General features: G+C 45.6%; 1 protein-coding gene across 1 annotated transcript; it reads left to right on the top strand.

Moving 5' to 3' along the window:
- The first annotated feature begins 34468 nt into the window (after nucleotides 1–34468).
- LOC138287599 (cyclin-dependent kinase inhibitor 1-like) lies at nucleotides 34469–46487 on the top strand. The gene is made up of 3 exons (XM_069228173.1): nucleotides 34469–34512; nucleotides 44459–44871; nucleotides 45669–46487. The coding sequence occupies exons 1-3, from the start codon at nucleotides 34484–34486 to the stop codon at nucleotides 45725–45727; spliced, it is 501 nt and encodes a 166-aa protein (XP_069084274.1). The 5' UTR covers nucleotides 34469–34483; the 3' UTR covers nucleotides 45728–46487.
- The last annotated feature ends 25602 nt before the right edge of the window (nucleotides 46488–72089 follow it).

Below are 72089 nucleotides of genomic sequence, written 5' to 3'. Positions count from 1 at the left end.
GCTGACTACCCCTCCTCTGGGATGTATGGGATGCTCCTCCTCAGGGCAATGTTGTGGAGCATGCAGCAGGCCACAATTATCTGACACACTTTCCCAGGTGAGTAGAGGAGGACTCCACCAGTCCGATCCAGACACCGAAATCTGGCTCCGCTACCCGCCTTGTTCTTACATGGGCCTCATTAAAGTGGACTTTCCCTGACGTAGTTGGATTCCTCAGCGGAGTCTACAACCAAGGACGGTTTGGATATGCTGAGTTTCCTGTTAAGGAATGGGACATATGTGCAAAAATGAGTCCCTCTCATCAGTACATCCTCACCAGACATTGCACACACACAAACAGGACAGATGTGACTTACCAACCAGCCTGGTCCTCTCTGGGTACAGTTGTGACATCAGCTGTTGGATTGTGCCGTTTTGCATAATGAAGGCATCATGGACTGATTCCTGGAAACAGGCACAGACATGTGAAATGTAGAGGTCCGCCAAACATACAACTTGGACGTTGATGGAATGGAAGTTTTTTCAGGTTGCGGTATACTTGCTCATTGGCATGAGGTGTGACCAAGCCAATATGTGTGCCATCAATAGCCCCCACCACATGTGGGTTGCATGCTAAACCATAAAAGTCAGCCTTGACATGGGCAAAATTTCCACATCGAGGAAACTGGGTGTAGTTGTCCAGGTGTTTCAACATTGCTGAGAGGACATCCTTCAACTACAGACTGAACATAGGTTGGGATATACCACCATTTGGGGCACCTGTGTGTTGGAAGGACCCTGTGGCTAGGAAGTGCAATGCTGACATGATTTCTACAGTGGGTGGTATGCTGTTTGGATGACTAATAGCTGGCATCAGACCTGGCTCCAACTGACAACATAGATCCACTATTGTTTGCAGATGCAGATGATAAAGGAATATAATATGTCTTTCTTCCATGGCCTGAAGGTCTGGCAGTGGACAGTAGACTGGTGGTTGTCACATCCTCCCTCTCCTTTGGTACCTAAATATGACAGTAAATGAGTTCTGGCATTAATTATTGTGTCCACAGCAACATACATGATGAGCAATTTATAAGGGTTGGACATGCAAACAGTACACTTCACAGCTGTTAATGACACAAGGCCCATGTATTACCCCCTTGGTTTGCCACACATGTGTACACAACATGTATCTGGACCTAATTTCAAAATGTGCATCACAAATGTCCCTTGGAATGTGACTGGATGTCCTGAGCACAAAAGCACCCTTTAACGGGGGTAGACTGTGCCCCACTGTCAATTGGCATATGTGCCCTGCAACATAGAACAATGGTGTTTGACTAGTAGGACCTACATGACAAGACAATATGAACATGTCTTTGTGCAAAAAACAACATTATCTGATGTGTGACGAAATGTTAATACCCCAATCCTGCATTTCATGCCACCAAAATGGCACCTGCCTGACCTACTCCACTGGACATTTGTAACAGCCTCGACTACCTGCAGAAGTCGTCATTGTGATGGGTGGTTGCAACTGCGGCAGACACAGCCATAGGTTAACGTTGTTGCCAGTGGCGGTCATGGGCCAATGGCTGTGTCCGCCAGCAGTGACGAACGTGGCAGACGTTACTGCCATGTTCTGCAAAATTTCTCACTTGACTCATGACACTGCTGCCAGCAAGATCTCCACTAATGAGCTGGGCCCCTGCCTTCTCACCAGAGGAGTTGAAGAGTCTGGTGACTGACGTCCCACCCCTGTATGAACAGCTCCATGATGCACCAGAGGAGCAGGTAAGTATCTCATGGGTAGAGTTTTCAATGTACATCATCATCCTCACAGGCTAGAATGTGCCCTTGTGTGGCAGATCGAATACTCATGTGCCTGTAGGTGCAGTCTGTGTGGCATCAATGGAAGAGTCAATGTGCATGTATTGGTGGCCAGTGCCACATGTTGAGTTCATTCACATAGTGGTGTGTGTTCATTGTGTTCCCCGATCCACCTTGTGTTAGATTCACATAACTAGGTGAGGTGACATTACAGCCAATCCACTGACATCACTTTCCTCATGAATGTTGCAAATGTGAGGCTACAAGTATGTGCCTGACAGCATGAGCTGAGTATGCATTTTGTATGTGTCAGTTGTGAATAATGTGAGCTATGTGTATGTTGCCACAGATATTTCTTTGCACATCTGCCCTTGCTAGACTGTTGTTTGTAAGGCTTGTCATGACTCTGCCCCTCCAGGTTGCCACACATACCACATGCCAAGTTGCTTGTGGCTACATGATGTACTGTTATGCATGGAGGTGATGGTAATGGGGTATCACATAGGTTCTGTCTGCTTAGCCTGCAGAGACCAGGGCCTGTCACATGTATCTCTCAGTATGGGTCATAGTCTAGGCGGGGAGTCTCTGTGGCAATGCAACTGTGGCACTGTGCCCACTCTCTATACACCAGCAGATCCTGTCACATGGCAAATATGAGTCTCTGTTGTAAAATGCTGCCCAGAATGCCTCATCGGTGTAATCAGATTGGGAATGGGTACAGGGGTGGGTTACTGATCTGTGACAGATGTGCACTGTCATCATTGTCAATCAGCGTCTCTGACTCCTGACAGGCCCCTTATTCCCAAAGCCCTGTTGTCACCTTCATACAGGTCATATTTGTCCTGTGCAGGCTTATTGCATAAATGACACTCCCACTGTGCTTACAGTGTGTTGAGTCCTGGGACACCATGATATGTGACTCAGTGGCTTGGTCACATAGCAGAAACTGATCACTGCATGCCTTTGTTTTTTGGATGCAATCTCTGTAAGATGGACACAAATGCCCAAATGTGTGTTCTGTGGTACAGGTAGATACCACAGAACCCCAACCCATGAAGTAGCCTGAGTCTGCATTGGTTATTGCAAATGTCCACACATGGACAGGGTAGACACTTTCTGTGCCCACCATGCCAGTCCTTTCATTGTTACCCATGGTGTGATGTTGGAGTTTATACTCTGGAAGTAGCCTGTAGTGACTGTATGCAGAGAGTCATCATCACAGAGTATCAATGTGTTGGTCCATTCGTGCCTAAGGAGTCTACTTTGCAGAAGCCACAGAGGTGTGATGTGGCTCATAGTGGCACACATCTCAGTCAGATTGCTAGGGCACATCCCACAAAATGTCAGGAAGCCTGCCTCATCATTGTAGGGCCTGAGCATGGTGGTGGGTTAGTCTGCAGATTGGGAAATGTATGTCTTGAGTCATGTCATGTCCATGTACTTATTGGCTTGTATGTGTCACACTTAGGGAGTATTGACAAATAGGAAAGTTCTAGCTTGATGTTACTGACATGATGTGACTCAGCCATTTATGATGAGACTGAACATGATCTCTTGATTTGTCTTTTGTATCCATACAGGTCAACACCCATCAAAAGAAAGGGATGTGGAGAGCCATCTCCAAGAAGGTGCAGACCCTTGGGGTCCACAGCCGGTGGAGTACCCACTGCACCAACAGGTGGGAGGACCTGAGACGCTGGGCCCGGAAGATCGCGGAGTCCCAGCTGGGGCAGTCCTCCCAACATGGGTGGGGTCCCAGTCGGAACATGACCCCCCTAATGGCCCGCATTCTGGTGGTGACCTATGTGGAGGTTGAGGGGCATTTGAGGGTAGCACCTCCGCCACAATGGGGTGAGTACAGGGCATATTCCTGCCTGTCACATTGCCAAGTGATTGGGTGAGGTTCTGACTGCTCCCCCTGACTAATAGGGATGAGCCATGTGTCACACAGTGGAGGAGAAATTCTTTGTGTTGATATGTCATGTGTTTTGTACTGATGAGCCTTGCCTATTGGATCAGGAACCTAGGAAACAAAATGGGTGAAATCCTCACACCACTTGCTCTGAAAAGACCACATATGGCTGTGTACAGTAATCAATCATATACTGTTTGCGGTTTTAGTGTGCGTAATTTCTATGCAACAGACTAATACTCCTCAGTGTTCCAGGCCACAGGTAATGGATCCCTGTCATCAGCCATGTGTCTATGTAAATGTATATGTTGGCATCTGTCACCCAGAAGCTTGTTTTCTCAGTGTATGATGGTTGCTGGTGCTTCACTGCAGTCTGTAATGTGAAGGTGTCCAACATACATGTGACAGGACGTACATTGTTTGTTGTGTGCAGCTATAGATCATTACTTTCCCTTATGTGCCATCACTGATGCCAACATTCCTGGTACCTACATGTCAGCATGTGTCCCTTTCTCTTCAGGAAAAACATTTGTAAGCTGCAGCTTCATGCATGCTCTACCTATGTTGATGGAATGATGTCTGTATTCCCTCACCTATCTGTGGATGGCAAACTGTGGAATAGTACATTTACAATGGGGGTACATTTCATGTTGTGCCACATACAAGAGTGTGCACCATTGTTTAATGGCTAACACATTCACTCATGCGTTATAGCATGTTATTTGGCATGTACTACTGCAGTAGCAATCATGGACATGACAGGTAGCCCTGAGTTAAGAGCAACAATGTGAATATCTTTGATCTTGATGTGGCATCATGTGGAAAAATGCAATGCACGTGTGTAAAGTTTAAGGTATGTGCCCTGACTGTTGACGTGCATCATGGAGTGACTTTCAGTTATGTTTTAGACACACATGTTTGGATACAGGCATACATCGAGAGACAGACATCTGGGTTTGCATGACCATGATGGGGATGGGGATGTAACTTCCCACTGGAGAACATGTTGTGGGCCTCCTCAAGGCCTTGCTACTTCTGTGTCTCTCCAACATGTACAGGACTGATGGCTTCTGGTGATGCACTGAGAGTATGTCATTGTAAAGGGTGCAAGACATTAGTGGTGATTACCCTGTGGCTTGCTGATTCATTGTGTTGTGTTTTTGGGGACATCTCTCCCTGACATATTGGACATGATGTCTACAGCGTTCATTTCTATACCACACGTGTGGCCTATCTGTTCAACATTGATAGTACCTCCTTGGCTCTATTGGGACAAAAATCAATTGGTGAAGTGTAAATTGTTGATATTTTCCCAGTGTGACATGGGTATTTCTATGTCGCCTTCTCCAGGATATTGTGCTTTTGCCATCAACATGACTGAATTTTGATGCATCATTTCTTATTGTAGGGTCATGAAGTATGTGATAAATGGATGTGTGCATGGCCTTGTATGGGATCAGTGGGAATGGACCTTGCATTGGCCTACATTTGTATACCAATAAATAAATAAATGAGGTCTGCTCCATGGGGCAACGCTTTGTGGGTGATGGTGTCTCCAAATGGTTGTCTGGTTATTGTGATTGCACAACTTCAGCCATGAAATTGTAGTATTGTGAGATCCTGATTTTCCTGTGGGTATTTTTTTGACAGTTTAGACGGCATGCATGCATATGGTATGCCCATGTATAGGCCACTTAGGTGGAGTTTGTTGCTGGGACCTACTTGACATCAAGATCACGTATGCTAATCAGAGCTGTTGTTCTTGTGTGTTTATGGACGTGATAACCCTGTTCCTCTCTGTCTTTGCAGCATCAGCACAGGCAAGTGGAGGAGACGGGGCAGAGCCAAGTGGGGAAGCATCTGGCCACAGGACTTCAGGTCAAGACACAACTGACACAAAGGGTCCCAGTGGCCCAGAAGGTGAGGAGAGTGCTACTGGGGAGACTGGAACATCTTCATCATCAGATTGCTTCTCCAGTGGCCACTCCCTAGCGGGGGCAGACCCATCGGGAAATTCCCCAGTATCATCCTTGTCCACCACCCCCTGTTCTATCATGGCCCTCTCTGTTGCTCCGCACCCAGTTAACCTGCCTGCTCACCTGTCTCCATTGCCGCAGGCACCTCGGCCCTAGCCCCTGTGAGCCCTGCTGGCCTGAGTGAGGAGGCTATTGACTTCCTGAGAAGTATCTCTGTGGGTCAGATGGCCATTGTGAATGCCATCCAGGGATTGGCGACCCAACTACAGCAAACCAACGCAATTCTGGAAGGCATTCATGGTGCAATGTCTGGCCTACAGAAATCTTTTGAGGCTCTGGCCTCCTGAATGTCAGTAACCCCCCTCACAACTTCTGTCCCCCTCTACCTCCCTCTTCCCACTTCAAATCCACCCTTCCCTTACCTACCCAAAGCACACATACCAATCAGCAGACATCCATCTCAACAGCCAAGAGGAGCGCACGCAAACACAAGCAGCACAAAACACACCAGCACACTCACAAACAACATCCACTCACAGACACAGCAACAATCACAACTTTCCTTGACACCCCCACCACCCTAGCATCACACACGCCACTTCCAGCATACCCACAGGCACCACACCAACAGTCAGTGACACACCCACCACACCCATCAAACATGCAGACAACACCCCAGCAGAACTGCAGACATCCACCACAAGCACCATACCCACAGACACAACAACTACAGACACACAGACATCCACCATACCTGCAGTCACCACCCCAACAGCCACACACCCACCCACCACTGCATCCTACAGCCTCTCCACCTCCCAGCCCCACAAGACACTCACCAAACACAAGCAGACCTCCTATAAGCACTCACCCACAACATCCACATCTACACAGCATACAACTACTCCTTTAACCTTCAGATCCTGACCCCTTCTGACGACCATACCTGTGTCTATAAAAAACATTTTTGTTAAACCTTGACCTTTGCCCTGTTCCCTCCACCCCCAAACCAGACCCAAGAGCCCCCCATCCACCTCCCAGGCTGTCCCTTCCACCTCCAAGTCCTCCCCTGCCCTCCAGCAAGCACCAATAGCTCTCCCCACCAAGAAGAAGCCCACCTTCCCAAGAAGAAGACAACCCCGCCCAAGCCCATGAAATGGTGGTGTCATTGTATTGTGTGGTTTTTGTTTTGGTGACTATTTATTCTTTTGTTGTCCAATGTGAGCATGTATGGCATTAGACCTGTCCGCTGATATAGCTTATGTATCAATCTGATGTGTGTCAGCTTGAGTTTTGTTAGTGCAGACATGGAGTGTATTCAGTTGTGCTAGCTTTGTTTGCAATTAACTGTGCCTGGGTCCATTTAGGTGTGTGTCCCTTGTAGCTAGTTCCTGTTGAGGTATGTCCCATGCAGTTGGAGGTGTATGTGCTTGTTAATTTGCACTTCCACATTGTGCAGATGGGCATGAGATTTGTGTCTAGTACTGTTTGCCCTGAGACACATGTAGAACCATGTCCTGTGCAAGTGTTGTTTTATGGGCAGCTGCAAGGTGATATGTGTCCTATGCAGCCTCCTTTGCTGAGTGTTCCTGGTGCCCCCACCCCAATATTTCAAGTAGTGTATGCATAGTACTCTTTGTCTATCTGTGTATTGTGCATGCCATTGTACTTCCATTGTGCTGTGCTGTGTGTGTCCATTGCAGGGCTGTTTAATGGTGGTGTTATCTGTGTTCTATGACACATTGATACATTTGTGTGTTGTATGTGATGACAGTGAAGTGTGTGGAATGTGTGTGAGTTATTTTTGTATATGTGATATTTGTGTGTTGTTGGTGATGTGTGGGCGAATACTGTATACCCTTTACTGTCCCTGTGGCAGAGAATGTGTGGCAGTCTGTTTTTGTGTAGTTTTGCAGTGCAGTGTGAGTGGGCTGCCCAAAGGGGATGTATTGTGACTGTGAATGTGTCCGTCTTGATGAATGTTTCGGATGGTGTATGGGATGTGAAGTGTACTTGCTGTCCATGGCGTGCCCCCTGTGATGTGGACCATGGCGCTACGATCTGTTTTTAAGTGTTCTGATACAGGTAGGTGTTTGCGGCGTTGATTTCTTGCACCTTCGAGGATCATCAGAAGTGGCAGGACATGTGCGATGGGATCCATGGTGGCATTGGACGAGTGAGGCTGTCTGTAGGTGAGTGTCTCCCTTTATACTGTCCGTTTCCGGGTGGATTGGCCCGCCATGTTCACATTGGTGGTGTGCAACCTCATAATTAGTCTGACTGAAACATTTTCTCTGCCGGCCTGTTTGTACAGCCTCGTGACCGTGGGGGTCTGTGCTGCCTGGTGGTGGTGGTGGTGGTGGCGGTGGCGGCGGAACCACAGCAGTTTTGGCTCCTTAGGTCCACTTGACTAGTAATAAGGCGGTCCAACTGCCCACCTGACGGCGGTCCGACCGCAGCCATTTCGGTTGAGGAACTGCCAAACTCGTAATGAGGCCCTAAGTCAGAAGGTAAAAACTGGCTAGAGCAACCTACCTTTTGTATCTTACTCCATTTCATCATGGTTGGCTGGAAATCACACCTAGGTCCCGATCACCTCCCCCAGAGGGTTAAAACACACCATTTTATTGAACACAAAAACTGGAACTCTCCTGCAGATCTGGAATGTTAGGAATTACACCAACACATTTCCTTAAAACACCTCATTTAAAACAAAATTTACCCTCAAGCACAACTTCTCAGGAAAAGCATCCAGGATTACAGAATGACCAACGACCCCCATAAGACTTACCATATTGCTACATATCTTCACGTTTAAAATAACAGCTCAGCTACTGAGAAAAAAATAATTGTTTCTCACTGTGTCCTAACATGATCTTATCCTTCTGAGGTCTTCCTCCCCACTGTCACTACTTGTCAATGGTATTTAAATATAGTCTAAGGTAATTGTATGTGTGCGTGATATATTTACACACACACATATATATACATATATATATATATATATGCATTAATACTGTGAAAGGATGGTTGAGTGATGTTGTCAGCTAACGCTTCATAGAGGTAGTAGAGAGGTGAGCAGTTAGTGTGCATAATATAGTAAAGTATATTTTCTACGATCACTACAAAGCCCAGACTCACAGCTTCACTCCACTGTCCTCCCACTGTTAACTATATATGAAAGTTATTTATTGTTGCATATTGCTTTCTACAAACCTACCCAGTGCTGTTTGCTGACTTCAATGTATTAATCCCCCTGCCTTTCCAATGTGTTCCATATGTTCTATGTTAATGTAAACTTGTTGTAAAGTGCTTTCCCATGTGTATACGACTAGCTGCGCTATATCAAAAACGAAGTACATAAATTGACAGAAGACACAACCAGGTGCCTCCTTCATTGTTGCTGCAGTTAGATCTTTGCTTAGACCAAGACTACTGTGGCAGGTTGATTTTAATGTAACTGAAGAGAGGAAGGAATTTCATGAATTCGGAAGCTGAAATCATTGTTTAGAAAAATAAAAAACTTATGACACCCAAACCATGGACGTTCTTGCTTTTTACTGCCCCTCACTGCCAGAATTATCCTAGCTGTGATGGACAGTGAACAAAGCCATCCAAACATTCACTTTAAATAGGGTGGACAGTCAGATGAATTACTTCCCCTACTTCCTCTGGCCATCAGAGGAAGGTTTATGCTGATGGAGTAAATTTTACTCCCTTGGCGTAAACTGTGGTCTGCCCACCCCTAAATCAGGTGGATGGACCAAGAGTTTGGTGAGCAGGGCACTCCAACAAAGTACCCTGTCTGCCAGACTCTAAATGAGGGTCTTAGTTTCTGTTTTTGTTACTAGAAATTGCTAGAAATTACTAGAAATTGCAGTCAGAGCCACTACCTGCGTTGGAGAATCTTTGCAGATCCAGAGGACAGCAGATCTTAGCAGCCGGACGTCAGAGCCTTAGGTGCCTGTAGAAGCAGGAGAGTGACTCCTTCGCTCCAAAGGAGAGTCCTTCTTGCTTCTTTAGTGCAGCTGAAGTCTTGTCAACCACAGAGGATGCACAGCCATGGAAATGTTGTGAAGTGCTGACAGGAGCAGCGGAAACAGTGCTGCAAGGCGAGGTCGTCTCATGTTGCAGTCCTATTCGGCTCTGGTGGCCAGGAACCGAAGAGGTCAGTGCAGAGGAGCCCGGGCAGAGTCTTGCATGCCGAATCTGGGGACCCACCCGCAAGGGAGTCCCTAAATAGCCCAAAAAGGGGCTTGGTCACTTTGCAAGGTGACCACCTATCAGAGGGGGTCACTGACATCACCTGCCTAACCTGACCACTGAGATACTCCCAGGGGCCTCTGCCCATGTTGGCAGAATTAAGTGACTACCTGGAGGAGCTCTGGGCACCACCTCTGGGGTAGTGATGGACCGGGGAGTGGTCACTCCCCTTTCCTTTGTGTAATTTCGCACCAGAGCAGGGACATGGAGTCCCTGGATTGGTGCAAACTGGATTATGCAAGAAGGGCACCAAATGTGCCCTTCAAAGCAAGCTGGTGGCATGGAGAGGCTACCCCTCCCCAGCCTTGTAACACCTATTTCTAAGAGAGAGGAGGTTGCACCCCTCTCCCACAGGAAATCCTTTGTTCTGCTTTCCCCTGCTTGAGCTGGTCAAGCAGGAGGAAGGTAGAATCCTGTCTGAGGGGCAGCAGCTCTGTGGGCTGCATGCAGACCCTGGAAGACGGATAGGAGCAATACTGGGGGGTCCTATAAGGAGCCCCCAGACTGCATGGAATCATGCCACCAATACTGGCATCAGTACTGGGGTATGATTACAACATGTTTGATACCAAACATGCCTGGGGTCGGAGTTACCATTGTGTAGCTGGACCATAGATAGTGACCTATGGCCAGTATATAGCTAAAATGGCATCTCCTTACTTACAAATTCCAGGGAATTGGAACTGGAGTTTGTAGGAGCACCTCTGCTCTTGCAGGGGTGCCCCCCCCCCACACACACAGGGACCTGCACCCTGCCCTTAGGGCTGGAAGGGTCTACCATTGGGGTGATTTACAGTGACTAGCAGTGAAAGGGTACATGCATCTTTTCATGCAGGCTGCAAATGGCAGGCCTGCAGACACAGTTTCCATGGGTGGCATAATACATGCTGCAGCCCATGGGCGACCCTTGGTGTACCAATGCCCTGGGTACCTAAATACCATATACTTGGGACTTGCAGACATACACCAGTATGCCAATTGTGGGGTGTAAAGGCAACCAAATTTAAAGGAGAGAACACAATCACTGGGGTCCTGGTTAGCAGGAACCCAGTGAAAACAGGCCAAGCGCCCTGACAACAGACAAAAAGTGGGGCTAACCATGCCAAAAAGAGTGACTTTCCTATACCCCCCGCCAAACGAAGGACAATAAGACTAACCTTGCCCAGATGAGTCTTCATTTTCTAAGTGAAATATCTGGAGTGGCAATCTGCATTGGAGTGGTTACTCCTAGGTCTGTGTTCCACTGTATAGTCCATTCCCTGTAGGGAGATAGTCCACCTCAACAATTTGGGATTTTCACCTTTCATCTGCTAAAGCCAAAGGAGGGGCTTGTGGTCTGTTTGAACACAGAAGTGAGTGCCAAACAGGTATGGCCTCAGCTTCTTCCAGGCAAAGGCCTCCCTCTCAATGGTTGACCAATGCTTTTCTCTGGGGGGGGGTCAACCTTCTACTTATAAAAGCAACAGGTTGATCTTGGCCCTCTTCATCAAGTTAGGAAAGTACTGCCCCTACTCAGAAGCATCTGTCTGGACAATGAATTGTTTTGAATAGTCAGGGCATCTTAGAACGGGAGCAGAGCACATGGCCTATTTCAGGTCATCAAAAGATTTCTGGCAGCTAGCTGTCCATAAGACTTTCTTGGGCATCCTTTTGGATGTGATGTCATTTAAGGGGGCTACCCAGTCAGGCCTAAGAAGGCTCTGACTTGGGTTTGAGCGGTAGGGGCAACCCAATCTATGACTGTTTGGATTTTGCCCTGTAGTGGCTGAATTTGGTGGCACTTTTCTTCTTCCTGATCTTCAGCAGTGGCCATGAGTAAAGTCATGTCAGTCCTGTCTTAATAAGGCTTCAGGCGATTCACATGAAGCACCCTGTGGGGGCTTCTAGGAGTGCCCAGGTCAACCAAATAGGTGACCGCACCCTTATACTCCATAATAATGTGGGGACCACTCCACTCATCTTGGAGTGCCCTCGGAGCTACAGATTCCAGGACCCACACTTTCTGTCCTGACTGATAAACAGTCAGCACAGCCTTCTGGGCATGTCACTGCTTTTGCAGTTCTTGGCTGGCTTCAAGGTTTTTGATTGCCATCTTCATGTACTCTGCATTCTAGATCTTAGGCCTACTACATAATGCACTATGGGGGTTATTACAACTTTGGAGGAGGTGTTAATCCGTCCCAAACGTGACGGTAAAGTGACGGATATACCACCAGCCGTATTGCGAGTCCATTATATCCTACAGAACTCGTAATACAGCTGGTGGTATATCCGTCACTTTACCGTCACTTTTGGGACGGATTAACACCTCCTCCAAAGTTGTACTAACCCCCTATGTCTTGCTTGGGGGATTTGAGAGGTTGCTCCCAACCCTCTTTCACAAGAGGAAGTGGACCCCTAACTGAGTGTCCAAACAGAAGCTCAAATGGACTGTAACCCTCTCCCTTCTGTGGAACTTCCCTGTAGGCAAAGAGGAGGCAAGGCAATAGGACATCCCATCTCCTCCTGAATTTTTCAGAGAGTCCCATTATTATGCGTTGTAAGGTTGTGTTAATCCTTTAAACTAAACCATTTGTTTGTGGATGGTAAAGGGTGGTGAATTTGTATGTCACAACACAGTCCTTCCACATAGCTTTTAGGTATGCAGACATAAAGTGTGTACCTTCTGTCTGACACCACCTCCTTAGGAAAACCTGCCCTGGAGAAAATTCCCAGGAGGGCCTTGGCCACTGCAGGTGCTTAAGTGGTCCTAAGGGGAATTGTTTCTGGTACCTGGTGGCATGGTCCACGACCAGTATAAATCTGTTCCCAGATACAGCTGGAGGGTGTAAGGGGTCAACAATGTCTATCCTCACCCTCTCAAAGGGTACCCTAACCACTAGTAGTTGAATTAGGTGCCCTCTGGAGTGCCACCTGTCTTGCCACCGGCTTGACAGCTCACACACTAGCGACAACACTCCTTTGTGTCCTCAGACATATAAGGCCAGTGAAAGTGAGAGACAAGTCTATCCCAAGTCGTTCTTTGCTCCAAATGGCCTGCAAGGGAAATGTCATGTGCCAAGATCAATAAGAACTCCCTAAAATTTTGAATAATGACCAACCTCCTGGTTGTACCAGGTTTGGAGTCCCTTGCTTCAGAATAAAGGAGGCCATTGTCCCACTAGACAGGTATGCTGTCCCAGGCTAAGTTCTTCCCTGGTGGATCCTCCTGCACATTAGAGCTCAGCTGTATCAGCTTTCAGCACCTCTGGTGTAGGTTACACCTAGGGGGCAGATTCCTCCCCTGAGGAGTGGGATCCTCACCTGAAGCCTGGACATGGGGTAATTTCGTACCCTGCCTGCCTTTCCTTTTGGAAATCTCTTGGGCCATTTTTCCAAGCTCCGGGGCTCCTCGCTCTCCCTGTTTCTTGGCCTGTGCTCATGTTAGTGCAAACATGTGCCTAGGGAGGCCCAGCATTGCTGCATGGCCTTCCAACTCCATTTCAGCCCAGGCTGAAGTCTCCAAATCATTGTCCAGTAAACACTCTATAGGCAAGTCAGAGGCTATTACAACTTTCTTTGGGCCAGTATCCTCCCATCCCCCAGATAAGGTCAACAACAGCCATGGGGTGGCTACGAGTGTCGTTGTGAGCGTCGGAAACTTGGTAAGTGTGACAAAGTAGGTGATGTTCAGGGGACACCAGCTTTTCAGTCACCATTGTGACACTGGCACCTGTGTCCCTGAGGGCCTCTGCCTCAACACCATTGATAAGAGGATGCTGCCTGTACTTACCCATATTAAAGGGACAAGCAGCTAGGGTGGCAAGATCAATACCACCCTCAGAGACCAACACTGCCTCAGTGGTCTCCCTGACTACCCCAGATCCCACTGCAATTCACACGGTGAACCCAGCTACACCCTTGGACTGATTACTACTATCTGTGCTATTGCTAGGGGCACTTGGGCCAGAAGTGATAGTGGTATTAGCAGGTGTGGTGCTCTTTTTAGGACAGGCACTGTCACCTGCCCTATGACCTTTTTGTCTAGAGATGTAGCACCAAGGTTTCTTGTAGGATGAGCAAGAGGATTTAGACCCACCCACCCCCAGAAGAGTTTTGTGGGCCTGATGAAGACACTCCTTCTTATCTTTAGATTTGTCCCCACCTTTGTCCTGATTCTTGGAAGAATCTTTCTTCTTCTGGTCACTCCCAGTGTGGGTTTTTCTACCCACTCTTGTGCGAACCCATTTGTCTGCCATCTTACCCAATACTTGGGGAGCAGTCAGATCTGAGTCCACCAGATGTTGATGCAGTTTGTCAGATATGCAATTGTTAAGAATGTACTCTCTTATAAGAAGATTATACAAGACCTGATAGTAATGCACTTTACTGCCATGTAACCAGCCTTCCAAGGTCTTGACATAGCTGTCCACAACATCTACCTAATCTTGGGAGGACTCCTTCCTGGTTTCCCTGAAATGTATCCTGCATTCTTCTGTGAATAACCCAAAACCTTCAATGAGAACATCCTTAAATGCCTGATAATTGTCTGCATCTAACTCCCTGACAGTGAGGAGTTTGTCCCTACCCTTTTCAATAAAGGAAAGTTGCAAGATGGCTGCCCACTGTCTTTGATGGACCTTCTGTACTCAACAGACCCTCTGTAATCCCCTTGTGGATATAATCTCCAGCATTGTAAAGTGGAACTATTTTCTGAGATTCCTGGAGTCATAGGAGTCCTTCCTGACCCTGGTTTCCCTAAAGCTGTTGCTTCCACCATGGGGTATCAACCGCAAATTCTGTCTTTCTCTCTACATTGACAAGACCTCCCTATCTAGGGCTAACTGTTGCTGCTGCAGCCTCAGTCTGGCCTCTTCTAGCCTGTTTGCTGAATTCCCTATCGAGGGACTCCTCCACTGAGCTAGAGAGGTTAGTCTTATCAGATACTGTTGAGACATCGGTGTGGACAGATGAGGAGGATCTACTCCTCCCCTTTGCACCAACCCCCTCGAAGTAAAAGTGGACTGTTGGACTTTTGGCCATACGCATGGTCATCCCTAGTCTTTTTGCCTCCTTCCTCCTGGTTTTTCTGACCTCTCGCTATTGGCTCTAGGACTCTGAGCACTTTATCACTGCTGACCAGTGCTAAAGTGCAGGTGCTCTCCCATCTAAAGTGGGTATGATTGGCTTATACCTAATTGGCATATTTAATTTACCTATAAGTCCCTTGTACAGTGGTATCTCTATACCCAAGGCCTGTAAATTAAATACTACTAGTGGGCCTGCAGCGCTGCTTGCGCCACCCACTGAAGTAGACTTTCAAACCTGTCTCAGGCCTGCTAGCGCAGGGCCTGTGTGCGCAGTTTTCTGCCACAGGGACCTGGCATCTAAATTTACTTGCCAGGCCCAGAACTCCCCTTTTACTACATGTAAGTCACCCCTAAAGTACGCCCTAGCTAGCCCTATGGGTAGGGTGCCATGTATGTAGAAAGGCAGGACATGTGCCATATTGCATGGCCTGTCCTGGTAGTGACAAACAGCCTAACTTGGTGTCTCACTGCTGTGAGTGCTGCCTTCTCATAGGATTGCATTAGAAATGCCCTGCTTTATGTGTAAAGGGTATTGTCTGATTTATGAGGGGTAGCGTAGGCGTGTTTGGTATGGTTGTGATGGTGATAATAAATACTGCTTACTGGTGTGGGTGTATTTTTTATTACTATCACAGAAATGCCACTTCTAGAAAGTGCGCATTTATCTGTGCTTATGACTCTGGTGTTTTGCAGCTTGACTCCAATCCACGTCTGGGCAGAGTGACAGTTGGGGCTTTGTGTATACTTTTCAGACAGCCTGAACACAGGGAGGGTGGAGGTGTCACAGAGGTGCATCTGCATACTGAATAGTCTTCCTGGGCTGAGAGAAGGGAGAGGCGGGGCACACCTGCATTTGTAAAGACTGTGCCCTGGCCTCACACAATAGGGTCGTTAACCCCCCACTGATGTTTGGAGCCTGTGCTGAAAGGAGAGAGGGGGCACTCCCAGAACCAGTTGTAACTGGCTGGAACCTCCTCTCCCTACCATTGTAAAACACTGTAAAAACTGACTATAAGTACAGGGGAATTTTCCCCACAATTTGAACACTCTTGGAAATTGAACCTGGACACAAGACGCTGCTGAATGGACTCACCAGGAAATTGCCTTGGACTGCTGCTGCTGTGCTAACCTGTGACCTGCCTGGTCACTAGGAGGAACTGCCATCATCTGCACCCCTTGTGCTGGCCTGTAGCTGGACCCACCAGCCTTGTGCTCCTTCCTGCTTCATTGTTCCCAGGGGCAGGGTGCCGTGGCCCCTGACCCCTGTAACTTTTCCCTGCATGAGGAGTACTGCCTTGATATCCCCTTTGCGCTGAGCGAGCGCTCTTCTGTGCCCTCAGGCACTTCGAGGCACCTGTTTCATGCTGGAATCACTGCCGCAACCCGGGCTATAAGTATGGCCTTAGCGCTTTGAAAAGCGCTTCCTGGACGGCCCCCAGTAATCACAGTCCCCGGAGGGGCCCGTTAATGGTCTAGAGGAGGTGCGTGCTGCCCTCTTCTCCTCAAAAGATGTCAGAGGCCTCAATTTTGCGCATAGGAGCGCCGGGGGCCCCATTGTTCATCTTCTAGGCACTGGAGGTGCCTTCATCAAGCCAGGTACTGTTAAAGGAACAATATATAGAACATAAGTTCTTACTAGAGACTTCTCCTGATTTATATATTGCCTACCTGTTTTTGATGGTGTTACATATGTGTATGCAAATGTTCCTGTTATGGGCATGACTTGCTAATATGTTCCCTTAACTTGCCATAGATTTTCTAATGTTCCTACTCTGGGCGTTTTATGATATTCTTATGACAAGTGTTCTAATGTGATAACGTGTTTCCTGACTACTGCTTATGTTGCAGAATACTGAGTAACCTGTGTGTTATGTGTGACTACTGCTAGTTTGCAGAGTAACTAATGTGTAACGTTCTGACAACTGCTAAGGTAGTAGGATAGTACTGTTATGTGATGTTGGTCTAATAATTACGTTGTGTACAATACAGTATATTTTCATATAATCTGGTGTTGTGTTTCCTTTGTGGTGGGGATATTGCGTCACATGTGTGAGTGTGTTGTGCAAACGCTTTACACATTGCCTCCGGGTTAAGCCTGACTGCTCGTGCCAAGCTACCAAGGGGGTGAGCAGGGGTTATCTTGGACGTGTAACTCCCTTGCCCTGACTAGAGTGGGTAAGTTCTGCCTGGCTGAGGTGCATACCCTAGCCAACCAGAAACCCCATTTCTAACATGGACCTACTGCTGTGTGTCCCCTTTTTACTGCCATGAGTGCTTCCTACAGGAATGGTGTTTTCCCAGTCTCTTCCTGACCCTCTCCAGTGAGATCTAGGTCTACCCTATCTAATAGTGGAGGGTCAGTCTCTACCTCCTGCTCATCCTGACCTGCTGTGTTCTGGCTGTCAGCCTGGAGGAGCAATCCCAAGAGTAGAGGTTTGTTGGGATTTCTCCCTGTCTTCGGCTTCCAAGAAGCACACGTCTCCCTCAATTCCTGAAAGGTGTAGCCCTCATACTGTGATTACGAGATCTGAGCTGTGTGTCCTGCTGTAGTCATGTTACCTAGAGCAGTGTGGGTGCACATACCTACTCTAAAGTGTTGGACTTGATAAATGTTTAGAGAAAGGGATATGCTACACCCCCAACTTCCTGAACTAGAAGTCTAAAATCCTCACTACCAAGTGTAGTGTGTCCTAAAGACTAGTAATGACATTTCCTGTGGAAAGTCACTGATGACAAAGTGGCCAATTACAAGTGTCTTATCCCACCACTGCACCACCAATGTAGGATGCTGGCCTAGTGTGTGGTGGACACCTATGGTGTTGGCACCTTATATGAGGTCAAGGCAACCCTTATTAGTAAGTGTTACAGTGTCTAGGAAGCCAGGGCTCTCTAGTGGTAGCTGTGGTGAGCAGCCAAGACTTATCTAGGAGGAGTGTGAAGCACTTGCAATACCACAGTAGTCACCCAAAAACGTATCACACATGAAAGGAACCACACAGTGTTGCAAAAGTAAAGGTATTTTATTATGGTAACACAGACCTAGAATACTATAAGCAATCCCCCCTTTATGGAAGTAAGTACACACAAAATGTACACAGGTAAATACTACCAATTAGCAAAAAAACATTAGAAATAGTAAGGGCCCTATGGGGGGGGCAAATCATACACTAAAATAGTGGAATGCAAGAATGGGTCCCCCACCAGAAGATATGGAGTGGTTAGCCAAGGGCTGGGAGAGTGTGGAACCCCAAGAGGTGAGTATCTAGAAGACCCCCACCGATCAGGAGAGAAGAGGTCTCATAGTTGGAACATACTAACATGCTAGTGGACATGATCCGGTTCATACTTGAAAACAACGTGTTTGTTCACGAAGGTAAATTGTATAAGCAGGCACAAGGAGTGGCGATGGGCTCACGCTTTTCACCCTCATATGCAAATTTGTATATGGGACTTTTCGAAAAAACACATCTGTGGTTGAATGGTCCTTCGGAGTTGACGGAGCATATATTTTTTGGGGGAAGATATATTGATGATGTACTTATGATCTGGACTGGTGATGAACCACAGTTGATTGAATTCATTCATCATATTAACAACGATTTCAATATCAAAATGACATACGAATACAGCAAAGATCAGATTAATTTTCTAGATTTAGACATATTTGTAGAAAATAATTGCGTACATTCAAATCTACATCGTAAATCGACTGCGTGTAATGCATTGTTACATGCCAACAGTTCTCATCCATCCACACAGATCAATGCCATTCCTTTCGGGGAAATGGTTCGGGTGAAGAGAAATTGCAGCAATGATAAGTTATGTGAAATAGAACTGAACAAATTAGAGAACAGATTTACTCAAAGAGGTTATTCTAGACAAATTTTGAATAGTGCAAGACACAAACTCAATAAGCTGCCAAGATCATCACTCTTGATAAATAAGGGGAAAAAGAATTTTACACCAAAAAAATCGTTTTCTTTTTGCACTCCTTTTAGTCGAAATAGCCAGGACATCTACAGGATTCTGTTCAAACATTGGAATGTTCTACAGACTGACAACACCTTAAAACACATACTATCTACCAAGCCTCGTGTGATTCACAAAAAATGTACCACTATTAGGGATCTAATATGCAAGAGCTTTTTACCACCACTTAAGGAGAAACCACTAACTTGGTTACCTGAAAAACCTAGGGGTTTTTTCAATTGCAGCAGATGCAATATATGTTATTTGGCTCTACATAAGACCTTGACATTTAATTTCAATGGCAGTAAAACATATAAGATCCAAGATTTCATTAACTGCAATATGAGATATGTGGTTTATGTTCTGGTATGCGAATGTACAAAGATATATGTAGGGAGCACTATTCGACCCTTAAAGGAAAGGATCCAAGAACATGTACGTGCCTTGAAAAACAAAGATGCATTCTCTCCAATAGTACGCCATGTAATAAAGGAACACTCCACAGTGGAGATTCCTATATTTAAGTATATGGGTATCAGCCAGACACGAGCACACCCCAGAGGGGGGAATCGGTAGCTAGAACTCAGAAGAAATGAGTCAAGATGGATATCCAGGTTAAAGAGCATACATTCAGGCATGAACTTAGATCATGAAATGCATTATTTTCTATGATTGTATGTGATTCTACAAAAAAAGGGTGCCACCAAAGATTTTTTATGTTTCTGAACTAAGTGTAAAACAACTACTGTGTTAGCTGAATACAAACTGAGGGAAATAATCACATGTTAAAACACGGCCCACTAACATCCTGCATGTTACAGAGTTACATTTACTAATGAATACATCTTGGATATAACTCGTTCATGCACTAACAGTACTCTGGACCAAGTCTATTTTTCATTGAGGTAACTTTTTAAAGATGTACGCTAAGAAGTTTGGCAAATACAGTTCCAAAGGATTTAACCAAAAGGAACTGATATGAAGTGCACAGCGGGTCCCTTTAAAATGGCACCCGCAGTGATATACTAACTAGAGGCATCATCGGGGATGCGGACTTCATGATGCGATTTCGCGGGTTGGAAATTCAGGCAACTGACGATAATACCGATAGAGACACACAGATACAATTGGGCCGTTCGAGACTTGCAATCGGCATCTGCTTTCACCAGTCGTATCACTATATTAGTACTCTCGATGGGGGATTTCTGGAATTTAAAGATGGCGGCCTCTGTATAATTTCGGAGGTCTAACGTTTAGGAAGATCGAGGCAACATACATTTAACGATGAGTCCTACCTTTATTTTTATAAATTATAAAAAGACGACAGATGCTGGTAGACGGTTTTTCGTTGTTGACATTGAAGGACGCACTGTAGCTGCGGATTGTACGATGCTTTTTCGCTGGTAAGAATTGAAGGAATTGATGAATATATCGGGAGAGACACTTAGATATAATTGGGACGTTTGAGACTTATCTCTGGCTAATGTTTTTATTAGTCGTTGCACTATATCGACTTTTTCCATGGGGGACATTTGGAAATCAAAGAGGGTAGTATTGATATAACTTTGGCGGTCTAACGTCTCGGAATCTCCAAATAACATATATTTAATGATGAGTTCTACTTTGATTTTCACCAATTACAAAAATATGAAACTTGCAGTTAGTCGGGCTTCCGTTGTTGACATAGAAGGACGCTTTTGATGGGGAGGACGTGACTAACAAGGTAAAAGGTGGATACTTAGTAGTCTAAAGGGATGGGTCTCTGTTATTGAATTTTTGTCTATACAATATCAGACACATGTGGGAAAACTGGACCTTTTAGATAATTGTAATTATTGGAGGTCAGTTGCTCGTTGATTCACTTCACATAGTAATATATCAAAAATGCTATTAAATTTTCCCATCTTTTTAATGTGTTGTAGACCAAGTGGTATTTGGATCTTTGAACGACTTTTGGGAGGCATAGGGTGGTCTGGCCATTTCAACTTAATATGTCTCACTTGGAACGTTTACATTGGAGAAAAATAAGTACAGGTTGGTGGAACGTTTGGTTGGACTAACAAATTGACTTTTTGGGCAATTGCTTTGACCTGACATGGCATATTGATTATGCTACTTTACAGATATATAATGACCCTATATCCAATCGACTAACCTCAGCCTGAACAGCTTACATCGAATACAGGAAGATAAGGTACATCACTAAATAACACCTTCCCACTACCAAGATGTCAACTAAGATTGATCACACATGGTAATAGGGGTCACCTTTGGTCTCTGGCATCTTGGGGTTCTCTCATATTCGCTCTCCCTCTCTCTTTCTTAACCTATACTAACGTGCATGTACACAATCTGTGGACTATTTCTCTCTCTGGTCACCAAAAGTACGATATTATTTCGCTAGGATCAAAACAGTAGTGATACTACGGGTTAAGATATATTAGGCTGGTTTCTAATTATCTCTAGTTTATTCAGATTTTGTGGGATGACTGTGATGATTTGGTGTAGTGGTTTCTTTATTTGCACGTTTCGCAGTTTTCATAATTTGACACGATGGGGTGTTTTCTATCAAAGTAGATCTTACAATAGGTTTTTAAATCATGTTAAATAATAGTGTAAATATCAATGAGGATATAAGTTACAACCAAAGTTTTGTATGATTTATTTTATCAGCCTTGATAAAGTCCCTTATGGGACGAAACACGTGTCGGCTGAATCTGGTTCGAACTTTGCAAATTAATTTCTCACATCGGATGACAAGAATTCGTATTGCTTCAAGTCAACGAATTAGATATTGCATACGTGTTCTATGGATTAACTGGACCATAGCGCACTGTGTCTGAGTCTTTTGGAGAACATTTGTCTTTGTCTGGATTGGAGGATCTGTGTTAAATGTGTGGTATTCATGTTTGTAATGTGATATTGTTGTGGTATTTTATATTTTTTGTATTAAAACTGGGAATGTAATAACAGTCTTGTAACCACTACACACCATTGTTATTTTCTTTGACTATACTTTATTGATTTACCAAAACTGTTGAATCCATGGACAGAATTTACAATTTAAGTTAACTATTCTAAGTGTGCTCCGTTCATATTCTGGTTAGAGAAGAGGTAAGTTACCTGGTCGTCCGATAGGCTAACATGGGGACTTGGAATTGGGACAATGCAAGAACAGTACCAGACTGGTGGTACCCAATGGTGGATTCCGGATGAAGAGGACTGTTAGAGAAGGGGACAGAGTCCAGTCCATGCAGGAGTGTTTGATGGGGCAGGAGGCAATGCCACCCTTCCGTGGGTGAAGATCCAGGATGACGGTGATGGGTGAAGGCCTACTGCGGAGTCCAGGAACTGCAGAGGATTCCCTGAAGTCATCGAAGAGCTGTCCCTCGCCAGTCACCGGAATGCAGATGGCTCAGTGGTCAGGAGGACCACCAATAAGCAAATGCAAGTTGGAGCTGAAGAAGATTTGCAGGGCTGGAGAGGACCAGCAAGGCCCTGAGGACTCGACCCTGGGAGGGGAGTGCTGGCTGGCCCTAAAAACACAGAAGAGCCAGCAGAAGCAGTAGAAGCCCCCACGAGCAACCCACTGCCAGCAGGCACAGTAAGTCACAGTGAGGCCCAGGCAGCACACCTGAAGAGGAGTCCCTGTTGCTGGAGCAGCAGAGAGGAGACTGTCCTTGCAGAGGTAGAGTGCTGGGAGCCGGGGCTACTTGGAGCCTGAAAATCCCTCAGAGAAGGAGTCAACAAGCCTTGGTTGTTGCAACAATCACTGTGTACAGTGATTCCATCCTAGAGGAAGATGCAAAGGCTCACCATCTCCCAAGTTGGACAGAAGGCAAAAAAGACCCAGGGACCCCTCAGAACTACCACATGTGTTGGAGAATCTTCGCCGAGCCAGAGGACAGCCGGACGTCATCGTCTTAGGTGCCTGCAGATGCAGGGGAGTGACTCCTTAACCCCAAGGGATATTCCGTCTTGCTTCTTTGGTGCAACTGAAGTCTTCCCGACCCAAGAGGATGCACAGCCATGGAAATGTTGCAAAGTGTTGATAGGAGCCGGGGAAACAATGTTGCAAGGCGAGGTTGTCTTGGTGTTGCAGTCTTGTTTGGTTCCTGTGGAGTCCAGCAGTGAATCCAGGGGCCAGGAGCAGAAGAGGTTGTTGCAGAGGAGTCCTGGTGGAGTCTTGCAAACCAAATCTGGAGACCCACCTGCAAGGGAGTCCCTGAATAGCCCAAAAGAGGGGCTTGGTCACTTTGCAAGGTGACCCCCTATCAGAGGGGGTCAATGACGTCACCTGCCTCACATGACCACTGAGGTGCTCCCAGGGGTCTCTGCCCATCTTCGTTTCAAGATGGCAGAATCAAGTGGCCACATGGAGAAGCTCTGGGCACCACCCATGGAGTGGTGATGGACAGGGGAGTGGTCACTCCCCTTTCCTTTGTGTAGTTTTGCACCAGGTGTCCCTGGACTGGTGCAAACTGGATTATGCAAGGAGGGCACCAAATGTGCCCTTCAAAGCATGCTCGTGGGATGGGAAGGCTACTCCTTCCGAGCCTTGTAACTCCTGTTGCAACCCCTCTCCCACAGGAAACCCTTTGTTATGCCTTCGCCTGCTTGAGCTGGTCAAGCAGCAGGAAGGCAGAATCCTGAGTGGCTGCAGCAGTGTGGGCTGCTCAAAGACCCTGGAAGACGTAGGAGCAACACTGGGGGGGCTCCTATAAGGAGACCCCAGAGTGCATGGAATCATGCTACTAATACTGGCATCAGTATTGGGGCATGATTCTGACATGTTTGATACCAGACATGCCTAAGTTCAGAGTTACCATTAGGTACCTGGACCATAGGTAGTGACCTAGGACCAGAACATGGCTAAGAGTGACAGTGATGCACGTCTGGTGGGCGTGGTTAAACGCCCACAGATAGATTACATCACGTCAGAGCGCTGGCGCGCTTAATCTAAAAATGACTTTCAATAAATATTAAAAAGCAAGGGTCATGATTTTTTGCAAAGAAAGATGAGAAATTAGGGGAAAACAATAAAAAGAATTGTGATTTTTTTATGGCTTACCAGAAGGCTAGGGCAGATTATAAAGCACATGTTAACAGCTTTACATTGACAGATTCCACTCTGACCTATGCCCTAAAAAGGCTTTATATGACTGTGGAGGCCGAACAAATAATAATAAGGTGAACCCCAATATTTCAAAAAACCCAAGTTGTACCTTGGCAGCTAGGGGCCTTCACTCACATTGATCTAGCAGCTAAAGACACCACCCTCTTTCCTTAATCCATCCAATTAGGAGAGAGTATAAACAGATATGATTAATTAGTGACTGGGCCCATTCAGTGAATATGTTCTAGATCAATAATAGATTCAGAAGATTTATTACAGGAAATCTCTTTGGGCATTACAGAAATAATATTAAGAAATGTCATGAAGACTCAGTTACAGAAAATCCAACATCAGCATCAGAAATAATAATCCTAGTGATCAGTTATTCCCTAGGGTAAAGAGTTGTAAAAAGTACTGACAGCATTTTGTGTAAGAAAAAATCCCAATCAAATCAGAGTTTCAGGAGTAAAATGAGATGTCGGCCCCGATTCCTAAAGCCAGGGGATCTGTACACATTTTATGCATAAGCAATTAGTAAAACTGCAGATTCAGCATGACATGAGAGTAAACAATGTCACCAACATTAATTATTAGTACTAACCCATTTCTCAACATAAGATAAATAAATCTCTTCTCGCTCTCTTAGCAATGGCAGCCCGGAGATGAGGAAATACAATATGAAATATTTTCTAGAGAAACGTCTTTACAAAATAATGCTTTCTGCGGGTCCACATTGGAACTTCCAGCAGAAGTTTGCAAAAAGAGTGCTGCTGGCTAGTCTGACTTGTTGTGTGTCTGTAGAGTGCTGCTGGTTAGCCTGCCTTGTGTGTCTGTAGAGTGCTGCTGGCTGCTCTGGCCTGTTTGCAAGCAGAGTGCTGCTGGCTAGTCTGCCTTGCTGTGTGTCTACAGAATGCTGCTGGCTTTTCTGGCCTGTTTGCAAGCAGTGTGCTTCTGGCTAGTCTGCCGTGTTCTGTGTCGGTGTAGTGCTGCTGGCTAGTCTGCCTTGTTGTGTGCCTGTAGAGTGCTGCTGGTTAGCCTGCCTTGTGTGTCTGTAGAGTGCTGCTGGCTGCTCTGGCCTGTTTGCAAGCAGAGTGCTGCTGGCTAGTCTGCCTTGCTGTGTGTCTACAGAATGCTGCTGGCTTTTCTGGCCTGTTTGCAAGCAGTGTGCTTCTGGCTAGTCTGCCGTGTTCTGTGTTGGTGCAGTGCTGCTGGCTAGTCTGCCTTGATGTGTGTGTCCAGAATGCTGCTAGCTAGTCTCCCTTGTTTGTCTACTGAGTGCTGCTGGCTAGTCTGCCTTGTTCTGTGTCTGTAGAGTGCTGCTCGCTAGTCTGACGTGTTTGTCTACAGAGTGCTGCTGGCTAGTCTGCCTTGTTGTGTGCATGCAGAGTGCTGCTAGCTAGTCTGCCTTGTTGTGTGTATGCAGAGTGCTGCTGGCTAGTCTGCCTTGTTGTGTGTATGCAGAGTGCTGCTGGCTAGTCTGCCTTGTTGTGTGCCTGCAGAGTGCTGCTGGCTAGTCTGCCTTGTTGTGTGTATGCAGAGTGCTGCTAGCTAGTCTGCCTTGTTGTGTGTATGCAGAGTGCTGCTGGCTAGTCTGCCTTGTTGTGTGCCTGCAGAGTGCTGCTGGCTAGTCTGCCTTGTTGTGTGTATGCAGAGTGCTGCTAGCTAGTCTGCCTTGTTGTGTGTATGCAGAGTGCTGCTGGCTAGTCTGCCTTGTTGTGTGTGCAGAGTGCTGCTAGCTAGTCTGCCTTGTTTGTCTACAGAGTGCTGCTGGCTAGTCTGCCTTTGCGTGTGCCTGTAGAGTGCTGCTGGCTGTTTTGCTTTCTAAGTAGATGGAGTGTTGTTGGTTAAAGACCCAGGACATGCTACAAGCCTCCAGGATGGCACGGGGAATCTTGGCTGTGCTCTCAATGCAGCTATGACAGATTAAAAAAACAGGCAGCTGCTTCGACATAGGTCTTTGCCAGCTGTAAAGGTCTAGAATGCAAGAGTGGATTTGTCTAATGCCTACTCTGAAAACAAAAGTACCTGCCCTGAGGAGCTACACACAACACCCAGCAATACATTAATCAGGCCCTGGCCTGTCGTAATCTTACTCCACTTGGGAAGGAAGAGACAAACCAAGACAATTCACTACAGGCCACACAAATATTAGTCCCGCTCTACTCAAGAGGCAGCTAGACTAACCTAACATAAGTGGGTCAGGCCATGAGGTGTGCTTGTGATGGAACCCTGTAGCAGAGCTGGGGTAACATATCTACCCTCACTCTTAGTGCTCCATTAAAGTGAAGATAATGTAAACGATTTAACAACAATTGTGATCACTCGAGTGACGAACCTATGTATTAGACCTTCAGCATCAGTGGCTCTCCATGAAGGTTAAATCAAAGGTTCTCTTGTTAGTGAAGAATCATCAAAGGGGGTGCAAAGTGTACTGGGGGCCGAGTGATCCCCCACAAATATTGAATATATTCAATGCACTATAGAACTTAATTAAAACATGATAATCCATAAGGAGACAGAGTTAACTCAAAATTGTGCACTTTTTGGAATCGTAAAGTTATCTTCAATGTCTATTGATAAAAACACTAACCTCCTCCCTATCCCCGAAAACGGAAGACTTTTTTGAGCATCAGCAGCAAAGACATATTTTTGTTGGTTATATTCACCAACTGTCAGCCTGTAATGTTAAAAAATACTCTTGTTGATATAACTGTGTTAGCTCGACGTTCCGCTGGAAACCCCTCAGGCTTTCCAGGCAAAACAGCTAAACAGACCCCACCCTGTGGGATTAACTCTTCATCTTCCGCGGCCTTGGATACTGGAGTCAGGTCCACCAATCACAGACCGCGGATGCTCGTGGCATCCATCATGTCTTCTGCGATGTCACCAGTGAGTGCACGGGAAGGAGGCGAGCCACCTCACAGAACTGATGCTAACAACGGACTCCTTCTGTATAGCTCGATGTTTATGAAGGGCTTCTAAACACTGTAATATGAAGTCATACTATTATCAAGCCAAGCAGAGGTAGCTACGTGGATACCTTAACCCCGATAGCGTTTTTACCAGCTTCCCCGTCTTGGCGCTTAGAAAATACGATACCCAGCTGCAGTATTAACAGCAATAAGCGTCGGATGCAAACACTGCTGGTGTGGGTTTGTGAAAAAGCCATAACGGCTAAGTATTGTCTTCTTCAAGAAAAAAACACAAAAGCAAACAGACTTGTAAAAACTGAAACAGTCAAAGGAACGCCAACGGGCTTGTTTTCCGTTTCCGTGGTTACCGTGGCTGTGTGTGTATTGGTTGAACGCCGAGGAAGCTGCCAACTACCTTTCTGGGGCTGCACCGTGGGTGCAGCCCCGGTTTGGCTGGCTTGTCTGCCTCCAGTGCCACAAACCACGGGCACAACTCACACTTCCTTTTGATGCCATTTTGTCTCTTCTCTTAGAAAATAACACCCCCTTCCAACATCATCAGTCGGCACCTGCAGGGCTTGGGTGTACAGCAAGCAAATGTTTCCAAGGGTTGGACGATAAAACATCAGGGAGAAGCTTTTATTTTCACTTAAGAAAATCCCTAACGTGAAGCCAGAACTGTAAGAGCTGATGAAAATCATCCACTGGGCACATATTGCTAAATGTCAAGTTAATTATAGAAATTTCAAATTTTTATTGCATTTCCCTTTTTACCTGCCTACTCCATGGAATGCAGTTTCTCGCCCCTTTGTGGAACAAATGCCATGATAGCTTTTCTAAAAAGGCTACTCTCCCTATAGGCCTCTTCCAGATGAGGTTCTATGTTCTGTTTCCTGTCATTACAACTCATTGGTAAAACTTTCCCTGGCCTTTTATTAGCACTGCCATCACTTCTAAATCTTTTAGATTTTTTTGTTATTATTTGAGCACCAACACTCATTATTTTACATGTCCTGATGTTGAGGCTCAACTTATTTTCTCCAGAATTTATTTGCATTGCCTGGAGTCGTTTCCATAATGTATTACCTTGTAGCAGCACCCAGGGTGGAACCAACCACATAAAATATTATCACACGGGTAATGGCTGAATCTTTCAGTAGCCTGAAAATCATATTCTTGCATTGTTTGTATCAATGACAAAGCATTAAACTGCGTTAGAGACAGTGTGCTCCCGTTTTTCACCCCTGTTGGTGAGGACAGACTTAGAAAGGCCCTTCCTCAGGCCTACTCTTATTTGGATGGTGGGGGTAGACGGTACACTTTTCAAAGTTTCAAAGATATTCTGTCAATCTGTAGTCATGGGACACAGCTTTCCCCTACCACTGGCATCTCCAGGGGGCTGGGAGACATGGGGCCATTGTCCCAGCTCCATGATCTTGGGTTCCACCTCCACAGCTGCTGAATGCAGCCCCAGGCTGGGCAACAAAAACTGAAAACGCACCTTGTCCCACACATTAATATATACAAGTATATTTCACTGCAAAGCAGAGATTGAGGCTCTTACAAGAAGCCTACATGCTTGCTTAAAATGTTTAAATATGGCTTTTTATGTATGTGTTAATCTTGTTATAGGTTTGCACACACAATGCAGTTTTCCCTCTGAGAGTGTTGAGGTATTTGGCAAGGCAAAAAACAACAACAACAACAACAACAAGTGATGGACGGAATGCTGAACATTGTCAAACATTCACCCCCAGTACAGTGATCTGGGCCTAAATCCATTGTTTTTTTGCTGCCCATGCCATTCCAGTTTGGACCCAGCCATATGCAAATCAGTCTTGACCCTGTTCCCCATGGGAACAGTCCAGCCCGAACTGCTAGGCCAGGTCTTCCCTGGACTGGAAACAAGCATCCTGGGACCGGTTTCGGGGTTTCACCCCTCATCAGCCAGGCTAGCTTGAATCCACTGGCATGGGAAGCACGGGACCCATGTCTGGGCATACCCTTCCCACTTAGGGCGACAAAGCAAAAAACAACAAGTGATGGACGGAATGCTGAACATTGTCAAACATACACCCCCAGTACAGTGATCTGGGCCTAAATCCATCGTTTTTTTGCTGCCCATGCCATTCCAGTTTGGACCCAGCCATATGCAAATCAGACTTGACCCTGTTCCCCATGGGAACAGTCCAGCCCGAACTGCTAGGCCAGGTCTTCCCTGGACAGGAAACAAGCATCCTGGGACCGGTTTTGGGGTTTCACCCCTCATCAGTCAGGCTAGCTTGAATCCAGTGGCATGGGAAGCACGGGACCCACGTCTGGGCATACCCTTCCCACTTAGGGCGACATGGACGGAATGCTGAACATTGTCAAACATTCACCCCCAGTACAGTGATCTGGGCCTAAATCCATCGTTTTGCCACATGGGAAGCACGGGACCCAGGGCGACAAAGCAAAAAACAACAAGTGATGGACGGAATACTGAACATTGTCAAACATTCACCCCCAGTACAGTGATCTGGGCCTAAATCCATTGTTTTTTTGCTGCCCATGCCATTCCAGTTTGGACCCAGCCATATGCAAATCAGTCTTGACCCTGTTCTCCATGGGAACAGTCCAGCCCGAACTGCTAGGCCAGGTCTTCCCTGGACTGGAAACAAGCATTCTTGACCCTGTTCCCCATGGGAACAGTCCAGCCCGAACTGCTAGGCCAGGTCTTCCCTGGACTGGAAACAAGCATCCTGGGACCAGTTTCGGGGTTTCACCCCTCATCAGCCAGGCTAGCTTGAATCCAGTGGCATGGGAAGCACGGGACCCACGTCTGGGCATACCCTTCCCACTTAGGGCGACAAAGCAAAAAACAACAAGTGATGGACGGAATGCTGAACATTGTCAAACATTCACCCCCAGTACAGTGATCTGGGCCTAAATCCATCGTTTTTTTGCTGCCCATGCCATTCCAGTTTGGACCCAGCCATATGCAAATCAGTCTTGACCCTGTTCCCCATGGGAACAGTCCAGCCCGAACTGCTAGGCCAGGTCTTCCCTGGACTGGAAACAAGCATCCTGGGACCGGTTTCGGGGTTTCACCCCTCATCAGCCAGGCTAGCTTGAATCCAGTGGCATGGGAAGCACGGGACCCACGTCTGGGCATACCCTTCCCACTTAGGGCGACAAAGCAAGGGCATCTTCCTAACCTATTGAATGAGCGACTTACATTTGCTTCCCATATTTTGGTGGTGTATAAAAACTCTTGAAACAGCCCTTTTTGGCTAATGTTTCTTAATTCATGTTTGTATGAAAACAAGAGTGACCAATGCCATAATTATAGCTAGCTGAACAATGTAGTGGTCATCTCAGAATGGAATTTAAAATACACCATAGAGCTCACGCAATTCTAGTTATTTCACACAATTATATTTATTGCAGCATAAAAAGTAACGATTTAACTTTGAAGAGGGTTCTGATCAATTAGAACATAAAAAACGGTCCTTTGCTCTGTTCTTGAGTACTTATATAAATTACCAGAGGGCAAACATGTTTCTAAGCATTGTCCTGAAGATGGTTTCACACGTAAATTATAAAAGAGACCGAAATGTCTGCCTGTCCACTACTTTCTGCTTTGAAATCAGTTTCGTTTTTGTCAACACACGAATAATTTTGTTATCAACAGATTCGGGCCTGGTCGAACTATCTTCTTGCACGAGTGGACTAACAATACTTTTGGCCCTATCTATAGACTTGATGGGAGAGGTTTGGCCCATTGGTCTGTTGGATGCTGGCATTTGTCTCACCCCTCATGTTCTGTTTGTGCCGTTTGTTTGACCCTTTCACTAAAAATATGTTTGGTTTCCTTACATGCACTCCAGTGTCGCATTATATTATCACTCCAATGCTCAGAATTAAGATACAGCTCTATATATATATTGTTTATTAAATCTATATTTTAGGAGTTAGGGTTTGAATTATCTCCTTGTCAGACTTTTATTTGGTTTGTATGTGGATATTGGCAAGACGGGATATAACACGTTTATACAATTATATGATTATTACATTATGTTCTGTGCAACGCAGGGAATCTTAACTTTGACTTTGTAACTATGCGGTACTTGGGTTTTGGCATCCTCTCACTTTTTTCTTACATTCTCGTGCTCACTCAGTTTGCTTAGCAGTCTGCAAATCTCACATACTCATTTAAGTATTTAAGGGATGACATATGCCACGGTTCTAAGATTTGTGAACTGCAATTATGGAGATACGTTAATTGCCTCTAGGCATGCACTGGATTACTGGGATTTGTATCATGGGGAAAGGAAAAAAACGTGTATATTTGGGAACGCGGAAAATGCAGATGTTAGGACAAGAATATAGGAAGTTAAGCTGCATCGTCTAGGCGACGTTCTAGGAAGGAAAGAAAAGTCTGTAAAATCGATATTATTCGGAGAAAAACCTACTTGGCATAAAGCAAATTTGATGAACAAGCAGAGGGATTTACATAAATAGATTGTTTTGTATGGAAGGATAAAGAAGGAACAATAAATACGTAGCCAAACTTTCCTCGTTACGTTGCCCCTTTATGGAGACATATTGTCAAATGTCCATTCGATCAAGTTTGGGACGGACTGAAGAATGTCAGTTCTAGGTATATTTTAAGAATCCGACTGGAGACTTTCACCATTTGCCCCCTTGCTACGGCGCTGCGAAGGCGCCTGTGTGACGCTACATAACAGTTCGACGGCACAGAGGTGTGACAAAAATTCAGGTGTGTGGCGGTTTGCCTCGCCCCCGTGCCCCGCGGTGCGGTGCTTGCAGCGCGGCTGCTGGAAGGAGGCGAGGGAGGGGCACGGCTGGCACCGGGAGAGCTCCCCAGGGTGGGGGGCGCGGCCGCTCCACGGCCTCTGGCGGGGAAAAGAGCCGCGTTGGAGGCAAAAGGCAGCGGCACCTGCGAGCGGGAAGCGCGGATTCTGGGAGGGAGACGGGGCACGTGAGCGGGCCCCCAGCCGGAGGGAGCCCAGGGGAGCGCGCACAGCTCTCCAGAGGGGAGGCGCCCACAGCCGGGCCTTCAGGGAGCACAGACCCGCGGCGAGGGCCAAGAGGCGAGGGGGTCTGCCGGACCGAGACCCCAGCCTGACAGAACTGTAGCGCCTGGGGCGGGGCTCGGAGACTCCAGGCAGCGAGAAGGGAAGCCCGTCTGCGGTGCAGCGCCGAGGACTGCTGCAATGGGGCTGGAGGTGGAGAGTCCCAACGGAGGGGGCGCCGGCGGACACAAGAGCAGGGGATGCAGCCGCAGGTAGGGGGCTGTACTGGGGCGCGAGGTGTGGGGGAGCGTTCACGGTTCTAGTCGGGCTCTGGTACTGGAAAGCACTGAGGGGCATTGGTTACCGGGTGACTCCATGTCAGTAAGGACAGGGCTCCAGTCCAGGGCTTCCCTTTTTACAAAGCACTGATTGCAGGTAGTTTAGTCGAGCCGCTAAAAGGAAAATGGGACAGGACTTCAACTCCCAAAATGCATTAAGGTGATTGAGAAAAATCCTAGGAGCAGGGCACGGTGTCCTTAAGAGCACAGGCTGAGCTGGTAAGCTAAACGAAGGGGTCTGTGGTGGCATACGTGGGTGTGTTGGAACAGGTCCTTGAGCTCAAGGGGCGGTGGTGAAGTCAGGGGTCTGTGGTGGATGCATGAAATTCAGTGAGAAGGGCGTGCATTTTACACCCTGACGCTTGTTCTTGGGGCTATCGTGGGCTGAAGGGGTCTGATTGGATATGCACCCTGCACTCAGGCACTTAAGTGGGCTGAAGGGGTCTGTGATGGTATTCATGGCTGGAACATGCACTTAGCACATTGATCCTTCTATAGAGGGGGCAGTAATGGGCTGAGGGGTCTGTGCAGGGCCACGTGGGGCCTGAAGGGACATATACACGGGACTCTGGCACTTTTCCCGGGGACTGTGGTGGATGAAGCGGTCTGTGGTGGGATTAATTATATACAATGAGAGACGTATTCAACCTGACACTTGTACAGGGGGGGCTCTGGTTGACTGAAGGGGTCTGTGAAGGTATGCCACGGGGTGGGGATTAGGGCCAGGAGACATGAACATTGGACTGGGGCTGTGGTGGTTGTGCTAGGGCGCTGTGTTTGAATGAAGGGGTCTGCGATGGGTCACCTAGGGTACCACTATTTGTAGGACTCATCGGAGCCGTGAAAGGGGTGTGTGACTGTGTTATTCTCTGAGATCGGTGTGTGCTGTGTGTACTGGGACTGCAATAGCGCTGAGTATACCGGGGGCTGCGTACTGGCGACTGTGAGGGGTATGTCTGTACTGGGATCAGTTGTGTGTGCACTGGGACATGCGGCTGAGGTTTGTGGAGTATAGCTGACTGTGCATTTTGTGTGTCTGTTCTAGTAGGAGCCGTGATTAGGTGGGCGTGAATACTTCGTTTTGCACGCTCGTGTGAACTGAGGCTTGAAAGAGATGTGCATGTGGGTGTGTTGGAGTGTGTTATGTAACTGGGGTATTTCAGAGAACTGTGACCGCTGTACACATAATGGGGTAGGACAGTGAGGACGTCAACGTGGTTTGTGTGTGTGTTCCGAGGCCCACTTATATATGTGACCTGGTGTTGTGATTGATGTAGGAACATCAGATGATACTGTGCCCGGGACCTGGGGTATGTATAGGATTTGTGTGTATTGGGCTCTGTGTTGATTGATGTGCTCTGAGATATGCATAGGTAGATGTTGTTATTCTTAAAGCGAACCGGTTTAGAAGGAAAACCTAAACAAGGACCCGCTCAAGCGCCTCGGGGGTGTAGACCCAATTCTAAGCTCTACCAATTGAAACATATAAAGGTGGATCGGAGCTCCCAAAGTGTTCCATAGTCAACATAATGTTATTATTATATGTAGTCGAAATAACGTTTTTATTATTATATCAACTCATAAAAAACAGGGACGAGTTGAATTGTGAAACAAAAGCAACTCCCCAACTCGACGTGTTTATAACTGTGTCATCAGGGCATAGTACGTAGTAGAGATTTTTAGGTAATCACGACATGGTAAAATAATGAACCATTCACAAGTATCAAGGGTTGTAAAAAAAAAAAGAGACCAACAAAGTCGGGTAAAGCAAAGGGAAGACCGAAAAACAAATGGGGAAATAAGAGTAACATTGCAACAACAAATGGCATACGTGAATTAAAGAGAGAAGGGCGAGACACGTGCCAGGCTTTGAAACGGGGGAGCAAACCTAACCAATGGACCGAGGAGCGCTCAAGGGTCACACTCTGGCCTCTGAGAGTCTATCCATAGACAGGAAGATCTGCCCCTTAGAACAACCCAGCAAACTACTTCAGATGTGCAGAGAACTTTTTCTTTTGTTTCAGTATATTTTTTAGGGTGCATGCTTAGCCCTGCTGGCACTGGATAAGATTTCTGTAAGCAAGATCTACAAGAGTCTTCCATGGCCCGCGCCTTACTTCACCTGCGCAGGTACGGTTGGAATTCGGGCTTCCAGATCAGGTGGCAGTTGGTGCCGGCGCTTTTTTGAAGCTCTGTCATAAGCTGCTATAAATGGCTGCCTGGAGGCCGTTTTGTGGCATGAAATCAGTGAGTTAAAAACAAAGGGATCTTACTCCCTTTTTTTTGGTTGAATGTAAACAGCACCTGGGAGCTGACGATCTTGGGCAAGCAACCGCCCCCCCCATTCCCTGTTCAAATTAGGTGTGAAAAAATCCTTTCAACTGTACTCGTGTCACTCGGATCGCTCCCTCCTAGCTCAACGAAAGCATGCCTGGTCAGTAATTAAATCTTTTAAGCCCGGTATGCCTTCTAGCTATTTTTCCTGTTCTTATGGGTTTCGGTTGAAAAGGGCCTTTATGGCCGTAAGGATGGGCGATTGGGGTTTTCTGAAACACCGACCCCCATGGCAGTTATTCCCCGGGGAAGGTGTGTCGTGTAGAGGCAGGAACAACGCAGATGAAACTATTGATCATGAGGTCTGTCTGTGCCCAGCTTTACTAAAGGAGCGTAGATTTCTGCTTCGGAGCAAATGGAACGAACTGGGAATCCGCTCCTGTCGACAGGCTATCGTCTAGTCCATGGACCCAGCCAATGCAATATTGAATGTGTTACTGTCCAAATTTATTAAAAGTGCCCAATCTAAATTCAGTGGCACTGCGAGCAATGAATAAGCATAATTGGAATCTTTTCCCGCTCTTGCCCTACTGCCTGTAACTGGTGAGGTTGTGGAGTTTTAATGGTTCATGTTGGTATTTATTTTTACCATTTAATGTACTCTGCATTTTAGGGCCCGTGTCTTACGTATTTCGTTTTTTTTATGTACTACGTGGGGTTCTGGGCTTGGTGGCTTGTTTTGCTTTATTTTTATACTTCATTGTGGTTTTATGCTATTAGGCAGTAATGTCTCTCTTGTTTTATTTTTATACTTCATTGTGGTTTTATGCTATTAGGCAGTAATGTCTCTCTTTTTTTAATATGTCATGTGTGTTTAAATCATGGTGCGTTTTAGCATAATTTTACCCTTCGATTGTATTTGGACTTTTTGACTTTTTTTTTTTCTTTTTTCTTTCACTTGTATTGGATTTTATTATCTGTACAATAAATTATTCATTCAACCGATTGCTGTAGTACTTGTTAAGAAAAAGGTATTGGTGAGGTCCGCACAAGGTTACTTAGCAGTGATATGCTTTTGATATTGGTACATGGGAATGGTGGTACCAGTTGATCGGACATGGGTGGCTTGAGTATGGATCAACTGGATTAGCATTCATGAAAATACTACATCCGCCCCTTTCATTAGTAGATGACCTAGAATGTTGCAGTGATAAATTGCTACTGATCTGTGTTGTCCTCTAAGACAATCCCAAGCGAAGCCTCCAAACTGTAGGGAACAGAGAGAGCCAGTGAAAGAATCTGTTGCAGGGGTGGTGCCACCATGGCAAACTGTTAGTGCCGGAAGTTAACATTGATGTATGATGCCTTGAGATGTCGACATCCAAATAGACCATTAGTAGTGTTGGCATTGTAGAGTTGGCCATCGTCAGAGGCCTTTCCATGCAGAGGATCATGTGATGCCTTCATCTCTGCACCCATTAACCTAGTTCTTTCTTCACCTCTGCACCCATCAACATAGTTCTTTCCGTGCAAGGATCGTGCCATATGTCCAGGTCTTTACCTCTGTACCCATCTCCAGAGGCCTTTCCATGCAAAGGATTATGTCAGGCCTTTAGCTCTAAATTCATCATCAGATGATCTTCCAGGCAGAAAGTGATGATGCCACACTTTCAGACCTTCACCTTTGCACCCATCGTCGGATGATTTTTCAGGGGGAGGATGATGCCATGTGTTCAGGCATTCATCTCTGTACCCATCATCAGAGGCATTTTCAAGCAGAGGGGGATGAGATGTCTTGGGTGTAATGAGGACAGCAGAGATTTACGTGGACATGGTGGTTCCGTTTCTAAAACCTACGGCAACCCTTGCCAGGATTATAAGAATAAAACCTACAGTTTCTATCAATATGAGTGCTGTCTTTTTTGTGCCTTGACGTTTCCGTGTCATGGTAGGAGGCAGATGCAAATCTTGCCCATTGAGCCTTCGAATGGATATTTAGCTATGTGTTTTATAGTCTCACATAATCTGATTTGGCACAGCACCTAGATCTTTCATTTCCTACGGAGCGATCTGGCTAGAATCATAGTCCAAGCTCATATGCTTGTAAAGCAGACTTGCCTCATTTTGGTGATGATTGCCATTGGCCCATATTATTTTGGGTTGACTTGATCTGCCAGTGTGCCCCATCCATATGGCCGATGTTCTACATTTATCTAGAAAAAGTAGCTATAATGTCCTCGAAAACTGGAAGTGACATCAAATCCTCGCAAGTGTAGTTAGTCCATGCGGGCAGCACACTTGTGGTTCCGTATCTATGGATGCAAACAGAAGACTCGTTCTTGTAACCGGAAATGACTAAAGGCAATCTGTCAATAAAGTGCATTGTTGTTCAGTGAATCAAAGGTGCACTTGACACAGTCCTGCACTGAAGTGCAAGCACTTGGTCTCATGGTTACACAGGCATACCAAGCCTTACCAAGCCGTCTAGGTACGTACTGAGAAAAGGTACACAGTTAAGTTACACATCCCTGGTGAGAAAAGTACCCCTTACTGAGTCTCCCTGCATCCCTCTAGAAGAGACTTGTTCTTCGCCAGTAAAGTTATAACTGTCTTGCTTAATATTGCTAGTACAGCACTCTTAAAGGTCCAGAATTTCCTGTAATCAAATTCTGGCAGTGGCACTTCAAAGTTCTCCATCAAAAGCAAGTATTCAGCCTCCGAGAAAGCAGCAGATTGAAATGAACACATTATGATAATTTTTTTTAATGCTCTTTGATTCCGAGACATCTAAAGATAAAAATTGGCCAGCTTATTTGGCTGGGCATTGGATTTGTAATACCATTTCACCCCTAAATGAGGCTAGATACCCAATTGAATTTGGCAGCCCTTGCGTATTATGGATGTATAATAACCCATCTTTGGCTTCGGACCTTTAGACAAGCAGAATCATTTTAACAACACAAGTTGCACAGGGATTTAGAATTTTAGATTTTACACCATTTATATAGTTTTATTAATCTGTAGGGTGACAGCTACAAACAGAGGGTCACACTTTGAAGACATCCATATTTGTATATGATATACAGTCATGGCTGGATTAACCCAGGAGCAAAGTTAGCACGTGCTTAGCGCACCAAGGAAAGAGGGCACTGCAGAAACTTTCCATCACCGGATTTACCATGGACCATATGGTGCAAAACTGTAAATGGTGCATTTGAACCAGGTTCCACAAAAAGGGGCTCCCACAGTAAATGAAAAAATTACGTGTGTTTGTATATAAAAAAGCAGACAGTGCACAATCCGAGGGCGATGGGCTGAGGGGCCTCTGCAGCCCCAAGCACTTCCTTTCTGCCAGCCTTTTCATGCAGTTAAACCGCCATGAAAAGGTTGTTGGAAAGGGGACTCTTGATTAGTAATGTGGTGCTGAACTCAGTACCGCCGTGGCTGACCATGAGTCCAACCACTGTCAGCCCGTCGGGAACTATGTTTCTAGCAGGGATGGCAGTGCAACCACCAGGTTCGTAATGTGGCAGTTGGACCATCTGGAGTGCGGCTGTCCGACCGCCACCACAAGGCTGTTGGTCTCAAGATGGCCAGCCTTGTAATGAGGCCCTAAGTTTGGATAGCTGGTGCTTCAGACCTTTTGGGTTAGAGAGCGCAAGACAATATTGTCAGCATATGCCAAATGACTAATGCTGTAATTGTTAAGTTTTGGAGGCAAGTACCTTGGCAAGTCTGCGATATACAATGAAAACAATAAACGAGCTAAAATACAACCTTGCTTGAGGCAGTTTGAATTATACATTTTTGGGGACAAGATATTTGTTGAGGTTAATTTTGATTCTTACCCAGGTGTCCTTGTCTAACTCGATCAAAAAATGAAGCAGATGTAAATCTATACCTGATTTTAGCAATTTATTCCAGAGTCTTAAGTAGTTCATTTTATTAAAGGCAGAGCAACAATCGATAAAACAAGCATACAGAGGTGTTTTTTTTTTGCTCTTGCTTACTTTGCTAAAATGGTCAATGCTGTATTGTTGTCAAACAGCCTGATTGAAATCCTGTCTGGGTAAGTGGGATTAGATGAGTCACTTGCCCAGTCAGTTAGTAGGTTGAGTATTTGGGGAATCATTTCTTCTTAGCATTCGCTAGTAAACGATAATTTGGGGCGTCATACTTCTTTCCTTTTTTTAAAGATAGGGTGAATAATAGAGCTTTTCCAGGACTTGAGATGGAACCACCTGCAATCAAATGGCCGGGAAAATAATTTGATTAACATAGAGCTCCACGGGATGGGATCAGTTTTAATACATCTATCGGTAGTCCGTTCTGGCCCACGCTCTGGAATGTCGATCTTTTTATTAATTAAATAATTTATTTTATGGCAATTGTAAACGTGGTGCTTTCATAACGGAGACATGGTAGTGTAGTAGGACATGAGTACAATGTTCCGATATGGGAGGCCCAGATGTCATTGGAGATGAAATGATCATTCACTGGTTTAAATGGTCCGACACTTAATCCTGTCGGTGTCAAAAAAATCGTTTGGTATTTTTTGTTCTTATAGCAGTCACCAATTTTGTCCACGCATCTTCCTCTGGGTTTTTTTTTTTTTTTTTTTGTAGATTTCATTACTGACTTGGAAGACTTTATTGTGTTTTTAGTCTCCAACGCACAAGGTTTTTAAAAAACGGCCCTTAATTGTTTCAGATATTGCTTATGGAACTACTGCCGTTATTTTGTGGAAAAACAGTCTGTTTTGGCCTATCATAGGATATGGAGTCAGATGAAAGATACCTCAGCATGGAATTTAACAATGCGTCCCAGTCAAAAATCCAAATTATTAGGATGTTCGCCATTTGAAGAACAGAACGAACTACTCAGTACAAAATCTACTTAGAAAATAGCTCGGAATTACATTTCCATTTGTTGCTTTTTATAAAAGTAAGAGAGCTGCTATTAACATTCTACAGGGCATGATAAGGTGAGCGGTGCTTCATGAGCCAAAAAGGATAGAAAACTAGATGCAGCAAGGCAGTAGACGTCTACTGTAAGGCGGTGGGGGTGTCTGGGATGGATGTGTTCGTGCACCCCCATCCTGACTTGCTTGTAGCTGTGGCAGAGGAAATAACATGCAGTGCCTTGGCTTGTGGTGCACTTTTTCTGTGCCTATGGCAGATGCTACTACCATGGATTGTATGAGTCTGAAGACGAAAAATAACTCCAACACAAATCAATAATTTACGTCATGCACTTACTGTTGGCATACCATGATATCAAATTAATATTTGACACACTAAAAGCTCTGAAAAAAACCTTCCAAACTTTCTAAAATGGGCCATTTTGCAATTCTAACTTAATCCTTCTTTGATTTGTGGACAAGTCCTTGACGGTATGCTTGGCCAGTTCTTTTCATGTTGATAATATGTACATGCTGAGGTTTCTGTAGATATAACTTATGTTAACGTTGGAGTAACATTGATTTTCAAATTATGACTGATACTCCTGGCAGACCTATGTCGTGTCGTGGTGAGATCTGGCACAGTAACAAGGCCCTGTCATTACTCTCATTCTCACTCACTCTACAGGGTCCAGAAATCTTCTTGTCCCAAGTTAGGCAACCATAGAGAGTTCTGCTCTTTGGGAGGAGTCTGGGAGAGGGGCGTGTTTCATTTATTTACTGATTTTTATATAACGTGTACAAACCATGTGGGCTTATTGGAGCACTTTATAAGGAATACATTAGAATTACTAGACAACTGTTTCCTTTCCATATAATACAGATTAAAATAAAAAATAAATCTGCAACAAGGGGAAGTAAACCTTGACCAACAGAGAGGGGCAGGAGATGCAATGGGAAGATTGCGATGGATAACATGACGCACAGAGGAATGAGGTCTCACTCCAACGGATATGTGGCAGAGATAGTAAGTCTGTAAGGATGCCAAGGTGGGTGGGTTACATTTGGGCTCCTGACAAGGGAAGCTCCTAATCGAAAGCTGACTCAAGAAGCATTAATTGAAAACTACTTTAGTCCTGAGCGTGCAAGGTCTATGTCTAAGAATATTTTGGATTCCTTGACGGCTGAAGCCTGAGGATATATTTGGTAGTTAGTGAGAGGAATATTGCGTTGACACTGATGTGCCTTGTAGGAAAGGCCCCCAATTTTAAATTTGATTTTGGCCTTCAGGAGAAGCCTGTCTAGTTCCTGTAGAACTGGTGTGATGTACTTTCTTGTGACTTTAGTTTATTGAAATTCTGTTTGGGTCACCATTGCTGCATTGATGTGGGAGATATCTAGAGCATGAGCCTCCGAGTTCAAGTCAAATGTTGGTGAATGGTTGGAGTCATTCAGTCTTTGAGGTGTTGCACATTCAGGTTTGTTGTAGTTTATTGGTGTATGATGTAGATATTGTGTCTCTGTGGGCTGAGCATGAGAAAGGTGTCTGTTGTTCTGGCTTGTTTTCTCAGTAATTTATTGATAATGTTGGGTGGAAAACAATCTCTGGGTGTGGTAGACCTATTGATGAGTCACCGAGCCAGATACTCATCAATGGCCTAAAAAAAGTGACTGGCATCTCCTCTCCCCGCCTCCAGTCTAGTGGTATCATGACAGAACAGCTAATAGCTCAATTTAAAGCCAGTGTGAAATTGAGGGAAAGAGTACACTCAGTTGTGCACATTATAGGCTTAATCATCAGTGACACCCATACCACCTGGCTGCAGAGATTTATTGAAAAATGAGAGCTCAGCTACTAGGATGTTGGACACACAAAATACTACCACATACGGGTCTCTGGAGATCACAACTATTGTTCTGGGAACCCTCATCCACAGAAAAAACATTTATTCCTGCTCTTTTATTTATAGTATGTCCTAGCAATGTTGCTATGTGAATATACTTTTTTGCACATATAAAGGTATCTAGCTTGTTCTATCCAGAAACTGGAATTCTTCCAAATTTATGTTAGGACTAGAACTGAGGCAGCCAGCACTGCTGACGCAGATGTGCTGGACGGTCCTGGCTGGAAGACTTCAGATTGCCTCGGGAAGCTCACCCCGGAAGTCTGATCAAGAGAGAGACTGCTGTAGAAAGCTTACTGAGGGCTTGAAGGTGACATTTTGCAGCAGTAACACAAATGGGTTTGGCCTTAGCTTAAAGAGGTCCATAGGCTCACATTGAGCCCTAGGATAGCTCTAGTTTTGGATACCTTGGGGATCCCGCTGATCGGTACAAAAGAGGACAGTTGGCAGCTTTACCAGCTGGTAAACACATCCCTAACCAGACATTGTCAACAAAAGACAAAGACAGTCTAGTTTAGGCAAACGGCGTCCAAAAGCCCACATCTTGGTCATGGACCATCTAAGATTCATGCGGTGGAGAAATGGGGTTGTTGCATCTCTGGAGCTAGCCAGTTTGTGAATTGTAATTCTGGTATGTGTAAACCTCTGCCCTTACAATCATGCGCCAATCCGGAACAAACAGAGCACATGTTATACTTTACTGCCACACAGGCCTAGGCAGAAAGGCGTACAGAACTAGTTACACCAGAGGTTGTGGTGACTGGTGGAGCGTGTGCACGTTGATATGTTAATTGCACTTGTCAATGTACTAAAGGATGGAGCCACGGCAAGGTCCACCGCCTTTCATCTTTGGCAAGAGGTTGAAGCACTGTGGGCCAAGCTACAAAGACAAAAGGCGGAGAGGGTGAAGTGAGGAGATTAACAGCTTACTCGCAGGTAGGCCTCGCATCTCCGTAGTTTTCGCTACCTCTGCCCGGGGGGGACAAGCCTCTCGCTCCTTCAGCCGTGGTATGTGACCCACATTCCCACTGAACACTGCAGTGACCTCCCGACACGGGCACACGAGCCTCTCCCGCCTTTATCGAGCGCCCCTTTCACAAGCGTGCGCACTGACTCCGATACCGAGTCTGCTAGCACCTTGTGGTCCAATCAATCCATCGTTTTAATGTAGTGCCAATTCCCTTAATGTAGGGTGTCAGGGCGCTGAAAGTATATTGACCACGTGTTCACACGCAGCCGTCCGAACCTTTGTGCCTGATAGTGAGAAGCCACAATAAAGCGCAATACCTTGTATTTTAATAAAGTTTGCTTTATCTGAAGAACCCGGGTCTCGTGCCTCTGCCCCACTTGGCCCTCTGAGACTGAGTTACAACACTTGTCTGCTGGATGTGTGCGCCTGGGACTTTGGAACGCAGCCTTTGGCGCTATTGCTTGCTCGTCTGTGGACAGTCTCTTTTGGGCTCTTCTTTCTCTTTTCACAGTGCCTAATTTGTAAAATAATGAGTGCTGGTGCCCAAAGTGCTGCTCAGAAGCCCGCGCGGGCCGGATTAAATGTCAGCGTGCCGAATACCAGGGCCTTGTAGTCCTAAATCCACCTCAGGCAAATTCAAGGCCAGAAACATGAGGTCAGGTTCGCAACTGGAGGCCTGCAGTTCATGATTTGTAGCTTGGACCACTCTTAGCAGAGTTTTCTGATTACTCTTCTCATAATGCACAGGTTTAGAATTTCTCTTCAGAAATCCATGGGGTTGGCATTTATTTTTGATGTCCACTAGACTTTAACTATCCTTATGCGGGGTTTCAATGCTCTATACAATGCACAGTGATAGGATAGAAAACTTCAATTTTCCTTTCCATGGAAAATCTTCCTTAATATCCCACTCTCTATATACATTTTGGACTATTGCTGCACTTTTCCACACAGCTGCATCTCCTACACCTAGATCATGCAGGTAACATTTCGAAGTGCAAATTGACGTGGAAAAAGTATTCTAGACATTGTGGACACCAACATTATAGCAGTCTCTGTTCGTTGATTTGCAGTCTGTTCTTCGGGCATCTTCTCTGACACTTGAGGTTCACATTTGTTGTCACTGCTCCTTAGAAACACATTTATTTGGGGATTAAAAGCATAAATGTGACAACTTTCAAATCTTAAGCCTCCTAATTAGGAAAAGGGGTTTTAAGACCCTAAATCCATGTTTAATTTGTAACACAAAAAGTGAACAGGCTCAATATGTTTTTATGAGCCCGCTGTTGAATTCTGGGGTTGCAGAGGATACCTGGTTTTGATTTCCCACCTCATGACTTTGTCTTTGGCCTCCCTACACTTTCTGTCCCTTGCAGGTTCATGTTCATCCCTGCTTTTTCTCATGGTCTCTTATTCCTTGTATTTATCTTCTTCCTCTGTTTACTTTTTCTGCCTTTCTCTCTCTTGTGCTGGGTGTAAATCTGATTAAATAAGTCTCGGGTCCCAAAAAATAAGTGCCAAATGCTACCACTGGTACAAATTAACCACTGCCTAGAATCTATTTTATTGAGGAAAGTGCAAACGTTATGGATGGGATCCTTTAATTAATCTCATCCGCTGGTAGTTACGAAGACTATCCAAGCAGACTACCATCTGCTTTACTTAGAGATTCCTCACCTGCCTGTTCAGAGGGGTGATCCCACTGTGGGGGGGGGGGGGGCTCCATTCGTAGCAATGAAGTTTTTTTCAGCAGATGCCATGTTTAAAGGGTCCCAAAGCCAGTGTTTATTTTCTGTAACCAAAAAATAAATGGCCCACCTTTCAGGCTGTCTTCTCGCTGCACGTAGGAGCCAATGTACATTTTTCCTGCCTGTGTGTGCCACACGCCTCAGGAAAAATCAGTAATGATGAATGCAGAGCCTTTTAGTATGAGAGGCCCATGGGTTCTTCTGACTTATTTTTTCTGATGCTTCAGCCTTGCAAGTCCTTCCTGAGTCTGATAATCTATACTTGTCTCTTCGTCTTTAGAGAAACACTAAGGATCCATCAACAAGGCGAGCAGCTGAACACTTCTGTTAATCCTGAGGAGAACAGGATCCAGGCCTATCGGGTCCGAAGGAACTTGTTCGGTCCAGTGGATCATGATCTGTTGCAGCAGGACCTTCAGCAGTTCCTTCGGAATAGCATCGAGCTGGCTGGCAGGAAATGGAACTTTGATTTCGTAAGGGACACTCCATCGGTAGGCATGCTGGAATGGGAGGAGCTGGGTTACCACGAGGTGCCTGCATTCTATAGAAGCCAGATCCTAGATGGCGATGAGACTCTTCACTGTACAGTGGCAGAGCAGCGGCCATGCTGTGCTGGGACGGTGTTGAGGGAAAGAAATGGAGGTATAGATGAGGAGAAGCAAGAAGGCAAGAAGAGACAGAAGGAAATCAAAGGTAAAGGCTTCTGCTTTCCCTTTTCCAAAGATTTGGTAAATGAATGTATATTTTGCACAGCAATGTAGCAAATATTAAAAGGAAGTATGTTCTACAGTATTTTACAGTGATTGAGGATTTTAGGTGTGATGAAGAATCTATACCATTTTAAACACTTTATTTGCAGATGTTCATCATAAATAAAAAATGCTTTTTTATATTAGTTTGTCTTCAAAGGGACTCTTGACCTCATCCTTGTGTTGTTCTGTTGCTAATGCATCGTGATATAACCAGCAGTGAAGGCAGAATCACCGGGGGAAAAGCTCTTCGTGTCTATACATGCTCCTGCTTTCTTTAAACATTTTAAATCGGGAGTAGCTTGATTAAAGCAGTATATTGAATGTGTACTTCCCTGGGCCAGTCTAGATGACTCACACTGGAGACAACCGTACATATTTGCTGTTTTGTACGAGTTTCACATTTATGAATGAGTTAAGTAGGATCCCCGGAAACTGAAGTACAGCATGAAATGTGTTCAGCCCAGGCCTTGCTATCTCCAGCTTGCATTTCAACTAAGGTGTGAAACCTACCATGGGTCATGACATGGGGGGTAATGCTCCAAACCTGGATGATTAGATCTACAGACTCTTACCGAATTGGACAGGTCCACTACAAGCTGTAGCATGCTCGTCAAATAATTTTACACATCTTAAGAAACTGTTGTCTTTTTCTAAATACCAGCATCCGATTTGAGCTAGCAACCTTGAGGTAAAAGGTAACTGTCTTGTAACCCATCTGTACTTTCTTTGTTCTTGCAGAGTACTTCTCGGTGAAGAAACAAGTAATTTCCCGCAACCTATCTGCCACAAAGAGATAGGATTTTGGAAGGAGTCTACGATTCCAATGGCCTGCAGAGGCATCATGGACCATCAGGACTGCCATCAGTATCACTTTGTGTCAAGTGATTGGGCAAGGAGCCTCGACCAGAAATTGACTTGTGAGGAGCACAGAAATGTTTGCAGACAGTGTAATGGAGTATGCAGTCTACACTACACAATTTAACATCTTTTTCGCAGTTGTAGACTCCATTTTGCGACTGTAAAGTAAATTGTTTTGATATTGGGCCCTGTTGTGCAGACCTAAACGAAAGATATCTTTGACATTTCCTATTTACTTGTGTTAAGTGAGTTGTCACAGAAAGTGAAACAGTCTCTCTATTCTTTCATAATCGTCAATTCCCTGGAAATAGCTTTGCTAATATCCCCGTAAACTGCCCTGCCAGCTTGGCACAGCACTGCTCGAGAGGGAGGACAGCAAGGCTGCTGACAGGGCAAGGGTGGTGCACCCATTGGATCTTCCGGCCCCCTGAGGAGACTAGTGAGTGGCAGTCATGCTAGTTTCGTTGGTGATCTGAAGATCCCCAAACAAGATGTGGACTTTTATCTGCAACGTGTTTCGTTGTCATTGATTCATGGTCTTCCCTTGATGGAGGGGAATACAACGTTGTACATCAATTATGAATAGCCCACTTTAAGTAAGGCGCATAGGGTTTGGTTTTCTCATAAGTCATGATTGCACTTAAAAAAATCTTTAATGTTGTATCTCAATTATCATTAAAATGATTATGGCAAATGAAATTGGCCAAAATGGCTCCTTCGTCATGACATTCACTTGGTGTCGTCTTCTGCTTAGTTTCTTTTATTGGTGCAGCTATCGGGTTCACCTCGAAGTAAGCTGACAGACTGGAATTTCTATTTCCAGGTGCCTTCATTGTTTGTGGTCAGCTCTGCCTGCATGGCTCGATATAGGCAACGGGATAATATCGCTGTAGGTCGATCTAGAACATTTTTGCTCCTAAGCTTTGTGCCGTCCATGGGGTTAACCCACCCACTGGCAGTGCATAATGCCAGAGGACTGAGTTCAGCATAGTCCCATTGCCATTGATTTGCCCTTCACATTACACTTGAAGCAAGTGAATAAGTCGAGCCCTGAGGGACACTGCGGTACTACAAGGAAAGCCACAGGGTCTCAAGACCACAGGCTCCACAACAAGCCTGCAACTTTATCGTGTGTATTTCTTTTAACCTCCCCGAGACCGAAGGTTCAAAGTGTCACACGGAGGTCACAGGAGAATGCAGTGTTTGGGGGAGAGAAGGCCACTTGCTTTCTTTTCAAGATGCCTACGTGCTAAATACTTCCGAGTGCCTGGTGGAATGTGAATTCCACTCCCTGTGGTGTTAAGTGGCAATTGTAAGGAGTATGGGATAACTAATTATGCTTTTCTTGATGTGTCATTGTTCTCTTGTGTATCCTAAAGTGTATGTTTAGTGGGCCAGATTAACCAAAAAAGAGTGCAGCCATTCACACGTGTCCATGAATCATTCACACCTCTCCGTGAAATTACTTTTGGATTCATTCACAACATTTTTTTAAAGGAATGCTCCTGGAAAGCTGTGCCAGGAGCAGGTTTCTAGTCAAGAAGGCAAATCACTTTTTAGGTGTTAGTATTACTAACGCGGAATTGTACTTACAGTACAACTTTGCATTGGCAAATGCAAGTGCCCTTGTGCAACTGCACATGATATTTGTATTGTTTTCTATAAAGGGAGAAATCCCTGTGACAACCCCCTCACCAAGCCTGGAGGTGTTCGTTCATTTTCTCAATCTGGAAAACGGTTTACTCCAGACTGTCGAATGATTTTTAAGATAGACTAAAATCAGAAAGGAGTTTGTGAATGTCCGCAGATGTGTTTGTGAGTGTTCACAATCCCACTAGACTAGCACAAGCTTTGTGATGCTCCCTCCCCTGCTATATGGGGCCTTCATTTGTATATCTGTATTCAGTCGCGGTGTACAACTATGCCAGTGTAAATTAATCTAGACCTTCTATGCATCACATCTAGAAGGCATAAACTCCGACACAGCGAAAATACCTTTGTGAATCAGACCCCAGGTGTCTAAAATTGCCTCAATCATGTTTTGTGCATTACCTCCCGTCCCTCCTTCGCCTTCCTTATTGACCAATGAGGCCCCTTTGCATCACCTAGACCCCTCCCCTCTCTTTTAAAAGGTCCCCTGCCCCGTCCACTCCTGTTTTCTTTTGTCTAGTCACCGTTTAGACTTACCTTTCTCTCCTCCTTGGCATGGTTGAGGGGGGCGTTGTCTTTCTCCTCAGTGCTGGTCACGGTGCCTCTGGTGCTGATTTCCCTCGCTGGGCAACGGCGATCTGAGGTGTGCATGGCTGCCTCTGTTGTTGCCCGCAGCGTTGTCTGATGTGGTGGACCGGCTCTGCTGTGGCTGGGGCTGTGTTTCCGGGTCGAAGTATCACGGAGCAGGACGGGCGCCTGGCAGCATGATTTCTCCATTCCTGTTCGGTAAGGCGGGCATTTGGGCCCGAGTTTTATTTTTTTTAATGGTTTTGCCTGATTGGGGGGGGGCTATTACGGTTTCTTTTCTGATTGGTGGTCTGAGGCTGCGTTGTTTTAGCCCTTTTTAAGCTCAGAAAGGTGGAGTTGGGCATTTCTTATGTTCCATCATGTCGGGGCAGAAGGGTGCGCAACGAAGGAGGGTTATTTCTTCCTCTTCCTCTTCTGAGGAGGGGTGGTTCCCTGTGCCATTGCAGTCTTCTAGAGTGGTCAGGAGTGATGTGGCAGGTGCTGCTTCTCTTATGTCTCGAGAGGAGGTTCAAGATATGATTGAGGTGGCAGTTTCAAGAGCTCTCCAGGCTGGGGCTGTGCGGTCAAATCGTTCCTCTGCTGCTCCCACTTCCATGGAGGCTGCTGGCTCTTCTTCATCAGAGGAGGATGGTCCTTCTACCTCTTCTGGGGGAAAATATGTGTCTCGTGAAGAGATGTGTATCGTTCTAGCTCACATATCGAACAATCTGGGTTTTCTTGCTTTTCAGCCCGCAGGGGAGGATTCTACCTTATTTCCTAAATATGTAAGTCCTTCTCGGTTTGCTATGCCTTTCCAGGGGCTGGTAAAGGACATGGTTTTCCGGGAATGGAAGAAGGTTGACAAAGCCCAGGTTCCACTTTTTCTCCAGACGTTGTATTTGCTGGAAAGAGAGGATGCTCTGCCTCCTTCTGTGCATTTAGATTCCATGCTGGCCACTTTGATAGGTAAAACGGCTGCCAATCCTGAAGACTGTACTCTCTCTCATGCCACCGACCGGAAGGTGGACTCTGGTATGAAGACGGCTTTTTCTGCTGGAAATTTGACTCTTAGGGCTGGTATTTTCTCAGCTTATTCTGCGCAGTCCTTGGTTCAGGATTTTGACAAACTTGCTGTGGCTGTGCAGGAGGGGTCGGAATGTTCTGAATTACTGTCGGTTATGGAACAACAGGCCCGTTTATTGGCAGATATTTCTTCTGATATTATCCGCTCCTCGGCTATGGTTTCTGGGGCAGTGATTGGAGCCTGCAGGTCTCTTTGGTTGCAGCAATGGAAGGCTGATCCTGGGAGAAGGCGGCTCTCCTGAGACTTCCTTTTGAGGGTCAGGCTCTGTTTGGTGATCAGTTGCCTGCCATGATTTTTAAAGCCTTTAAGGACCGCATTCCAGGTCCTCGCCCAAGTTTGTTCCTCAGTCCTTTTCTTCCAGGAAGCGTAGGTTTCAGCCTAGGTTTTCTCCCAAGAGGTCAGTTCCCTCGGCGAAGGGTGGCCCCAAGAGGGGCTCCTGACAATCAAGGTTTTGGAGAGTGGCCAGTGGAAGGAAGACTGCAGCATTTTCTTTCCTAATGGAGAAAGGATGTCACCGATCAGTGGATCCTGGACATTGTAGAGAATGGATACTCCATAGAGTTCGATCTTGTTCCTCCAGACACTGGGGTTCGTCCGATTCCTTTGCCTGTGAAAGAAGGCAGACGAGGGGCTTTGGTGGAAAGAGTCCAAAATTTGCCGTTCGAAGGAGCCATTTGCAGGATGCCTGTGGAGGAATTGGGAAAGGGGGCTTATTCTGTTCTGTTCCTTGTTCTAAAACTGACTGGGGGTTTTCAATCTGTCTTGAATCTCAAATGGGTGAATTCTTGGATCAAGACTGTGCACTTCCGGATGTTGACCATTCAGGATATTCTTCCTCTGATTACTCCAGGGGATTTTTTTGGGGTCTCTGGATCTTCAGGATGCTTACCTCCACCTGCCTGTTGCAGTTTTCTCTCAAAGGTTTCTGCACTTTGCAATAGGCCCGGACCATTTTCAGTTCTGTTTTCTTCCCTTTGGCCTGAAGTCCGCTCCCAGGGTGTTCACAAAAGTGCTGGCTCCTCTCGTGGCCCTTCTGCATGCGGAAGGGGTGTTTGTGCATCCTTACCTGGACGATCTGTTGATCCAGGCTCTGGATGCCGATCTCATGAGGCTTCATGTGGAAAGGGTCTTTGGGGTCCGACAGGGTCAGTTTCTTAATCAATTTGGAGAAATCATATTTGGTGCCTTCCAGGACCTGGTGTTTATCAGGGCTTGATTTCTGACTCTGAGGGGGTTGGTGACTGTTTCAGAGAGGAGGTGGAAGGGTCTTCAGGATCAGAGGAACGCTGTGCTGTCTTAGGTGGCTCCCAGGGCGATTCAGTGGTTGCGGCTCCAGGGTCACTTGGCATCAGTGATATTCTTGGTTCCTAGGGCCAGGTTTCATCTTCTTTGTCTGCTCAATTGGTTGCTTTCCCAGTGGTCTTTGGATCGTTGCAATCTTCTGGCCCGCGTTACTGTGTCAGATTACATTCGCCGGGAGTTGGGTTGGGGTTGGTCCAAATTAGGGTTCTTTTGTCTCCTCCTGTGCCTGTGGTGCTGACGACCGATGACAGTCTCTCGGGGTGGGGGACATGGCTGGGGTCGGAGCAGGTTCAGGGGCTTTGGTCTCTGAGAGAATTGGAGAGGTCCTCGAATTGGAGGGAGTTGACTGCGGTCCAGCTAGCTCTGGTGCATTTTCAACTGATCTTGCGGGGAAGGCCATGTTAGTCCAGACTGACAACTTGATGGCCAAGTCTTATATCAACAGGAAGTGGGGGACCAGGTCCCGCTCACTGAATCAGGTTGCTCTGGCCATTTTTTTTAATGGGCTCAGCGTTCAGTTCTGTCTCTTCGGGCCACATACATTCAAGGGGCGGATAATGTTTCTGGCAGATCAATTGTGCAGGGTCATTCCTTCCTCCCGGGATTTCTCCCTTTGGGTTTCTCTGTTCCGTTGTCTGGTGGTCATGGTGGGGTTGTGGACTTGTTTGCATCCCTGGAAAATGTGAAGGTGGGGAATTTCTGCTCCCAGTTTCGGTGTGCTCAGGCATGGGCTCTAGATGGTCTGACTTGTCAATGGCCACTGGGTCTCCTTTTTGCGTTTTCCCCTTTTCAGTTGATCCGATCCCTTTTTGTCCAGATCCGACAGGTGCGGGCTCGGGTGATTTTGATCGCTTCCCGTTGGCCTCGTGCAAATTGGTTTCCTCTGCTTCAGCGGTTGGCCTCCGGGACGGAGTGGGTTCTTCCTCTCCATCCCTCTCCTCTGGTGTTTCCTTGTCTCTCCCGGGGATACTTACAGAGGCTGCACTTGATGGCTTGGAGGTTGAACTACGGGGTTTGACTGGACTTTGGGTTCCTGGTCCTTTGGCTGTGACTTTGCAGGCTGCTAGGCGTAAATCCACGTTACATTTCTATGGACGTCAGTGGAAGTTTTTTTCCTCGTGGTGTTTGCGGCAGCATATTAACCCTATGGTGGATTCTCTTTTTCTGATCATGCAGTTTTTGCAGGATGGGGCGCGTATGGGTCGCTAGCTACGTTGCGAATACAGTGGGCAGCAATTCAAGCTTTTCGTGGTCCTTGGCAAAATTTGGAGGATGAAGGTCATTTGATGCCCAAATTTTTTCAGGGTCTTGTGAATTTATTTCTGAGACATGTGCAGTCTTTTCCTGGCTGAAATCTCCAGTTGGTGTTGGATGTGTTGCTGGACCCCCCTTTTGGACCATTGGGGGACATTGTTTTAAAACATTTGACTTTGAAGACTTGTTTTTTGGTGGCTATTACTTCGGCCTGGCGTTTGGGGGAATTGGGTGCGTTATCCTGCTCTTTTCCTTTTTGCAAAATGTTTCCTGATCGGGTTGTGCTGGTTCCCGTTCCCTCTTTTGTGCCTAAGGTTAATTCGGCTTTTCATGGTCGCCAGGAGGTGATTCTCTCTGCGTTTTTACCTGGCCCTTCCTCGGAGGAGGAGGTCAGATTACATGCTTTGAATGAGCAACAGGCCTTGTTGTGTTATTTGAAGGTGATTGCTGCGTTTCGTAAAAGGGATCCTTTGTTTGTTCATTTTGGTGCTGCACGGAGAGGGGAGAAGCCTTTTACTGCTTCCCTGAGTCGCTGAATCCGGTCGATGGTGCTATTGGCCTAGATTTAAAAGGGGTTGTGCCTCCTTCTGGGATTCAGGGTGGTTCCACTCTGGGTATGGCTGCTACTATAGCTGAGTTGCAGGGTGCTTCGGTGGTGGTGATTTGTAGAGCCACTACTTGGGTGTCTCCGTCCAATTTTGTGTGACACCGTATTGCTGAATTGGGGTGTTTGGAGGCTGTTTTGCAGCACAGGGTTTTGTCCTCTATGAAGGAATAGGGGTCTTTCTGTGTCTGGACTGGTTGTAATTAAATGTGTTTATGTGGGCATTGCAACTCAGTTGTCTGTCTCCTGTTTTTCTTGCTATGTCTCATTGGTCAATAAGGAAGGCGAGGGAGGGACGGGAGGTAATGTGTCCATTACTTATTGTTAATGGCATTACTCCCTTACCTTCCTTACAGTTCCCTCCCGGTACAGGTCAACTGAGTTGCCTTTGGCTTGTTTCTGTACAGGAGTGGGCGGGCGGGGAGACCTATTTAAAAGGGGGCGGGTGGTCTAGGTGAGGCAAAGGGGCCTCATTGGTCAATAAGGAAGGCGAGGGAGTAGGACTAGGAGTAATGCCATTAACAATAAGTAATGAACGCATTAATGTTTTGCAGTGATGACAGCACCCCCAGATCACGTTACTGGAGTTCAGATGGCGACCATACCATAAAGATGTTGTGGTTTTGTAGTATTAACTGTATTAACCTATGACAGGTCAATTTTAATTAAACCTAGTCCAAAGACGAGTGTTAAGCAAACCACTGCTCCCTGTTATTCATCAGATAGAACTGTGTTTGCTTCTGTCTATCTCCAAAGTGAAGGGGTGTTGCTGCTTGAACTTTAGTTGCATTCCATGTCCTTATCCAGGAAAGGGTTGGTGAAGAATGTTCTAACACAGATATATTTAAAAAAAACGTTCTGGGTTTCTTTCTAAAGGTTTACACATCTTAGAAATGAGACACAATGTGCCCCTTAATGTAAACTATTATTAGCTATCTTTTTGTTTTTAAATCTGTCAATTTTTTTCAGTTTAAACGTCATAATTGTGAATCCACAAATTGGCCTAAGCTTTTAATTTTGAAACTTGTAGAATATTTTTATTGTTGTGTTACTCCGTTATGTCACTCTGTTATATTAGGATACTTGAGCGGCCACTTTCACTCAGTTTGAGATATTTTGGTGTTGGAATATTAAATTGTTTTAAAATTAAATCGCTCAGCATGATTAGTCAGACAAATGGCTGCCGGTCGCCTTATTGCAGATAAATGATAATTAGCAGGGGTAAGGCACAGGTGCCTGTAGTGGCCTAAATGTGATTCAGTAGTGTGTGTGGGAATGGATGGTTTTATGGGGGATTTTTATAAACTTTATAAAAATTAGAAAGATATCCTCACCCCACACTTATTTGAAGTCTATGCTGAATCTCTACAGTCGGGCACCTTCCCTCCTACTTTAAGGGAGGCGGTGATTGTTTTGCTTTTGAAACTTGGCAAACCTCCACACTTAAGCTTATCCCACAGGACACTGTCGTCGTTAACTCACGACAACAAGGTACTGGCTAAGGTTATCCCTACACAGCTGGCTTTTCTGATGGACAAAATGAGATCCCCCATGTAATCGGCGTTTGATCAGCATCGCTCAACAGCGATAAATCTTTGTACGATGCTTGCTGTGGTCAACCAAGTATCCCCGACTTTGCCGGCTGAGGCGGTGCTGGTAGACTCCGAAAAGGCGTTCGATTCTATTGAATGGTCCTTTCTTCATGCTACCCTGTTCAAGCTGGGAATCCCCAAAGGTTTCAGAGGCTTGATTGCTCTGCCTTACACAGCCCCCCTCGCTCGCATCCCGGTGAATGGCACGCTGTCGGAGGCCTTCGCCTTACTTTTGGCACACAGCAGGTGTGCCTGCTGTCTCCTTTGCTGTTTTTTTTTATAGCTACGGACACTTTCGTGCGCTGTTCTCAGGAGTGCCATCTTGCTCGGGAATTGAGGTTTCACCGAGGCCTGCTGCTGACCTCCCTATATGCAGATGACATCCTGTTATTCATCCGTGACCCTACTATAAATCTCCATCCTCTCCTCAAGGGGATTATATGCTTCGGAGCCTACTCAGGGTTATCTCTTAACTGGAGCAGATCAGATTATTTCCAATAACTGATGCTCCTTTGAATACCCACTTTGTTGGTGTGAGGACCCACCAAAGTACCTTGGCATTTATCTTCACAGAGACAGTGCTGAAGTGGTCCGGTTGAATTATGGCCCCCCCATTCATAAATTTACATACAGATAGACCGGTGGATTACGCCCCCTTTTGTCCATGACTGGCAGAATTGCTACAATCAAAATGTTGGTTCTGCTGCCTCTTTATACCTGTTTCTTAACATCCCCATTGCACTCTACAATAGATTTGTCGATACTCTGAGAAGTCTGCTCATTAAACTTGTCTGGGCTGGGCTGCGTCCTCGTGTTCGATGGGATACTTTAACTCTTCCTTATGAGAGAGGTGGCTTTGCAGTGTCCAACCTACAGCTTTACTATCTAGTAGCCCAGGTGCACTTTTCTTATTTCTCATATCACCCAGACACGCGACTGCCCTTTCTCAAGCATGAACACTCGCAAGCTTTCTCCTATCCCCTCTCCTCACTGCTTCCACGGGGCCTCCCCAGAAATCCGGCTGAGATTCACACACTTACTACTTGTTGGGTGTGGTCCAGATTACTCTGGTATCTAGGATGTACCACTTTGTGTTTCCTGCACCTCTCCTTGTCAAGTAACCCCTGGATCCCACTCATCCTAGACCGGGCCACACAGCGTACTTTACATGCACATCACCTTCAAAACCTAGGAAACCTCTACAGCAATGGCACCCTTAAATATATCTCCACTTTACTTAAGAGGCGCGACTGTCATGCTTGATTAGATTCATCCTCTACCGTCCACAGAGCACATTGTGTGCAATTTTGCCTACATATCCGGTGGAGCCAGCTGAATTCTCCTCTCTCCTTAGATCTTGTGGCCACCCAATGGTATGCATCTGATTTCCAAGCTTTACAATACTTCTCTTAACTTGCGACCTGTTGGACTGGGAAAGTCCAGAGCTGCTTGGGAGCCAGACTGGGGTAGCACTTTGACTGACAAACAGAGGCAATACTGCCGTGCCCAAACTAAACTTGCCTCCAGCAATCATCAACATAAACTGTTGCATTACAATTTCTAACACAGTTCATATGTTGCACCACAACTGTTGTCCAGACTAGACCCCTCCCATGCCCACCCATGCCCACCCATGCCCAATGTGCTCTGCTGAACATGCTGATTTTGCACATCGGGCCTGGAATTGCTCTCCGATCCGTACATACTGGGAATCCATCCATACTACCGTCTCACAAATGATAAGGCATCCGCCTACCCCAACGCTGTTACTAGCACTACTGGTATTTGTAAAACCTCTGCGTCAACACACCTGACGTTTTGTTGCCCTGGCCCTTCTTGCAATGCTCGAGGTCACACTTTATTGGGGGAGCAGTACTCTCCCTACTGTGCCAGCCTGGCTTGAGGACATGTCCTTTTGTGATACTACTAGCGACATTTATGCAACGCTGCAGCCGCCATCTTCACGGCCTAAAGATGACAGCCGCTTGGAAACTATCTCCTAACACGCACTGCCACTTGCACGCGATCCTCCACGCGTGCTCCTGTGCACGCAGTTCTCATGTAGCGCCGGATGATTGACCCCTTTCATATCTCTCCACTTTCTCTCACTTCTTTTGCTGGCTCCGTTTCAAATACAATGCTGCAATATTGAACCTTCTTCCCTGTATTTCTTCCATTGCCCCTTTTTTGTGTTTTACTAGATGTTATTATTACTACTGACTTCTCTTTTGGACTGATGCTAACTATTATTGCTGGTATGACCCAACCTGCAGCCTCTGTACCATTTGTAATGTTAATCTTGCTGTGGTGTTTGGTATTAAACTCAAAAATAAAAGTTAAAAAACAGCAGTGTGTGTGAGAAGGGACAGGAGGATAGCCTCTTTTAGGAATGGACAGGTTTTGCTCAGCCCTTCATCCAAGGGCAGCTGCCAGGCCACTGGTCTACAGCACGACCTTGACACCAAAAGATACCAATTCTTGCCTGCTAGAAGGCGTGCAGGGGCCTTGCTTAGTGAGGAACGCCCTCTGCGGGACTGCTCAGTGAAGGCCTTGTTATTTTGCCACATGATTAGGAGATGTTGAAGAGCAAAAAAGTAGCTTGGTTTACATGTGCCTCTCTCTGACGAGCTGGGGCATCAGACTACCACGTCAGGCCTGCTCTTAATGATTCGCCCTGTTATCAAGAGCATGTCTGAGTGATCCTCGGTATAATGAGAGGCGGGGCTCAGGATATGTTGTTTACTAGGACACAAGCCTGAGTGGGGCTGGGGATCATGAAGAGCAGCCCTCTGGTTAAGTTTGTACATTATCCGAGCGTGCCTCCGAGTGAGCATGCGCATTACAGGAAGCCGAGCTCTGAGCAAGGTTTGGGGTTCTCAAGGACGGAGATCTGAAATGATCTTGGTACCATGAGTAACAGAGCTCTGATTGACGCATTGTTAAGAATAGCTTTTAGTACATTTGGATTATTACAGTGCTTTAAATGGGCCGGTACTGTCCGGTACTGAGTTCCGGCACTTTTTTATTTTGAGAGGGAGAGTACCGGCACATCTCAAGGAAAACGTAATACTTTTAATTGGAGAGTACCGGCACTTCTCAGAAACAAGCAGGTACTCTGGCACAGAGTACCTGCACTTTATTTTTTCCATTTCAAGCACTGGATTATTATGAACTGAATTTCTGTCTTAACAAGAGCACATGTCTCTCTGCACCACCAAGAGAACATCTCTGTCCTACCCAAAGTAATATTAAGAATGTAGCTTTGTGTAAATTGAGGTTATTAAAAGTAGGCCTGAGTAAGGGTCTCAGTTACTTAGAGGAGAGCTCCAAGTGAGTAATCAGCTGTGTTCTTGGGAGCAGCCCTCTTATTTACAATGGGTACTGTAATAGAAAAGTTCTCCTGACACTGAGGGCCAGATTACAACTTTGGCGAGGGTGTTAATCCGTCTCAAATGTGACGGATATACCACCCTCGTATTACGAGTCCTTTAAATCCTATGGAACTCGTAATACAGTGGGTGGTATATCCGTCACATTTGGGACGGATTAACACCCTCCGCCAAAGTTGTAATCAGGCCATGAGTGTTATCAAGAACAGGGTTATGTGTTTATGCAAATCAGAGCTTTCTCTGAGGTACTCTCGGTGGTATTCAGGACAGAGCATGGAGTATGTTGGTACTATCAGGAGCAGAACTCCGAGAGCATATTATTTCTAATTAACAGCCCAGCTCTCAAGGCGTCTAAAGAATAATAAAAAAAAAAAAGGAACATGCGAGTCCCATTAATTTGGATACTATCAATCACAGCCTCCTTGGGAGACTCTAATGTGTTCAACATATCGTGTGTTACAAAGAATATATCACTGAGCGGGTCTGGACCATCAAGAGGTAAACATGATTATTTTGTCAGCAATATCCGGGTTTGGGTTGTAAAGAGATGAGCACTGGGTGAGCTCGGGGTGCCACGAGCCTCGGTGCTATTACACTACATAGAGCTAAGGCCTTCTCTCCATCATCACCACTAGATCTTTGAGGAATACTTACATAGTTCTGTGAATGAGTCTGTGACTAATACTGGATAATATCTAGACTAAAGCAATCCTATATGAAACAAATGCTAGGATGTTTGGGGCAAGGTTTCTGGGCTGCGAAGAAAGTGCTTCACATAGAATTCCGGTGTGGCTCTGTTTTGATCAGGATGGAATGACAGTAGACATGCTGAGCACCATGGCCATGGGGTCCCAAACCTTGGAAGTGCAGAAGGGTGAGGTGAACTGGTAAATATGTTCCTAGGGAACTGATTGAACTATCCCACTCTAAAAAAGTTCAAAGTTTGAACCCCCTTTACCTTGTTACCCAGAAATCCAAGATGGCACCTGGCAATGTGTGGTGCCATTGAGATTTGTGGCAGAGCTGAGCAGGAACCATGAGACACCTTGTGTGGAGCAAGGACGTGGGTCAAGTCATGGGAGTTACTATCCGAATCCTGCATATTTGAACTTTGAACTGTCTACGGTAGCCCTCTGGTGTGGCAACAGTAGTAGCTAGGAAAGATATATAATAAATAGAAAGTAGGGCTAGCTAAAAGGTAGAAAAGCCAGGTTCTGTCCTCTGCTACATGACCTCAAACACAGGAGAAGCAGCAAACAAAAAACAGACTGGAATACTTCCTGGTGTGGTTGTCCATTACTGGAGACTAGAAACAAAGGACTTGGTCTGACATAGCTGTCATCACGTCTCCCAAGAATATTAAATGGAAGACCAAAGGTAAAATATTTTTCTGAGTTCATTACATTTTCATTACAGAACAAGCAGAAGGTTTAGAAGGAGACAGATGCTTCTCAGACAGCCAAAGTCACACCTGATAAAGGATGCATTGGAAGATCTGCATGCACACAGGGAAATGAATCCAGGGTTGTGAAGCCAGGGACTCAGTCACCTTCTGGCCATCCTTTCCTGGAGACTGCCACAGGGCATGAAGATATTCTTAAGCCACATGAGTTCTTTGAAGCATGCTCAATCTCCTACCTGATCATTAGAACATAAAAGTGAGCAGCTCATGAATGCTGTGATTGAGTTTTCTTGGCACCCCATTCATGCCTGTGGGAGGTGAGGATAAACCTGCTATATGTGCATTCCTGGCTCCTAGGTTCCTAGAGTACACCCCCTTAATACCCATTCTGGTAAAGAAAGCTCTTGGGGGGCCCAGTAGAGGGCCAGATGGAGGGTAATTACTGTTGTCCCCTATTACTGGTTACCCAGGGAATGTTAAATAAAAATAATGTCCCATGCCACAGGTTGGAAAACGCATCTCTCAGTGGAGCCAATGGCCTTCAAAGAGCCATCCAGTGATGAAGGTGAGCGCGCGAAGGCAGCACGCTGCCGTGAAGGTGGAATCCTTGCTTCTGTTCTTGGCCTGACTGTGTGCATCCCATGAGGAGACATTACATTGGTTTTTCCAACCCCACGTGGCTAGTGGCTTCTATCCTCCTGGAATGAATGTGAATCTTTGAGGACTCCACTATTACAACAATCAACATGCACCTAGACTTCTACACGGTGGTTGGTCGTATAGGGTCATTCCATGTTCTTGCAGGTACGGAATGGAGTTATTGTTCCAATGAACACTCCACCCATTCCTTTAACTCGTTCTTCTCTACCTGAGACCTTTGCTGCCAGGGGTGAAAAGCCGGAAGTAGTAGTTTAAAATTGTTGCAGGACTTTTGAGCTTTTTAAGAAATTGTTTGCTTAAATAAATGTAATTGTTTGTTCTTTTCAAAGCAAACGGTCATATTTGTTGGTGGAAAGAAATACCTGCATTTTTAAAAGTACAATAGCTGATAATAATCTCAAAGTAAAGAATCTTGAAGAAAACATAAAGATGGTGGAAGAAATGCTTTAATAGGTCTTACCCTTTGATAGTCACTAGGGGCCACCATGGAGTCCATTGTTTTTGTCCTCTATGCTGCGCCAGGCAGAGACCAGCCGAATGCAAATTAGCCTTGGTCTTACTAAAACAGGAAACGTCCATCCCTAACTGCCAAACCAAGTACTATGTAACCGGGAACACAAGCAATCCTAGGCCCATTTAGACCGCCTTAGTGAGGTAGAGTGCGTAATTTAAAGAGCAAGGCACCCACATCGGAGCATCCCCATCACACTTAAAGCATCTGTTGAAAAGGTCCTCTGCATGGCTCAGGAAAGTGGGCATCCAGTCCTACGTCCTACGTTCTAGATAGCAGAGCTTTTAATTTGTTTATCACGATCGGGTAAGTTTATGATTTTTTTACCTTAACCCTCAGTACAACCATGCATGTAAGTCAAGCGCCTACTGTGACATGGAATGCGACCCAAAGCTGGGATTTGCAGTCTGGGAGGTCACACCATGTGCACCTTTTCTGGGCTAGTGTCAACTTAGCTAGCTATGGAGCGCTAACAATGTATAGAGCACACGATTCTATATGTACAAACAAGCGTTTGTTTACATGTTTCATGCACGTCAGAGTCACCTAATGGCCTCTGTTTTTTATATCGTCAGGCACTTACATGTTTACCCCACGCATGTGCAGTAGGATGAAAATGGAGTGTGTCTGGTGATCCTGACAGCCCAGGAACTGATTTTGGAAGTCCTGTGTGCGAGTGGTGCATAAGATGGAGGTTGCACAGAGCCTTCCAGACAGATGTATGAATTTCAGCCCTCCCCCAAGCATTCCCAAGATCCTTTGTAAGTGGCCAGACCCTAGTGTTCGATCCCTATGATGTATTGGGACAGCCCTCATCCTCTTAATGCCCCATTCTTCTCCCGAAGTGTTACTTCTTCCCTGGTTGGTAAAGAGGTGGCTGAGTGGAGAAGCCCCTCCCTCTTGTTTTGGGTTTCCTCAACAGACTTCCCAGCCCCATGCCGCTTTCCTGCTGAAACTAGAGAACAAAGGCTATGACTGGTCCAGTCTGTGAAGAATTCTCAAAAGTCAGGAACAGCCTAGAACCTGTTCTGGAGCTGGACCTGTGGACAGAAACTCTGTCTGAAATTGTGGGATAAACATGGGCCAGAAACCACCAGTAATTGTCCCAGGATTTCTTATTGGCCAGTGTCTGGGGTCCCAAAGCATTGGAGACTAAGTAAAACCTTATACTTCAGGATTGTGGTCCCTTAATTCCAACTTTCCTTCGTCAAGCTGAGGGACAGGAATCCTACAAGCTCTGCATCCTGGCACCTTGCTAGGAAAGCTGCCATGAGCTGTCTCGGAGAAGAAGCTCAGTGACTTATAGAAAGGGGTACTTAAAAAATCCCTATACCAAGGACCGGCTGCCTTAAAGAGGAGGTTCTGGAAGGGCTGTGCAAGATGAACTCAGTTCATACTATTTAAGGATATCATTCATCTAGTCTGCGCCATTGCGCTCATTCAGCAGGGTGCACTAGCAGTAGACTGAGTCAGTGCATCCTATTATAAGTGATAAGCTGCCCCCACGGCAAATGTGAATGTGGCCTGCCCTAGGGGCTTTGAATTCGTGACAGGCGGGACTAGTCCTTTGAGGCAGGCCATCCTTTCACAGTGCAGGCAGTACATGGGCGACTTTTGGAAGGGAAGACCCAGATCCCGCTGTAGGTGCGCAGTAAGTGACTGCACCCTGCTGCAGCGGGGCGTCTGGGGGTTGATCACGCCATCTTATCCCACTCGAAGGGTTCTCCCTTGGGAGGCACACGGAGGCAAAGTTTTCCCCTTATTACCATGGGCTACACCCTCATGCTAATGAGGAAGTGCCATCTTAGAATCATGCCAGAATGATCTGTTTTGCAGAGGGTGGACTATACAAGTATCTGTGATGCCCTCTGTAGTACAAAAGTACCCAGGTTTTGCAGAAAGCTAGTGCACATACCCTTTGCACCCCAGGGTACTTTATGTAATGTAGCTCCTGGAGTTGTAGCTCTGTGAAGGATTTCTGTCACAGTCATGCGGCGACCTCACACCAATCCTTGTGATCCTGGTCTCTGCTGCATCCTGCCCAGGACTGAGGCGACTTGCTCCCCGTACCTGTACTTACATGAGTGCACTTCACTTCTCACGTGACTGGTCTTCAGAGAGTAAGAGAAGATGACCAGAGACAAGTGGAGGAAATACAAAGGACAAACTCATTTTCTTTAATTATCAAAAGAAAAAGCACCTTTGATTATTTAGTGCTCACAAAGATAGGAATTGCACCCAATGGTTTCTCATCAAAGGTCACCAGTGCAACCTAAGCTATTCCTTTGTTTGGGTGCCGGGTTTGACATTTGGGCCTAACGAAGATTCAATAAAATAAACCTCCCTCCTCTAAAACAAAGCCGAGGAGGGGGGCTCAGATTACCTGTGCCGGTGCAGTCCCTCCTTTCTGGAATTGGAAGCACATTCTGCATATTACCGTGACACCGATGGGGCATCGCAGTAGACTGCAGGGCCGGTCCTGTTCTATCACTCATCCTCAAGCATATGTGGGTACCTTCACCAGCAGGAGCTATGTCCCAGCCGACAAAAACACCGCACTGAAGATGCCCAGGTTGAACTATAAAAGGTATAGGCCCTCATTACGAGCCTGGCGGTCTGTGACCGCCAGGCTCGCGGTTGGCGGGAGCACCGCCGACAGCCTGGCGGTGCCCCTTAGGGCATTCTGACCGCGGCGCTTTGGCCGCGGTCAGTGCAGGAAAACCGGCGGTCTCCCGCCGGTTTTCCGCTGCCCGTCAGAATCCTCCAAGGCGGCGCAGCATGCTGCGCCGCCTTGGGGATTCTGACACCCCCTACCGCCATCCTGTTCCTGGCGGTTCGCCCGCCAGGAACAGGATGGCGGTAGGGGGTGTCGCGGGGCCCCTGGGGGCCCCTGCAGTGCCCATGCCAATGGCATGGGCACTGCAGGGGCCCCCGTAAGAGGGCCCCGCTTGTATTTCACTGTCTGCATAGCAGACAGTGAAATACGCGACGGGTGCAGTAGCACCCGTCGCACCTTCCCACTCCGCCGGCTCGATTCCGAGCCGGCGTCCTCGTGGGAAGGTTGTTTCCCGCTGGGCTGGCGGGCGGCCTTAAGGCGGCCGCCCGCCTGCCCAGCGGGAAACTCAGAATGCCGGCCGCGGTCTTCAGACCGCGGTGCGGTATTCCTGCGGCGCAACTTTGGCGGGCGGCCTCCGCCGCCCGTCAAAGTTGTAATGAGGGCCATAGTGTGCAACTGACGTTACTTGAGTTACAACCATAGTGACAGACACTGGAGCAACCAGAATGGTAGATGGGGTCAGGTTCTATTTTACTTTGGTGGAAATGAGAGCAATCTAGAATCCTAGGAGTCACTATACTGGCAGTAGCTATCCATCCAGACTGACTGTCAGGATTAATTCTGTATACTCTTTCTGTTATGCTACCAAATTTGTAAAGTGCGGCATATCCCTCTGGAAATGTTCTGTCACTGGGTGAACCACAGAAAGGAAAAGGAGACCTTTCATATGAAGGAAATAGACCATTCTGCTATCCTAGTGGAATTCAGCTGAGCAAATCCTAATCCTTAAAATCCAGAGCTTTAACGCCGTCCTGAATTTAAGTAAGGAAGGGGCAGACTGAAAGGGGCATGGTAGCTCATTCCAGCAAACTGAATGGGGCATGGTAGCTCATTCCAGAGCTTTGGCGCTCTCAATTAAAACGCTTTTTCACCCGAGCAAGCCTATTTTAATTAGTTGTACTGCAGAGGGGCATAAAAAGCATGATGGTACATACTTTCAACATTTCCAAATCAAATAATCCAGACCACTGTGATGAACTGCTTTGAACATAAAATAGAAGGACTCAAAAATTCATTTTTTTCACTGGGAGCCAGAACAAAGATTTAGTAAATCCTCGGTTGTGGAAGAGAAGCAAGGGAGCGCCAAGGCTACTCTGGCTACTGAGTTTGAATTCTTAACGAGACCTTCATCTTACTCCAAGAATACATTTACATTAGGCACCTTAATATAGGCTCCTGGATCACCACTTGGTGTGCGGATTTGGGAAGGGCGGGAAGAATCTTCAAAAGCAGTATTAAAAGAAAAAAAACACGTTGATGCCATATTTTCTACTTGGTTTGCCAAGTTAAGTCTTGGTGCATGTAAAACCCCAGCTTTCTGGCCATTTTAACTGGATTTGTATGGCTTACCAATTGCTAGGCAAAAAGCCCAGTGGGAATAGGTCCAGGATACTGAAATATTTAATCCACAGTATCTCCATCTTGTCTGAGTTAAACTTGAGCGACTTGGTCTTCAGCCAGTTGGACATCGCTGCCTTGCAGAGATTAACTGGTACCACAGCCCTGACCCATCCAGTGTGATAACTGTGGCTCTGTAATCTATGGGTGTGGCTTGGTTCCAATTTTCTGTGGAGCATTGTTTCATGGCACATATTCTGCGTGGTGGCATCTCATTGCATGATGTGCTTATGGGTATTCTTTCTATTGGTCGCACAGTATTCGGAAGGCTTTTATTTCTCCCTGCACTAAATTTGTAATCAGTATTTATTTTGTTGCTGCCCAGACTTTGAGATAGAAACAGATTTGGCCAGCGCACAAACTTCCTGTAGTATATGAAGGGTTCCATTTAGAAATGAAACGTTTTTGATGAGACTATAAAAGATGGCAGAGAAATTATACATTAGAGGAACTATATAATATTGGGAGTGTTAAGTGGATTTATTGTTGTTCGAATCAAATCACAGGGCAGTGTCTTAATTAACTTTGTCCAATATTCTGTAGTTTCAAGGGCAACCACAGGAGAGTGTCTATGACTTTTGGATTTTAAAATGACGCTTATAGTGTTAGCGAATATAAATGCGAATAAAGTGGACATGTGCAATGCCTTGATTAACACAGTTTACAATTCTGTTCCCTTAGAGCAGTCTTTGCACGGAGTAACTGGAAAGGGTGTCTAGTGTGTTTGTCAAATTGTTTTATTGTGTTTATGTATGTTTTTATTCTGGTGAGTTTTATTCACCTACAGTAATTGTACTTACTTTTGCTGGATTTCTAGGCATGCCCTTTACAATTTCCCATCAGAACTTTTACATTAAATCTGTCCTTTTCTCCAAGTAAGAATGGTAGGATGTCCAGCGATTGTTTCTGGCCATTTTTTATCAGCACTAATACTTTTGATGAGGATGCCCTATGTATAAATGATCATACTTAATCATGCTTCAGCATGTCATATTTATGTGTATGTGCGTCTAAATATATTAATGGCCCCAATTTTAACAAAGACCTGAGGGAAATGGTTTGAACCTCTGGGTCTCCTCCTGCCTTCACATTCCGTTAAAGTTTTTCTCATGTGCTGCCCCTTTTTGTTTATTTAATAACACCAGGATTGCTTAAAAAAAAAACAAAAAAAACCTATGACTTTACCGATGCCCCTAATTAGCAATGTAAAACTATTCCAGCACAGATGACTATGGCTGGAGTGAGAACAGCCAACTACTCCCCAGTGGTTGAACTATTTGTAAGGAGAGCGCTTTCACCTAAGATCTTCTAATGTACCCACCAACTCGAATATATTCTTTCATGTGATACAGGTCTGTTCCAGGGTCGGCTCCTCCACTGCGCATGTATGTTTGGCCGGCTGTGTCCAGCCGGCCAAACATACATGCGCAGTAGGCTGTCTCTAGCCCAGCAATGCTGTTGCCGGGCTGGAGAGCCCCTGCAGAGGCTCCCAGTCTGCCTGGCAGCGCCGAGCCAGGGCGCTTCCAGGCAATCCTGATGCTGCTTTGAGCAGCGTCAGGATTGGCCGCAGGGCAGGCTTGGGAGCCTGTGCCTGCAGCTTTCAGAGGAGCGAGGAGCAGCACGGCGTGGGAGCCAAAGTACGTTTTTTAATGTTTTTAATTTTATTTTCAATTATTATGCGACCCCTGTCCCCTGCCATTTTCAAGGCTGAAGGACAGAGGCACATATCAACCATATCCATATGCAGACAATGTTTGGCAAGGTGAATCGCGCTAAATATATCCATTGCACATATGATAACCCTCCTAGCATATGTCTTTCATTGGTTCTGTCATTGTTTCTGTGGTCTCACACATGTGAAAATAGAAAATTGTATGAACGGCATTCTAATCTTAGTAGGGGTTCATGCATAGATCATTAATGCTTTTAGCCAGCGTAAAAACAACTTATGAGCACAGACCAGAACAGGATGGTCAATGATAACGAAGCAAACACAGACGCTGCCCTTTTACCAATTAAGAAGAGCGGGTGATTCTGTAAGAGGGGATGAGGCAGAGTTTAACTTGTACCTCCTATTTAGTTGTACCTCCCTTCGATCTCCTTTTTATGAATGAACGTGTCCCAAAATGAACTAAGGTTGACTGCGATCTGATGGACGATGAGGGTTAGACCATTCACGAATAAGGCTTTTGAGGTACAAGATCAATAAGTCAGGATGGCAAAGGATTAGATTGAGGTATCTTTTCAATCTCATTCATGGTTAAAGGCAGGTTATGCGGTTGTCATCTGGATCTGCTGCTACTCAAGAGAGTATTTTTCAGAGAGATGATTATATCTAAACCATACTGTGAAAATAAGTTTGCATGTGTGGCGATTGTACCTGTAGTAATGAACTTAGAGGAAATGACGAGCAGAGAGAAGTGATGGTCAGGTATGTATCTTTTAGTATACAAAAATTGCCCACTGGTCAGGATGAGGAAAGGAAGGCCATTGAAGGCAATGCGATATTCAGTATTGACTAATTTGTTTTATGCTATGTAAGGACCCTGAGTTCTATAGTGGTAATTACAACAATGAAAGTTTATTAAAAAATTACTAAAGTTACAATCTTAAAACAAATCATTTGAGTATAAACCCATAGTCTTTTCAATACAGCATATATGAATATAGTCCAGGTAATTCAAATCGGCCAATGCAAGCACATGTTAATAAAAACAGCATATGGAAAGTAAGATAAAAGTCTTCTCCATGAAGGGAAGCTCCATACTGCCAAGCTAAGGTTGTGGGTAAGTCAAAAAACGTTGAAGCAGCTGGTGCCAGCAAATATGAAATTGCAAGTTGAACCAAATGAAAGTTTCAATCAAGAAAATGAGAAAGGAACTTACTCTAAAAATTAAGTCTCAAGAGAACGTCTGCCTGCAAAGGTGGACAGGGCAAGTCTTCCAACCACCTAACTAGCTTCACACAGTTAAATCATGAAATTACATCAAAGTGATACATTGCATAGGTTCCCACCAAATAAGAAACAATCAAATATCAGTGTGTCACTGTACTTGGTGTTGGTCTTCTTCTCGCAGATAATTCAATCCCAGATTCTTCCATCATACCGGCGATCATGATATCTCGCAAAGGAGTATTCACCTCCTCTGCATCAAATCCTGGGCAGGTGCTGAGAATCGCCGTTCAGTCAATTGACTGCAACAAGCAGGACCGTCACACAATAAGCTAACAAAAACATAATACATATAATTGAAACGTAGTGACTAGTGCTGAAAACAAAAATAGTTCTACGTGGCAAGCAGAAATGCAGTGTTTTAGTTTCAACATGGAGTCAGACACCAAGGTCTATGTTGACTCATGTCACAGTTAAGATGCACATATTCTAACAATAGTTAAAAGAAAACATATAAATCATTTGTTTTACTAAATGTAACATTATGTGTGCACACATATAAGTAATAGTTATGAGTGTTACAAGCTAACATTTTATTAAGCATAAATAAATGACAGTAACACTGTGTCAACAAGTCTTACCCACTATACTATAATGAGGTGACCCGAGTTTTTGGGGGAGGTCCAGGAAAATAATTTAATGAATTCAAGCCTTGAGTGCTAGTGACTAAGTAACTTCCTGTAATGGGCTCTGGATAATGGTGGTCCCCGGGGTTTATACCTTGGAATAGATCATGTTGATGCTGCAATCCAGTTAACGTTAAGGAGGATCAATTCAAAGGAAAGGGAGTATCCTCAAAAATTGGCTCTAATTATTCATTATTTTGCCAAGACCATTAAAGAAAAATGTGCACAACTAGACTTTTCCAGTTCCCAATTTTATAGATTTATTAAATTCTGAAAGTAATCATTATAGAAAACAAACTTTAGAACCTGCCATTTCATAAAATGTGCAAAATTTCCCACCAGCCATTAAGAAATGAATTAGCTACAGCACATTAGCAAATAATTAATAACAGTCCCTAAATACAAAAGGTCGATTTTGCGTCCAAGAGAAATAGAGCAAGTTGTCTTATGTCAAAAGAATGAAAAATGAGCAATGGCTCTTTGAAATCACAAGCAGTGCTTGTAACAGTGCAATGCAAATGTGTCTAAAGCAAAATGTCTATGCTAAATCTCAAATCCTCATGACTAAATGTTTGCAGAGCCTTTACGAATGTGTTTTTCCCTTCTGTGTGGTGTGTCACACGGGGTCCTCCTCGAGTACTACCCTTTTTCATTTATATGTCACTCCTCTGGTCACGCTTATAAAATCTTTTGGCTTCTCAGTAATCTCTTTGAAAACCAAATTAATACTGTGATACCATCAGCGTTTTATGCTTAACAAAGATTCTTAGGAAAGTTCTTCCCTTTATTCCCCAGGAGCTTCAGAAGGCTGTTGTCGTCATCCTCGTGTTATCCAAATTGGATTATTGCAATGCTCTTTATTCCAACATGCAACAAAAATTTCTAAATAAACTGCACATTCTGCAGAAAGCTGCAGGTGGATTACTGCTAGGAATTCCCAGGCATCAATCAGCCTGACAGGCCCTTAGGGATTTACATCGGTTGCCTATTGGGAGACTTTTGAATTCAAGTCTCTCTGCATTGCTTCTAAAGTACTCCATGATTCTGGCCCTGAATATCTTTAAATGCAACTTTACGTGTTATATTCCTTCCAAGTCACTGCACTCGTCGGCAGCCAAAAAACGTAATTGTTCCCAAGTTTAGAAAAACCGATTGAGGAGGCAGAAGCTTTCTATTCTGCACTGCCAAACTCTGGAACACTCTTCTTCTCAGCCTGAAGGAAATTACAGGTCATCTCCCATTTAGGAAAGCATTAAAGACTTGGCTGTTTAGCCAATAGACTGTCGTGTTTTTTAAAACTCTTGCCTGTTCCCCTTAGCAATAACTGCTTTCTCATCCTTATGTAGTGGCAGCGCCAAGACTCCTCCCGGCATTCGAGTGCTTTAGAAATAGAGATTTCATTTAATTTCATAATGTTTTAATCAAAGAAAGCGCACAATTTCATGGAATGTTATTACATGGAAAAGTGGTACTAAACTGTTAGATACACAAAAAAGCAATTAGTCTGTTAATTTCCAATGCACCCACTGGCAAGCGATTTTCATTGGGTAGAAACATCATAAATGCATCTTGAGACAATGGACTATTCTGCTCATTCATGATAACAAGCATAGAGCACATTAACCATCAGACTGGTTCAACAACTTCACCTCAGCTAAGGAAGCTAGAGAAATTATACGTTTGTGCCTACAGAGACAACAATTGGCTGTAGCTGAATTTCAATGATTTTTCCAAAAATCAAAAGACAGACAATTAAGCATGACCTCTTATAAATGTGGCCTGGTTATGCTAATTGAAACAAACCAATATTTTTTTTAACATCTTTTTATTTATATTTATTTAACATTACACTCAGGGATAGGCAAAATAGCAAAAGAAAAACGAGCTCCATACACAATGTGAGTACCTTTAAAATTACACACTTATGTATGGCACCAATGTTGCAGTCACATCATTGTGATCTGCTATCTTATAGTAATGGCTAGTTTGGTGCTTACTACTAGTATTCTTGGAGATAGTTTGAATAAAAAGAAGAAGATAGGAGCTGAAAGAGAGACATTAAGTTCGATAGTGGGAAAATACGAGGAAAGGGGCAGATATAGGGAGCCTGGTGGCTCAGCTCCAGTGGTATCAGCGGTGTTCTGTTGATTTCTTTCGGTTGGTGGGTGTGCGGGGTATGTTTCGTGATTTGTGTAGGCTATGTGCTGCTTACTGTTACTGTTATTATTTACTTGTTCAATGTTTTTGTGCTCAGGGGGGGCGCTTATCGTCTTTGCTTTCAAGTGTTGTGACAAAGGAGTTCCAGGTTACTGCGCCCTTCACTTTGAACCCTCTGTCCTGCAGCGACTGTAGTGTGTATGCCTCTGCTTTTGCCCAGCGCAATAGCTCCGTGCGCCATAGTGTCATCCCTGGTGCATTGGGGGCCTTCCAGTGCATAGCTATTAGTCGTCTGTACAAGACTAACGCTAAATCTATGCATTTGTGTATTTGCTTTTTGCCTTTAGGTCTTTCTCTTATTCCCAGCAAACATAGTGCAGGGCTGGAAGATAATGGAGTATCAAGCCATTCGGTTATTTGAGATATTATGTTGCTCCAAGCACTCAAGATCGGGGGACATTCCCATGTCATGTGAAAGAAGGTGGCTTCAATGGTTCCGCATCTGGGGCATTTCTGAGTTGATTGAGGGAACATTCGTGCGAGTTGGTGTGGTGATAGATATGTCTGATGTAAATAGTTGAACTGTGTATATCGTAGCCTGGGGTTGCGTGATACTGTGTGTGTCAATGTTACAGCCTGGTTCCACTCGTGTTGTGAGAGAGTGTTGGCGAGTTTCTGGTCCCATCTGTTTTTAGCTTGTTCTTGGCCTTGTGAGAATTGTGTGGTCAAGATTGTATATATTCCCAAGATATTTGTTGGGTTTTGCAGGCTATTTAATAATTCATGTAGGATTGGGGCCACGGTGGGCTCTTTGTTACCGCAATTCCATGTAGCCCGTATTAATTGTCGCACCGCACCAAACGTGATGAAGTCGCCGCGCCCCAGGTTGTGAGCGACAACCAGGGCCTTGTAGGTTATTATTTGACCATTGTTGAATAAGTCGCCCACTGTTTGCATGCCTTTCTCCGGCCATACTGATAAGTCTAGTTTTGCAGCTATCCCTTCGACTTTGGGTATGTGTAACAGTGGAATCTTAGGGGAGTATTGTGGTGTCTTGTCACCACCCAGCACATTACGGTGCCATACTCGCCGTGCATTGTGAAGTAGTATATTTTGCGTGCGCTGTGTTTCATCCCTGTCCAATAGGTGACGTATTATATTAGTGTGTCCTAGTTCGCTGTGTATAATTTGTGCTTCTGTGTTTGCAGGATCGCGTATCCATTTAAGCACCCACTGTAGCTGGGCGGATGCACAGTATAGTTCGAGTCGTGGCACCCCCATCCCTCCCTGTGCGAGTGAGTGGTATATTTTGTTTAGGGCCACTCTGCGGCGACCGTTGCCCCAAATTAGGTCTGTCAATATGCTGGACAGGGTTTTAAAGAAGGGGGCTGGCAGTGTCAGTGGTAGCGCAGAAAAAAAATATAGCAGGCGTGGCAGAACAACCATCTTTGCTATGGCCACTCTACCCAGTGGGGAGGGTGGGAGCGAGCACCAAAAGGGTAAGGAGCCACGGAGGGCTCTGATTGCTCGTCCTAGGTTGCCCTCCTTGAGATCGTGTGGGTCATGATAGATGTTTATACCCAGGTACTTAAATGTAGTGTAACACCATTTCAGCTCAGTCAGAGAGTGGTCTATTCGGCATGAGCCTGGGATCGCTCGCATTGGGAATAAACAGGATTTCGACCAGTTCACCTTAAGACCGGATATAGTGCCAAATTGATCTAGCAGTTCGAGCATACCAGGAAGGGAGGTAGTATAGTTACGTAGGAATATTAATGCATCATCCGCGTACAGGGAGACAATACGATACTGGGGACCGTCTTGGATGCCCCACTCAGGCACGTATGCATGAAGTCGGACGGCCAGGGGCTCGATGGTGAGAGCAAACAGCAGTGGAGATAATGGGCATCCCTGCCTGGTGCCCCTTTGTATTCTAAACTTCTCAGATATGGTTTCGCCTGTTTTGACTCTAGCTGTCGGTTCAGAGTATAAGGTCCTGATCCACCTGATAAATGTCTTGCCAAAACCCATTAGATCTAGTGTTTCTAGCAGAAAAGGCCAACCCAGTGTGTCGAACGCCTTTTCGATGTCCAGTGACACCGCCACTCGTCCGTTTTCATTCTCTGGCAGCAGTGGGAGCAGGCGGTTTGCTAGTATTTTGCCTAGCAGTTTGCAGTCTGAATTTAATAATGACAACGGCCGGTATGAGCGGACATCCATTGGGTCGCAACCTGGTTCAGGCAGCACCACTATTATGGCCTCACGTTGTGATTCGGACAGCTGACCTCGTTCTAAGGCCTCGCCCAACATTTCAAA

The sequence above is a fragment of the Pleurodeles waltl genome, chromosome 4_1 (genome assembly GCF_031143425.1).
Source record: "Pleurodeles waltl isolate 20211129_DDA chromosome 4_1, aPleWal1.hap1.20221129, whole genome shotgun sequence".
Classification (NCBI taxonomy): domain Eukaryota; kingdom Metazoa; phylum Chordata; class Amphibia; order Caudata; family Salamandridae; genus Pleurodeles; species Pleurodeles waltl.
Note: the sequence above shows the minus strand (reverse complement) of the source record. Positions and strands in the feature narration are given on the sequence as shown.

Excerpts from the sequence above, each read along its gene's own strand:
- LOC138287599 (XM_069228173.1), top strand. The coding sequence starts at position 34,484 with ATGGCCCGCGCCTTACTTCACCTGCGCAG. Across the intron at positions 34,513-44,458 it reads GCCTTACTTCACCTGCGCAG|AGAAACACTAAGGATCCATC; the intron begins GTACGGTTGGAA and ends CTTCGTCTTTAG. Across the intron at positions 44,872-45,668 it reads GAGACAGAAGGAAATCAAAG|AGTACTTCTCGGTGAAGAAA; the intron begins GTAAAGGCTTCT and ends TTGTTCTTGCAG.